Raw genomic sequence first — 72089 nt, 5'->3', positions numbered from 1 at the left:
TCATCTATAAATCCCATTGTGTGTTTACCACCCGGAGTCAGTTCTCCTTCCATCACCATATCTTTGATCCCTTTTACCCTCATCTCCCACCCCCCACCCCTCTTACCCTCTGGTAACCACTAAACTATTGTCTGTGTCTGCGAGTTTTTGTTTCTCATTTGTTTGTCTTGTTCTTTGTTGTTTTTGGTTTATATACCACATATCAGTGAAATCATATTGTTCTCTGCTTTTTCTGTCTGACTTATTTCGCTCAGCATTATACTCTCAAGATCCATCCATGTTGTCACAAATGTTCCTATATCATCTTTTCTTACCGCCGAATAGTATTCCATTGTGTATATATACTTCAACTTCTTTATCCATTCATCTATTGAAGGACATTTTGGTTGTTTCCATGTCTTGGCCACCGTAAACAAAACTGCAATGAACATTGGAGAACACGTGTCTTTATGTGTAGATGTTTTCAGATTTTTTGGGTAGATACCCAGGAGAGGGATTGCTGGGTCATATGGTAATTCTATTCGTAATTTTTTGAGGAAACTCCACACTGCCTTCCATAATGGCTGCACCAGTCTGCATTCCCACCAATAGTGTATGAGTATTTCTTTTTCTCCACAGCCTCTCCAACACTTGTTACTATTTGTCTTGTTGATGATAGCCATTCTGACTGGGGTGAGGTGATATCTCATTGTGGTTTTTATTTGCATTTCTCTGATGATGAGTGATGTTGAGCATTTTTTCATATGTCTATTTGCCATTTGTATGTCCTCTTTGGAGAAATGTCTCTTCAGGTCTTCTGCCCATTTTTCAATTGGGTTGTTTGTTTTTTTATTGTTGAGTTTCATGAGTTCCTTGTATATTTTGGATATTAGCCCCTTATCAGAGGCACTGTTTGCAAAAATCTTCTCCCATTCAGTTGGTTGCCACTTTATTTTGTCGATGGTTTCTTTTGCTGTGCAGAAGCTTTTAAGTTTGATATAGTCCCTTTCATTTATTTCGGCTTTTACTTCCCTTGCCTTTGGAGTCAAATTCATAAAATGCTCTTTGAACCCAAGGTCCATAAGTTTAGTACCTATGTTTTCTTCCATGCAGTTTATTGTGTCAGGTCTTATGCTTAAGTCTTTGATCCATTTTGAATTAATTTTGGTACATGGTGACAGATAGTAGTCCAGTTTCATTCTTTTGCACGTGGCTTTCCAATTCTACCAGCACCATTTATTGAAAAGGCTGCCTTTCCTCCATGGTATGTTTTTAGCTTCTTTGTCAAAAATTATCTGTCCATATTTATGTGGTTTTATTTCTGGGTTCTCAATTCTATTCCATTGGTCTATGCGTCTGTTTTTCTGCCAATACCATGCTGTTTTGATTATTGTAGCCCTGTAGTACAAGCTAAAGTCAGGGAGTGTGATACCTCCAGTATTGTTCTTTTTTCTTAAGATTGCTTTCGCTATTCGGGCACTTTTGTGGTTGCAAACAAATCTGATGATTTTTTGTTCTATTTCTTTAAAAAATGCCATTGGGATTTTGATGGGGATTGCATTAAATCTGTATATTGCTTTGGATAATATGGCCATTTTAACTATGTTGATTCTTCCAATCCATGAGCACGGAATGTCTTTCCATTTCTTTGTGTCTTCTTCAATTTCTTTCAAAAATGTCTTACAGTTTTCAGCATATAGGTCCTTCACATCCTTGGTTAAGTTTATTCCTAGGCATTTTATTCTTTTTGCTGCAATTGCAAAAGGAATTATTTTTTTGTATTTCTTTTTCTGAGATTTCGTTGTTAGTATATAGGAATGCAATGGACTTTTGTACATTGATTTTGTAGCCAGCAACTTTACTGTATTCGTTGATTGTTTTTAATAGTATTTGGTGGAGTCTTTAGGGTTTTCTATATATAGCATCATGTCATCTGCAAAGAGTGATAATTTAACTTCTTCATTCCCAGTGTGGATGCCTTTTATTTCTTTATCTTGCCTGATTGCTCTGGCAAGGATTTCCAACACTATGTTGAAAAGCAGATGTAAAATGGGGGGAAAAAATCAAAATTATGACTAATAAAATGGCAAAAGCTAATGTATCAACAATTATTTTCAATGTAAATGGATTAAATGCTCCATTCAAAAGACGTAGAAGGACTGAATGGATAAGAAAACAAAACCCTTACATATGCTGCCTACAAGAAAATCACTTCAGATTGAAAGACCCACACAGACAGAAAGTGAAGGGATGGAAAAAGATATTTAATAAAAATGGAATTGAAAACAAACAAACAGGGGAGCTGACTCTGGGTGGTGAACACACAGTGTGATTTATGGATGATGTGATACAGAATTGCACAACTGAAATCTATGTAATTCTACTAACAATTGTCACCCCAATAAATTAAAAAAAAAAAAGAAAAGAAAACAAACAAACAAACAAACAAACAAACAAAAAACTAGGGTAGCGATACTTATACCAGACAAGATAGACTTTAAAACAAAGTCTATAAAAAGTGACAAAGAAGGCCCAGTAATCCCACTTCAGGGTAATTATCTGAAGAAACCTAAAATGATAGGTGATAGGGGACAGCCCTGTCGTGTTCCTGAACGTAGAGCAAAGGGCTTCAGTTTTTCACCATTAATTATGAGATTAGCTGAGGGCTTGTCATATATGGCCTTTCTTTCTTATGTTCAGGTATTTTTCTTCTATATCTAGTTTATTAAGGTTTTAATCATAAATGGATGTTGTATCTTGTCAAATGCTTTTTCTGCATCAATTGATATAATCATATGATTTTTGTCCTTTATTTTGTTTGTGTGATGTATCACATTGATGGATTTGCGGATGTTGAACCATCCTTGTGCCTCGGGGATGAACCCCACTTGGTCGTGATGAATGATCTTTTTAATGCATTGTTGTATTCGATTTGCTAGAATTTTGTTTAGGATTTTTACATCTGTATTCATCAGAGATATTGGTCTGTAGTTTTCTTTTTTTGTGTTGTCCTTACCAGGTTTTGGTATCAGGGTAATGTTGGCCTCATAAAATGAGTTAGGGAGTACTGTATCTTCTTCAATTTTTTGGAAGAGTTTGAGCAGGATTGGTATTAGATCCTTTTTGAAGGTTTTTTCCAGAGGTTTTCTTTCGTTCTGTCATTTGGAACATACTCCTTTGTTTCCTCATTTTGCCCTAGTCTCTGCATTTGTTTTTGTGTATTAGCTAAATCAGCCACATTTCCCAGACTTAAAGAAGTGGCCTTATGTAGGAGATGTCCTATGGGGCCTAGAAGTATAATCCTCTTAAGCCATCAGCACCTGTCACTTAATGGGTGTCCACTATGTAGGCTGCATGAATCTCCTATTGTGGCTGGGCCACAGGTGTGGTATAAGGGTGGACAGGACTCTTGCCTGGGCAGATTGTGACATGGGGCGGGGACTGCTGAGATTAGCATTAGTAGGCAGGGCTGGCTCCCATACCTGCTGTGAGTTGTATCTGCGACTGCTGTGGTGTGTTGGTGGATATGGCTAGTGTACAGCCTGGCGGTTAGATGTGTCCATGGCACAAAGATGGGCAGGGCTCTTGGTCAGCCCAATGGCACTAACATGTTAGAGGGAGAATTCCAAAATGGCACATGCCAGTGCTGGTATTTAGCAAGATAAAGCAAAATAGCAAAAATGGCTCTCTCCAATGTCTCCACTCCCAGAGAGAGACCCAACTGAATCCTGCCTCTTTGGTAGTCACTCCAAGATTAGCAAATGCTTCTCCTTAAACTATGGTCTATACACTTTTTACACTGATAGTTTTGCACTGGTTTCTGGATTAAGTGGGTGTGCATATGAACCCTTTAAGAGAGATTTTCTTTTTATTCCTTACAGTTCTATCATTTTCCTGGAGGTAACCTTTATTGGTTTACAAACCAGGTATTCTGGGTGCTTGTCTCTCCTGTGTAGAATCTTACAGTTTGGGTGCTTGATGTGGAGCTCTACTCCCTTGATCCTAAGGAACAAGTACCTTTGAGGTTCCTCATGGCTATGTATTGCTGCAGCTGGAGTACATTTTGTTCCCTGGCCAGACTGTGTCTCTGCCCCTCCTTCCCGTCTTGATGCTGTCCTTTTATCCTTTTTGTAGAGGCTCTCTTCATCCAATTTTCAGGTCTCTTCAGAGGAAATTATACCCTATATAGTTATAGATTTGTTGTGTCTACGGGAGGAGGTGAGTTCAGGACCTTCCTACTCTATCATCTTGAATCCCTTTACTGTATCTTCTTATAGTTTTTAACCTAAAGTCTGATATAACTATTCTTGCTCTCTTTTGGTTTACATTTGTGTGGAATATCTTTTTCCAAACCTTTTCTTCAATTTATGTGTGTCCTTGAAGTTGAATTTGTTCTTTTCTGGGCAGCTTATAGCTGGCTCTTGTTTTTGATCCATTCAGCCATGCTCTGCCTTCTGTTTAGGCATTTACATTTGACATAATTATTGATAGGTAAAGACTTACTGTTGCCATCTTGTTCATTGTTTTTAGCTCTTTTGTAGTTCTTCTGTTCCTTTCTCTCTTACTGTCTTCCTTTGTGAATTGATGATTTTCTTTAGTCATATAGTTTGATTACATTCTCTTTATTTTGTGCATATTTACTATAGGTTTTTGTTTTGCGGTTAGCCTGAGGCTTACATGACACATTTTATTAATATAACTATCTATTTTAAGCTGATAACTTAATTTGGTTTGTATAAAAAACTCTTCCTTTTCACTTCCCCATTCTATGCTTTTTGATATCACAATTTACTTCTTTCTATATTGTGTATCATTTAACCAATTACTGCATAGCTATTTTTAGTGCTTTTGTCCTTTAACCTTTATACTAGAGTTAAGTGGTTAATTCACCATTATATTATAGTATTAAAGTATTCTCAATTTGACTATATACTCAGCTTTACCAGAGTGGTGTATATTTTCATATGCCAACATGTTACTCATTAGTATCCTTTCCTTTCAAAAGAGCTTGAAGAACTCCTTTCATCATTTCTTGTAAGGAAGATCTAGGTTTTCACCTCCCTCAGCTTTTGTTTGTTTGGGCAAATTTTATCCTGCCTTCATTTCTGAAGGACAACTTTGCTGGGCAAGATGTTCTTTGTTGGTAGTTCATTCTTTTAGCACATTGTATATATTATCCCACTCTTTTCTTGCCTGAAAGTTTTATGGTGACAAATTTTCTTATAACCTTATGAGGGTCCCCTTTTATGAGATTTTTTTTTTCTCTTGCTGCTTCTTCTTCTTTTCTTTTTAAATTTTAGACAGTTTATTATAATGTGTGCTGGAGAAGATCATTTTGGATTGAGATTTTGGGGTGATCTATTAGCTTAATAAACTTGGATGTCTGAATCTCTCTTCAGGTTTGGGAATTTCTCAGTCATTATTTCTTTAAATAAGCTTTCTGTTCCTTTCTCCCTCTCTTTCCCTTTCGGGACTCCCACAATGTGCACATTTCTTTTCTTATTTTTCTTAATTTTTTCCCTTCCCCTAAGTCCTATAGGCTCCTCCTCTTTCTCCTTCCTTTTATTTATTTATTTATTTATTTATTTATTTATTTATTTATTTATCTTGCTCCTCTGATTGGATAACTCAAATGATCTATCTTCAAGCTCATTGATTCATTTATCTGCTTGGTCTAGCTGATTGTTGAAGTTCTCTATTGCATTCTTCAGTGTAGTAATTGTATTTTTCAGCTTTAGAATTGTTTGATTCTTTTTCATACTTCCTATAAGTTTGTTAAACTTCTCCTTTTGTTCTTGTATTGTTTTCCCAATTTTGTTAAATGGATTGTCTGTGTTCTCTTAGCATCCTCAGAATTATTTTGAATTCTCTGTTTGGCAATTCATGTATCTCCATTTTGTTGGGGAACAGTTACTGAAAGTTTACTGTGTTCATTTGGTGGTATCATGTTTCCCTGATTTTTCATGACCCCCATAGCCTTGTGTAGGTGTCTGCACATCTGAAAAAGCCATCACTTCTTTCAGAGTTTATGTACTGACTTCTATAAGGAAATGCCTTCACCTCTGAGGGGGAAAATGCTGGAGTGTATTGTGACACTGGCTTTAGTGGGGAAGGGCACCAAGTTCAGGGACATTTGTCAGCTCCTGGGGGGCCTGATTTCTCACTGGCTCAGGTCTCTGGGGTCCATTGTATTAACAACTGCGTGGTCCTTGGCTAGTGCTGTGGAGTCTACAGTGGCCGCAAAATCTATGGGGATTTTCAGTGACACCTTTATTCCAGTTGCTAGGAACCATGGCGGGTGACATTGGAGGCTGGAGCTGGTGATGTGCACACACTTGGTTGAGGGGGGCAGCTGGAGGTACCTATGTAGTAGCAGAGCCTGGTTGCAAACACACACACAGTGATGGGGACCAGGACCATCAAGGGTCTGGGAAAACTGGGTGCACTGGCAGTGGTGGAGGCTCTGCCTCTCAACATGCACTCCTCTGGACGCACAGTCTCCCCATGGGTGTATGCATGGCAGTGAAGGACCGTGAAGGGAGTTGGGCCGGGGCATGAATGTACACAGCTAGCGGGAATTGCTGCAGGACAGCCCAGTAGTGCAGACAAGTGACAGAAACTAAAGCTTAAGCCAGGACCATAAGCAACTGTGAGGGCTAACTGCACATGAGCCGAGGGCTGAAGGCTAAAGACTGGAGGTAGGGCCAGAACTGGGCCCACAAGCAATTGGGAAGGCCTTGGTTTTTGGGGTGCAGTTCTGAGTCTTCAGGGTCTTGCTGCAGGCACTCACATGGCAGTAGAGGCCAATTATGGAAATCAGGCTGGTTGTATGCAAATGCACAGCTGGAGGGGCTAATCCTAAGCACGTGCACGTGCACATGGAAGTCAGCCATGAGGGTCTAGGCTGGTGTTTTGTACTTATGCAGCTACAGAGGCCTGGCCTGGCTGCTGGTGCCTTTCCTGGGCTCTGGCATGATTGAAGTGGAAGGGAGTGGGGAGGGACTCAGGTGGCTGGCATCTGTGAATGCAAATACCTGTGGGGAGAAATCCCAGTGAAATCTACAGGGTGTCCACAGCTGCTGTGCTGATTTCTCCAGAGAAATCCTGCTGGGGTGCTCTGCAGGACAGGTTATTGCAAACCTTGGTCACTCTTGCAATGTGGTTGATACCAGCTGCCCTGTTTTGCTTCCTTGTTCCTGGCCAGCTTTATTCATTTCCGCTTTACCAGTCTCTGGGTGGGGTGAATTCAAAGAGGATCCTTCCTGTGGTGCGTCAAAAGGTTGGAGAAGCTAGTTGCTCACCCTTCTCTCCCTTTTGCACCGAAGAGAACTTTTTCTGGTTGGAGAGTGCCCAGATGGTGATGTCTTAGAGTGTTTTTTTTGTAATGTGATTTATTAAGTAAAATCAGAAAGTGTTTTCCAAAAAATATGAACCCTCTGGTTCATAATAAGTACACTTAGAAATATTACTATTGCTTGATCTTTGATTTCTATTAATACCCAATAAAATTGTTGCCCAGTCTCATAAAATGGAATAAACAATTCTATTTCCAACCCAGAAATACTCTTAAGAGCCTCAGAGCCTTTTTCCTTGGCTAATCAAACATGGTATGTATGTGTTAGGTAATACCTGGAATGATGGTTCGGACCTCTGGACTTACTAATATCTCCCTGAGGAAAGATATCTGCGGCACATGAGTCTCTATGTATCTCTAAGCTTTCTTTGTGTAATGACTGCATTATTGTGGACAAAATGGTGTTTTTAGGGCATGTCAATTGGCTTCTGTTCACATCTGTTCCCCTATGATCAAGAATGAGCATGGAAAATGTGTACAGTTTTGTTTTTTCTGTACGTCTAATTGGCTGAAATATCTCTAATAAGGGAAATACAGTGGGCAAAGGCAGGAAATCCTGTGCTTTACTTCCATCTCTCTACTCAATTCAATTTTTGACATATTTATAAGGATTATAAATGAGGACACTTTCTCTAAATTATTTGAAGTCCTTTATAAGATGTGTCTGAAACCAACAACCTTTTTCTTTAGGCAAGAGGGCAGACAACATAAGTAGACTCCGCTAAATGAGCTCATTCTCTCATGGAGGTTTTTCCTTCAGTGAAGAGGGAGAGATTAATACACAAAATATGGTATCTCATAATCACTTGCATGATGACAGCAGTCTTTGATATGCCATGCATTTTCCCTGCAAAATTAAAAATGTTCTCATTTTTTCTGTTGTTGTTTTAGTTTATTTTAGCTCTAGATTATGTAGGCACACCTAAATATGGTTTTAGAAACCATGAGAAAGTTGTGTTCTTAGAATATTAGCAGAGTTCATATACTCAAATCAGGGACACACAGTTTTATAAAAATGAACGTGTGTATAATTTTTTCCTTCCTCATTCTCTAAAAAGGGCTTTTGTAGATTTGCCACCTTTGTTTTGATCCAAGTATTGCGTGAAGATACGGAACTTTGGAAGACAGAAATGGCTGAATCCCTTTCTACATGAGAAAGAAGTTCAAGAGAGGGTCACAGAAAGACACTGGCCAGAAACCTGGGGACAGAAAGACAGAGAAGAGAAATAGGATAAGGCCAGGTACTGTGGAATTTTGCAGACTTATGTGCATAAAGTTTGACTATCTGTGAAGTGGTGGAGTTTGTCACCCTTTGTCACCTCTTCAAGATGGATAACTATATTATTTTAAAAGTATATTAAACTTGAATCTGTATTGCTTCTGCAAGGAACATTGTTCAGTAATTGGAATACTCAACCTAAACGCAGCATGAAGAACACTTTTCATTCTGAATTGCTCTCTCATGAGTTAGCCACTTATCTAGTACCTTAGCTACATTTTTTAAAATTAAGAGAAAAGATGACAGAAATTCACTATGTTAATCAGATTATATGTTACTATACATATGGCATTATCTGTAGCTCTTTGAGGGGCAAGGAGTGGGACTCTTCTGTCACATTTATCAATAAAAATTATGGGAAAGGAAGGTTAATTTTGTACGTTGTGATATAAAGTTTTTTGTTTCAAGTTTAAGGGAAAAAAAGGATTTTGCTTAGTAAAATAAATATGTGCCAAATAGTAGGAACTTTCTAATATTTAAGTACGCTAACTCAGGAGTTGGTGAGTATGTTTCACCAATATGCTCCAATGTGAACTGAAGGACCGCTTGGTAGAAGGCAGTAGGCAAATATTACTTAGGGGTCTGGATGTTTTAAGTGACTCTTACAGGAGTCCACTGGATCTCTTTTCCTAGGGGAAACTTGGAAGGAGAAAGCAAATGGTACCAACTGCAGTTTCCATCACTACACCTGGTTTCAAGGCCACCACTAGTGCTCATTGTCTCCCTTTTCTGCTAGCCATTCTAAGTTCCCTTCTTCCATAGCTAACAAATCTGCTAGTTATGGTGACAAACTGCATCACTGAGGGGGTCTAAGGGTAGGCCACAATATCCTTTTCAGGATGATTTGCTACACTTGTCCATTTATTCTCACAAGCAAGCAACGGAATATCGGAAGACACCAACGTAAAAATTTGAACGCTAAAGGTATTACTTCCTGTTCTCACTGGATAACAGCAGATCTAGTTCCTTCAGACAATCAGGGTCAATGTGTCCATTAGGTTGGTGACTTTTTTTCCTGTCTGCTAGAGCCTTGATAAAAGGAGCTCAAGCATCTAGGTGACAGCTATGACTTTTAATTCAATGGAGCTCTTCTTGTTTCCATTGACAGAAGTGCTCCCTCATTGGGACTTCTACCTATTTAGAGGGCAGGGTGGTAGGGCTGGGTAGCACAAATTCCCCATTGGGTCAGTAGGAGTGGTGGTTAGTAGGGTCAGTCCTGCTTCCTTTACCCCTTACTTCCTAGACATATTTGCTTTTCCTACTGGGCACACAGCACCATGTAAATCTCTTTGATTCAAGGTATATACTGCATCCTGGAGAATGGCACTCTATTATTGTAAAGTGTTTCCTCTGAAGCATGTTTAAGCTGTACTTTAAGCAGGCTGTTTCCACACTCTGACAACAGGCACCCTTCTGGGTCGTATGTTATAAAATAAGACCAAAGTATCACATTGTCATAGGCCTACTCCCACACCTTCTTTTCTGTAACATAGGTCCCTAGGTTTGATGTGAGGTTATGAGGGATCCAGTGTTGGTGAAGAAAAATTCTATAAACCCTTAGATAGTGGCGCTGTCAAGAATGTCAACACATACCCAGAATATATGTATAGTCTATTTGTATCAGAATTAATTGTTTACTCTTCCAGAGTGAAAGAAGCCCTATGAAATAACTTGCCACCATGTGGCCTGTTGGTTTCCTTAAGGAATGATGCCATATCAGGACTCAATGTTTGTCTCTGTTTCTGGCAGACTAGACACTTGGGGCAGTAGTATCTATATCAGCCTTAGTAAGAAGGAGCTTGTGTTGTCAGTTCCATCAATAGCCTCTATCTATGCCACCGAGGCCACTTCATTCATGTGCTCACCATATCAGTACTTGAGTGGCTGATAATAAGGGCTGCCTGGTATGTTGTATTAGTCATTAGTATCTCTTCCAGAGTAGAAACTTTCTGATAGGAGCAGTCACCTGAGATACAGGATATAATACCTTGGCAAGGACTCCTGGAGATGGTATGAACTCAGTACTAGGATGTCTCCTAGAAACATGGAAAAGTTATGGCCTAGCTCAATGAAGTTGCAAGACCAGAATTGCCATGTGAGACATTGGAGGAAGGGATTAAAATATTCTGGGAAGTGGGCTTACTGGAGTGGCTCTGCTAAATAGTGTTGGAAATTCAGTAGTGCTTTTCTCTGATGGTAGTAGGACTCACTAAGAGCAGTTAGGATGACAGGAGATTGGACCCCAAACAGTAGAGTCTAAGTAGAGGGGCTAAACTATCAGAAGAAAGGAGACTATTATTGTAATAAGCAATAAGATTGGGTGGTCATGACAGAGATTTGACTCATAGAAATGTAGGGAAATATTTTATGGCATACAGTATTTCTGGGCACCAGATACTCCATAGATGAGAAATGAGGAAAAACGATTTTTCTTTGCTTATAGAGGTGAAGGAGGCAACTGTCCCCCTTCTTTCCCAAATCTCTCTAAAAGGATAATAGGCATGGATCCTAATTCCAACCCTTTTGGTATTTAAACAAAATCTCTCCAAAATTCGGATAGCCCCATGTGTTTTGGCTTTTATGACTTACACACATTTTGTATTCCTCCAAGTTCTAGGCTTCATTCCTCCTGCAGTGTAAATACATAGTAAGAAAACATTCCAGTCTTCCTGACACACTTGGGTGACTAAACCCTACTTGGTATAAGAGAAGATTTATTACACTTTTGGATCAGATCAATTAACTAAAAAATGGCTACAGAGTTAATTCTCATGGTATTTAGAGTCTCAGAAAATTTGGGCTCTCACAAGAACACTGAGATATCCAGGTATTGTGTGTGTGTCCCCATCATTCTACATCTTCTTATCAGTTGCATAGATCTGTGTAACCACTGCCATAATCAATATTCAGAACAGCTAGAGCACCACAAGTTTCTATCACCATTCCCATAATGCTTCAATTCACAGCAAATAGTAAATTTGAGATCTTGGAAACTCAATAATTTAAATAGTTCCAGAATGAGTAATGAAGTATGTCTGAACTGATATGAAGGAGAGATACAATTTTGCTGACTCATGTAGTTGTTAAATTCGAGGCCAATGAGACACCCTAAAGATCATCCTTTACAGAAAATAACTTGTGGCCGAGAAAGGTCGATTAGCTCTTCCAAGATTAAACAGAAGCAAAACCAGGAATAAAGGGTATCATCTCCTAACTCCTTCTTTCAGGAAGTGATGAAGGTAAGAAAGTACAATCCCCAATTATTCATCAAAATGAATGTCAATACCTTGCTTTTACTTCAGACTTCATTGTTCAAAAAATTCCTTTTTTTTTAATTAGAAGGTAGAGTCAACTAAAATTAATTTTAAGGGTCTTCAGCCACCTTTCTAAATAACAGTAATCTCAAATTGTTTTATAGATAATAGGTGTATAAAAGAAGACTGAATCGAATATGTGTGAAGCCATAGAGAGACATTTTTATTTTATAATATTATGTTTTAAAATCTCTTGTGTGAACTGGTTTTCTAGAGCTTTACAGTGGTCTCTGAAAAATAAAATGTGGAAAATATTTACTAAACATTGTGTTATTTAACAGAAAATTTACTGTAAAAAAACTTAAAATGAAAAGGAAGTTGTTATAAAATGGAAGCCTATGTAGGTTAGGTTTTTTTCTGAGGGCTAAATTTCAGCTTAATGTTGATTAACAGAAAATAGACCATGTGGCATCCATTGTAGCTATTCAAGCTCTGTGAACACAAACAAATGTGATTGGGACAAAGATTGCTTTACATGGGTTCAAACCTGATTGCTCCCTGCACTTAAATCATAGCTTGTATTTTCTGCCCATGGCCATCTATGCCTGGGACATTTTAACCTATATAGAGTAGTATGGTTTGCAATGCTTCTTGACCTTGATGTTTTTAAATTTCACATTAATTTTTATGGCTATCCATCAGCACTTGATTCCTACTCCCACCCCAACATACAAATTTACGGGCCTTGAGGGCCAGCTTTGGGTGGTTTTCAAATAAAATTTGCTTTTTCAATCTCCTAGACTTTTTATTGCCTTTTAAAAAAATTGTTTGAGTCATGTAATAATGCCTTTTAATGGAATGATCAGAAATATACAAGAAACTACACTACGGAAAAATTTTACTGATTTTTCCAAACCTCCAATAGAATTTCTATTCTTTACTTTCAGGACAAAGTACACTTGTAGGTGGTATTGCCTGAAAATTCCAATATGAATAATGAGGCAAATTTTCCATAGATGTAGCCACTCCTGGTTATGCTTATATTCACACGTGGACCACAATTTGGGTGCATACAGAGCCGCATTAAAATTCTGTTAAATTAGGTCCTTGAGAAGCCAAATAAAGCAAAAATGATCTATATAGCTTAATATACTTTAAACATGACTCTTCTTTCTTCATCCCTAATTTGGCATCCATGCTTAAAACTAGTTGAATATGATAAGATTCAAAGTCAAAATGATTTCCCAAATAGCTAGATACATTGTGTTATAATTTTTTCAGTCGCAGAGCTGTATTTATAGTTCCATATCTTTACACGGTAGCCTTTTATGTATCATATAAAGTCAGCTTAAGAACAGGTAAATACATCCTGGTTTGGAAAACTGAGGCCCTAGAAGTTAAGTGATTTGACTAAGATTATATGACTGTAGAGACCCTTCGTTTGAGGCAGAGGTGCTATTTGAAGCCATGTGTGTCTTACTCTACATCCCCAGTCTTATTTACTATCTACCAAGTTATGCTACAATTCTCCAAATAGATTTCCAAGTAACGGTGTAATCAAAATTTAGAGATATAAGAGACCTTAAAGATCATCTAAATCGGAAACTTACAGAGATAAAAGAGAGATCCAGAGAGTTTCAATAATTCTCCCAGCTACATCCATTTTCAGGCCAGAAGCTAGCAAGTCTGATTTCTGGAGCCATTCCTGAGCTGTGGCTCGCTTTTTTTGTTTTTGTTTTTGATTTTTTATACTGATTAACACTTGTTTATTAGGCTCACTTCAGCTGCACTTTGCAGCACTACCAGGGGCTGTTTTCATGGATGCCTTCCATTAATACCCACTGCTCTAACTCTGTCATTAGGCCTTAAATCCTACTTGGTTTACATTTTTAACTGCTTTTAGATAAAAAATTAACAAAGCAACACAACATTTTGGCTTCAAAATACATAACACAGTACTTCTTTTAAATAGGTAACTATAGTTTTCCAATTAAAAATCAAAACAAAATTATCATATACTCTGGTTTTAGATAATTTAAATAATAAGGAATGACTGTTTTTTACTGTTTGGGAGCTCTCTTGGGTGTCTGTATTAAAAAAATGAAGAAATAATCATTTATCATTATTCTGTAGCTCCTTGGATCTCTCTCAGAATATCTGTCTTAGGAGAATGCTCATGATCAAATTAAGCTTTCTAAACACAATGGTTAAAATGAAGAAAAGATACACTGGCTTCAATATCATACTCTCTACATTCTCTTTTCTAGCTCTTAATTATTTCTCCTATAGTATAGATTTGTGATAAAGCGAAAATACATGCTGTCCAGAACTGTGTCTTTAATGGCAGTCAAATTGGTGTGATATTTCTTGCAGTACTGCTTATTCTTTCCTTCATTCATCCACAAGCTCATTCTAGGCTACCTATATGCATCCAGAGGCACAAATGTTTATGATTAATGTGTAAGAGGTCAAAGTTCATCCGAGAGTATATATAATTACAATTTTAAAGACAACTTGAGAGAGTTTGGTGAAAGATATGAAGTATATACTTAGAGCATAATGAGAACAGTTTGTCATTTAGTGATCATTCTCATATATCCTAAATCAACAATTATTAGAGAACTATTTGGTTTTTAACATGCCGATCTTGATATTAACGGAAGAGATATTATGTCTGTTGACTTCTTTGATTCAAAGAAAAACTTGTATACAGTGGTCAACTTCTTTTCCAAGAAAAATAATTCACAAATTTCTGGGATATACTATCAAATTTCACCAAGGTTTATGTGAGGTGCAACATTTCCACTTGGTATTTGAATATATTCCAGTAATGAGATGGCTTTTTTCAATTCCACTGTATAACTTGAAACACCATTTATATTTGTTTTAAGACAGGGCCCCAAAAAGCCAAACCTAGACAATGATATCCTGAATTGCACCAGCACAATTTAATACAATACTGTTACATTTAAAACATTTACATGTAGAGTTGCAAATTTACTTATTTCAAGCATAATTTATATATTTTGACAGACAAAAATATATATATAGAACCATTATATGTATCTGGTCAGTAGCAAACTTACAGTAAATTATACATTATATCATATTAAATTTTCTTGAAGGATGAAAAGAAAGTCACGATTTATGTTTAAAATACAATGCTAATTCATTATTTCCAAGTAAAAAAGCTAATGACCATTACATTTGATTCACTATTTCAAGCTTACATTCATTTGATATCCACATAAAATTCATGACTTATGAATGTAGTAATGAAGTTGGATTTTGACACTGAATGTTTGAAAGCTTATTGTCAACTTTTCAGTCCAGCTACAAGCTTGATGTTTTGAAAAATATGTGTGAAAAGAACATTAAAATTACCCAATAAACATATTGCAATTATTGTAAAAGTGTGAAAATAAAATACGTTGCATTCTAATGCCATAGCATTACCGCCAAAGTTTAATATATCCAGTGTCTAAAATGTTTCTGTTGTTTTATTTTCATTGAGAATGGGTTTTTGAAAATAAGCCCACTGAGCAAAGCTGAAAGAATACAAGCCTGTCTGCATTACCTGTGATTTCAAAAGAGAGCAAATGATGAGCATAAAGAATTGTCTTTTGCATTTCATAATTGTGTTCATTCCTTGGAAAGGGGAAAATTTGTGCGTGAATGTGCCTAAATAAAGATGCTGCAATCACTGTTTCGTTCTTTTTGATCTTCAACTATTTATGTCCTAATTTAAAAAATCATCTTGCTAATATTTAGCACATTAGTGGATTTTACACTAAACTAGTTTTACACTCATATATATCTAGTTTAAAGAGTACGTAGGAAATAACAGGCTTAATAAAAATAGAACATTATTTATTAGCCAAACTAACTTATTTAGTTTTTAATATTTTGGATAAAGTAAACTATTTCCCCTTTATCTTTCTATTGTTACAAAATGAATAGAATGAAAGAAACTTTCACTATTAATATTTATTCTTTTTCACTGGATTTAAATATGATTGTTCAGACAATTGTTGCCCAACAAACTTGTAAAATATAGTGTCTGTAAAGAAAGTATTGTCCCTCATTGCACTCTGTTATAATGTGGATGATGTGTTTCTATGGATGCACCTGCCTGAATAGGTTGAAACAAAAACTTGTGGTGATGGAGTGGGGAAAAATAATAATTCAGGTAAAGTCCCGGAAAGCGTGACATGTCTAAAGTATCATGTTTGCCAGGAACTGTAGTCCCCACTAATTATTCATTTTACATGTCAGATGTTTTTAACCTGGTTGTTTTGCGTTAATGTGCTTCCTGCCCCTGGCTCTTCTCTCAGTCCATGTCTGAGAATTGGGACACCCACACTTACTTGTTCCAATAATGTGCTCCTTCCACGTATTCTATGGGATACTGGGCATAAAGTAGATTCTGAGCAAATAGATGAATAAAAAGAATTCTCTTTTTGTTTAGGTATAGATGATGGTCTGTAAAGATTCTGAATGCAATGTCATATTCACTATCAAGTTTTGGTAAAGCATTAAAAATATGGGACAGTATAACATGTAGAATTATTTAATTTTGTTTTAAAAATAATCCTGTTAACTTACTTCATGTTAAGTAACAGATATATTATATGATGATTTTAGACGAGTACAGGTTTTTTAAAAAAAGGAATTCTACCTTCCTGAACACAACTTTTATACTTAATGTTGAACACTGAGTTAACTTCACTTTGTCTATGAATCACAAAAAAATAAGTATTTTTGGAAAAAATGCTTTAGTTTGAACAATTCAGGCTGCCTTCCATTATTGGCTCAAATGCCCAGATAATTTTTCAGCTCACCAGTATGCTCTGTTTTGTAGACGAATCTCCAGTTATATCTGTTATATCTGTTATGTGACTGGTGGGATAGCATTTCAAATTTTAAAATGGAATATATATATATATATATATATATATATATCCAGAAAAGGAGCAAAATAATATTTAATGACCGACCTTGTGAAAATTATATAGACACCAAATATTAAAATTGATGGCTTTTTCCCTTTAGAACTCAGTTTTACTTTCTGCTTTCTTCTGCATTTTAAAATTCACTATGTACTTTTTGTAGTGGTGATTTGTCCAGTACCTAAGACTGGCTTACATGCAAAAATGCTACAGAGTAGCTCTCTTAACACTAAATCATCCTCATTAATAAATATCTAAAATTGAGTGGGTTTTGTATTTCTATTTTTTTTTTTTCTACCATCAGGAGGTGCAGTTTGTCCTTCATTAACCTTAATTGGTCCTATGGAGCTACATATGGCTCAATTTCACTCCCAATACTAATTAGATAATAAGACAAGACGTTACTTCTTTAATCATAAATCATAACTTTATGAACTTCAGATGAAGGTAAAAATCTACTGTGCTTCCTGTCACTTCTACTTAGTGGCCTTTTGATTTATTGCTTTAAGGTTGCCCAATAATCATGTCTTCCATGCTTCCAGGTACTCTTCTTAGTGCACATGGTAGTTGTAGATGCATTCAAAGAAGCCCAGTCTCCTCTGCAAAGATGGATTCTATTTTGCTATTACCTTGCACATTAAAAAATCACTATACAATATTTTTCGTATTTGTTTTGCCTATGCTCAGAATAACACACGCTGCTACTGAAAGAAAAACAAATTGCATATTCATCAAATGTTATAGTGAAGAACATGAAAGAAGGGGTTCATCATTACATCAAGAAAGTCAGCTGGTTAATTCATTGCACCATTCCTTGGTATAAAGGTGAATTATTCTCACAGCTTCAGGGTGGTAACTAAACTAGACTCACCAGTGCGTTAGTAAACAAGATCTGGATCAAGATGACCTGATTTCCTTGGCTCCTTCATCTCTACTTCCTTTTGTCATGATAAAGATACTCTGTTTGGCCCTCTGTTCTTTGAATGCGGCTTTATTCATTTTTTGAATACTTAGTGAAACTATCTAGAGTCAAAATCAAATGAAGGTGAGAAATTTCGATGAGAAAGAAAGCTTTCGCTTTCATAGGTGCTTCCTTCTAGCTTGGCTTGTATTTGTACAGTTGTACTTTTAGATTGACTTTTGTCCTCCTGAACGTTATTTTTTAAAATATTTTTCTATGCTGCAAACCATCCTTCCAGGACTAGCCTGCTATAGAGCTCTGTTTGAGAAAGCAGTGTTTTAATTAGCTGGGGTTATTATAAATTATCTTCAGTCCCAGATCCTTCTGGGCTGGAATCGATGGCAAGGAAGGCCTCTTTATTGGTGAAAGTTGAGCTGAGAGTTATGCTCTGTCGAGGCCTCACAGGTGCAAGTTCATCTAATTTAATATTTTCATTTTTAACCAGAATTGTCTTATCCATGTTTTCTTCACTGTGCCTTGCAACAACAGCATCAAATACATCTAATTTTGGTGGCATGGTTCCACTTTCAAATAGGTATTTGGCTAGATAAGAGATGCCAATGTTAAATAAGAATGAGGTAACCATGGAGAGTGTTTTAAATGGGAATCTCTGATTATATATACCATTCTTATCAGAATAATAACCAGGATACAAGATCAAGGGCTGCAGGTACAGATATGGCTCCCCGCCAGTTATTCTCAGGAAAAGGCCAGAAACATAACCAGCCACAGCTCCATACGTGTTGGTTCCCTTGACGAAAAGCACACAAAGCAGCTGCGGGAAGATGATGATGTAAACAAGGTCTGAGCTGAGGTACCAGAGCCCGTACACGGTCTTTGTCAGCAAGGCCATGGCTGTTGCAGAGGCTCCAAACACAAACACTGTGACTCGCATGACCCAGACGATTTCCTTGTCTGATGCCTGCAAGAAGTTGCCACAGTGTCAGTTTTTCACACAATGTTGGCTCGTTTACACGAAGAATGAGATGCACTTCTATGCATGAAAGCTGGTTGGAAGAATTCCCCTTTTTCCAATGGCTCAATCTATGGGCAAAACCAACCTAAACCGCACCGTATAAAGCAAGCAATCTAGGTGGCCACCCCAGTGGGCCTTTGGCAAGGGTTTCTAGGTACCATATGCAGGAAACCCGGACCACCTTGTGCCTTTCCCTGAATGTGCAGGGGCAGAGGTGAGACAAGCTAATGTGTTGTCCTTGCTTCCTGTCTCCATAAGAGCCCTACCATCTCTAAGGCTAACCTCCTTAAAAAACAAGTGGGGCTATTTTGTTAACTACAACCTAGAAAACCTAGAGAAAGACAGAGACTTAGTCAAGGAAGAAGGTGGTGAAGGGCTGGTGGCCCCTTAGTGACGACAATAGCATGCTGTTCGGCACCCACTCAGTTCAATAAGGAAAATAAAATTGAAAGCCTATTTTCAGGCAAACATGGGACAGGGAGTCAAGCGGAGAGTGGGACAGATGTTAATACAAATACCCATGAAATCATTTACTCACTTCCACTAAGGTTCTCAAGTTCCTTATTGTATTTAATTAAACTCTAAGTTTTTCTAAGGTATTTTAGGTTTCATGACTCTCGCGTTAGAAAAACAAGAGTTTAAGTTATAGCAATATGATGGTACCTCTATGGGAAATATTTATATTGATTTGTTCTCTTCAGTATTATGATAACATGCATTAGAAGCATTCACATGTAGAATAAACAAAATTCATCATTATTTAACCTTGTGGGCTTAGTCACAGTGAGTTCAAATTTAAATATAAAGTATTAATAAGGACATATCACTACAACACAATAAATACAATGACACCACCACCACCAACAACAATAATGTCACATAAAAAAAGTTCTTACATTTTGTCTGAATGAAAGCTGGTAGATGTTCCGAGCAAACATCGAACTTGCTGACAGGATAGAAGAATCTGCTGATGACATAACAGCAGCAGACACTGCACCAAGACCAAAGAAAGAAATGTACACAGGGCAGAGATACTGCAGAACAATCGGTAAAATCATGTCTGCTTCTTCTTTACTCTTGGGATCTGGAAATCCATATGCAGTCTGGTTCCAGTCTGTTGAATAGAAACAAAAAACATAACAACAACGAAAAAGCCATATTTTCTTTAACAATCTAGGGTCATCTTATTTCCTAGGTAGTTTTAAAAATAAATTTAGAATGTATGAGTTAGTCTAAGTAGGTGGGAAGTCTAATTAGTCTAACTAGATATGTTAGTCTAATTAGGTGGGAAGTTCAGGTACTGGTCAAGTGAAATTGTCTTACATGTCCCGGCCTCTAATGGGTTTTAGTTACACTTAGTCTTATTCATAGGACCTGCACAGAATATGATGGTGATGTATGTATGTGTGTATGTGTGTATGTATGTATGTTTGTATCGTCATCATCATCATCAAATCTTCTGCAATTGTGGCATTCCATTACAGAATTACAGAAAACAAATGTTAGTAACTGAAGCATAGATTATTTCTTCAACCATTTGCACATGTGAAAGGACACTCAATGTTTCATTTCTTAGTCCTGTTTTATATATGCATAAGTGTATAAAGACGCAGTGGAGCTATCCTCACCCATCCTCTTCCTATATATAAACTTGGTTTTGGAGCTTCCTCAGTATTACTTTTCTCCTAACTATATTCTTTCTTGCACCATCTTTTACTTATTGGAAATAGGAGACATGGTAAAAAAAGGACAGTCCCCTTTTTTTTAATTGAAAAGTGCAGGTATGAGGCTGAAATTTTCAGAAGGTTTTTGGGCTCTTTGGTAAAAGGCCTTGACACATGTTTATCTTTGAATAGACAGCTCTTTTAATGATTGATTACTGAGTATCCCCATCTTATCTGCAGTTTTACTCTTGGCAGCTTCAATTACTCACAGTCAACTGTGGTCTGAAAATACAAAATGGAAAATTCCAGAAATAAACAATTTGTAAGTTTTAAATTGCCCGCCATTCTGAGTAATGTGATGCAATCTCACACCATCCCACCTGGGATGTGAATCATCCCTGTGTCCATCACTTCCACGCTGTATGCACTCTCTGCCCCATAGCCACTTAGCAGGCATCTCACTTATCAGATCCTCTGTCTTAAGATCCCAGTGCTTCCGTTCAAGTAACCCTTGTAGTAGCCTAACACTATGTCACTTGATTACATCATTCACCTCACTTCATCTCATTATGTAGGCACTGTGTCATCTCACCTCATCACAAGAAGGGTAAATACAGCATAAAAAGATATTTTGAGAGACAGAGACAGAGACAGAGAGAGAGAGAGAGAGAGAGGGAGAGAGAGAGAAAGAGAGAGATCATATTCACATAAGTTTTATTGCAATCCGTTTGTATAATTGTTCTATTTTATTATTAGTTATTGTTAAAATATTACTGTACTTAATTTATAAATCAAACTTTATCTTAGGTATGCATGTAGTTGTAGAATAAAATATAGTATTTACAGTAGGTCCTCAAATAATGTCATTTCATTCAACATCACTTGGTTGTAATGTTGATGAGGTGCCACAGGAACCTAATTCTTTTTTTTTTTTTAAAGACTTTTATTGGGGAAGGGCAACAGGACTTTATTGGGGAGCAGTGTGTACTTCCAGGACTTTTTTCCAAGTCAAGTTGTTGTCCTTTCAATCTTAGTTGTGGAGGGCGCAGCTCAGCTCCAGATCCAGTTGCTGTTGCTAGTTGCAGGGGGTGCAACCCACCATCCCTTGTGGGAGTCCAACCCGCAACCATGTGGTTGAGAGCCTGCACTCCAACCAACTGAGCCATCCGGGAGCTCAGCAGCAGCTCAGCTCAAGGTGCTGTGTTCAATTTTAGTTGCAGGGGGCGGAGCCCACCGTCCCTTGCGGGACTCAAGGAATCGAACTGCCCTGCCAACCTTGTGGTTGAGAGCCCACTGGCCCATGTGGGAATCGAACCGGCAGCCTTCGGAGTTAGGAGCATGGAGCTCCAACCGCTTGATCCACCGGGCCGGCCCAGGAACCTAATTCTTGTTTATGTACATTAGCCTATGATAAACTTGGTTTTACTATATATCATTGCAGAATGTATGGGTGACATTAAGTGAGGACTTACTGTATAAGATTTGGTACTATCTGAAATTTAGGGCATCCAGTGCAGGTCTCGAAACATATTCTCCATGGATAAGGGGATGTGGGAGTACTGTACTAACATGTACTGAAGAATACAATAGAACCTTTAAATGTACATTAGTATATCTCCTTTTTTTTTGTTACTGAACTTCTTTAATGTCATGATTATAGGACCAAATAGGAATGGTTTCCCTTGGATGCTACCATTTTTTTCTCCCCCCATTTTCCATTAAATCTGTTCAAAACCATGCTTTTATAGCATTAACTGAGATGTTACGACACCAGAATTAACAACCAAGAACATGTACCTAATCCAAGAAAAAAAAAAGCTTTACATTGTTTGTTTCATTCTGTTGTCTTACAACACACACATACCCTCTCTCAGACACACACAAATAGCCACATCTGTTTTCTGACTGTGACATAAGTGTTATCTTTTATTCAAAGGCACAGAATCACCTTTGTCAGCCATCTTCTTAAGTTTTTATTTATGCCATGAATGAGCAACTGGAATAGAGAATATACAATATAAATCATAACCGCTCTTTTAAAAATTAAATAATCCAATAAATTGCTCTACTAATTGAAAATCAAAGTAGCCCTGTGAGTATCAACCTGGATCACCTTCACAGAACACAACAGAGTAAAAGTTCTTTAATCTGTTTTAATTACCTCTACCTAGAAGACATATTTGAATTTGGGTAAATGTGATGTGTTTTCATAAAATACTCTTGAAAGCTGCATAGCATGGGAACATAAGGTTCAGGAGTAATTAATAAGTTTAATCAGAGATTTAAAAAAATGTTGTAGATAGAGGCTAAGTGGGAGATACACACTTTATAAAGCTCTTTTTTTTAACCAATTTTGACTAAGTTATTTTCTAAGTGACATAGTGTCTTAGTTTATCTTTACCTATACACTTATTGATTAAATTCTCCAAGAAGGAAAACTTTTAATTATCAAACTATTGAAACTGTAAAGAAGAAATCTTAAGTTTAAAATGGTCTTTAGATGGTCATGATCATGGCAGATAAACGTTTAAGCCACCGACTGCCAACTCTGGCTGCACTTTGACTCATCAAGGGGCCTTTAAGAAAACACGTGTCTCTGGCTCTGTCTTAGATTATTAAAATAAAATCCCTGTGGGGTAAGATAGAAATAGGTATGTTTGAGAGTCGGTCCCCTCCCCAGATGACATTAATATGCACCTTGGTTGAGAACCACTGCTGATAAATATACCAACACTGGTGGGAGGGCTGCTTACAAATGTTTTTATTGGTGGGGTGAGCAATCAAAAAATGTTTGGCAACTACAAATGTATAATACAATCTGTTGAATGCTACACCAAAGATATATGAACCTGATCGGAAACAATTAACTGTGTAGGAGTAAAAAGGAAAGTGGGAGAGGGAGGGCAGCTTGGTGGTAATTGGTAACTTTGGTGAAGCCTGAGTGGGTCAATTAGTGAAGATGCAAGAGAGTTACCTGTTGACGCTCCAATGGCCCCAATGAGTACGGCTGGTATAGCCATCACCAGGCATCCAAAAGCTGCCAGGAAGGACAACACCTGAGCATAGGTGGCTGAGGATGAAGAGAGGACCCTCTGGAAGTAGGCTTGCCATGGAATTCCCCCCAGTATCTGCATGGGAACCACAGGACTCAGAATGAACTGGAGACGAATAGCATATATTAGGCATTTTTAAAATGAGATTTTTTACAGTCGCACTCAGAATAGTCACATGTACAGCTCTGAAGTACAGAAAATGGTCATACATGCCATGCCACACATCTTAGTTGCTATCATCACTGTCATATTTTCAACTGTGCAGAATTTCCTCAAGTTCTTTTTCTTCGTAATTACATAGGAACAACTTTTCCTTTTCCTTAATGTATCCGCGTTAAGTTGCATTACAGTTACCCAGAGGCCTGTTTGTTCTCATCTGGAGGCCCTAACCATCATAAAATTGTCTCAAAAAAATTAAGATTCTGAAAGTATAGAGTTTAATCTGAATCAATACAACATAGTGAATATTTCTGGACTCTAATTATGTGCCAGGCAATGTAATGGCTGTCGGAGCACAAAGATGAGCACAGAGCTTCCTGTTCTCATGTTCACTGTCCACAGGGAGAGGCAATGCATTGCAGTGTTTTCCAAAGTGGCATGTGCAGAGTGCTTCAGACAGTATAGTAGGGCATCAAAAATATTAGAATTTCTGTTTGTACCCATTTTCACCTTATACCTAGATGTGATATTGTTTTTGTTAAATTATTTACATAATGTGTTAGTACAGTATATAGAAGCAATTTATAATTACATGTACCTACATTGGGGGTGTGCTTAAAATTCATATTGAGCATGTATATCAAAAAAGTTTGGAGACAGTGAACTATAATATAATTTATTGCATGTTACCGTGTTTCCCCGAAAATAAGACCTAGCCAGAAAATCAGCTCTAATGAGTCTTTTGGAGCAAAAATTAATATAAGACCAGGTCTTATTTTCCTATAATATAAGACTGGGTCTTAATATAATATAATATAATATAATATAATATAATATAATATAATATAATATAATATAATACAATATAACATAATATAATATAATATAGTATACAATAAATGTATTATAATATAATATAATATAATATAATATAATATAATATAATATAATATAATATAATACCGGGTCTTATATTAATTTTTGCTCCAAAAGCTGCATTAGAGCTGATTGTCCTGCTAGGTCTTATTTTCAGGGAAACAGGGTATAAAGATGTATGGAAGGGAATAAAAGTGAGAAGCAATTAATTATTCTAGGGTAACAGAGGGAGGTGGAAAGGTATCAGGAAGGACAACTGCCAAGTAATTAGGAAAATCTACAGAAGACATTTGAGTCAGTCCTTAAGCACTGAAGCGGTGTCACTAGATGGAGGTGGAGAGAGAAGAGAGTACCTAAGAGAGAATCCAATAGAAAACAGAAAGACAAAAACAATGAGGCAGCTATGACACCACTCTGTATTTGGTATAACTAGAGGTCAGGGTATATGGGAATGGCTAGAGAGAAGGCTGGGAAAATACCTTCCCCTTGATTACTGCCACATTCTTCTGGCTGGCATACTAGTATATATATATATATATATATATATATATATATATATATATATATATATATCTCATATGAATGAGCTTCCCATATCACAATATACCGAAGTTGATTCTTTAATTTCCTGTCTCACTGGGCTCTAAAGTCTGGGATATCCCTATTTTGTCCATCCTTGGCACATCTGTGCCTGCCACATATTGACTCCAGAACAATTTCCTTCTTATAAAAGCCATATATGTTTAAAAGAAAAAAAGAAAAACAAAGTTAAAAGAACAAATTCTAAATGACTCAAGTCTATATTCTTCCCAAACTTTTCCTTTTGTTTTGCAATTTACAAATTAATATATCATTAACCTCTTCCATGTCAATGAACATTCATCAATAATATCAGTGACTATATGAATTGATACATAATAATTTACATACTAATCTCTCTGGACATTTACATCATCATAAGTTTATAAATAGGGTAAAGCTTGACCTCCACTGACAAACAGAAGCTCCCATGGCAAGGTGAAAATGGTCTTGGAGAAGTGAGATGTGCATGGACTGCCTCCAGGGAGACCAGTGAGGGGCTGTCACAATGGGCCAGGTGAGGAAAGCTGTCAGCCTGGTGCGAATATAGGGACACTGGGCATGTTCAGGGCAGGTTTGAGACATACCTGGAGGGTGTCACGAGCAGGACCTGACAAAGTCATGACAATTGGGAGATGGATCGTAATGAGAGAATAGACCAGTGGAAGATCTGAGACCATTGGTGAAACATTTCAAGGCTAACTTCAACAGTTTATTCATTCTTCAACATCTGTCATTCCATTTCAACTTTGCAATTTGAAGAATGAACATGACTTAGTCATATAATTTTTTGAGATGGAAGAAACTTTAGCAATCATTAGGTATAATGCTTTATCCTGAAAGTAGTGAATAAATGTGAGGCCTATGTGTTGTATAGGAGAAAGGACCTTGGGATCTTGATTCTCCGTTTCAGTCTCTTGCTCAGACAGTGGTGTGATCATCAATAAATTGCCTGACTTTTCTGAGCCTTGTCATCTCCTCCATATAACCATAAATATACCTGCCATGCAGGTATAATCACATACATATATAATATTTAATCCCTTTCTCCATTGAATTCGTAATTGTGAACTATTCAGACAAATTTCATCCAATACATTTCTTAACAATCCGTGGGAAAAAAGTCCCCTGTACCAACACAGGAAACATTTGCTTTCGTGTTTTCCTGCCTCCTTACCAGGAAATTCTTTACTGAGATAGACACCTAATTTTTGTGCTAAAACTTAGCAAAGTGCCACAAACACAAAGTGAAATCACAAAATATTGTGAACCCTTTGAAGAAGAAACAAAAATAAATAATGTATCCTTAATTTGGATATAAAAATTAATCTATTTCTTACTTTGAAATCAAACACAGTGTTTTATTTTTAAACATAACCCCTCTTATTAGCAAAATCACAAAACCTGGCGGGTTCTTTTGGTTTTCCCCTCTTCCCTCAGTCTGTGATCTGCCTTTATTTCTTCTGTTCCCACTTCTCACCGACAGCACCTTGGCCTCAAGTTTCTGCGCCTTCCCAAGCTGCCTCTGTTCTGCCCAGGGCTTCTTTCCTGAGGACTCCTGTTCCAAATTATCTCATGCACTCAACTAATTTACATACACTGCTAATTTATTTACACTGTAAAGACTGAATGAGTTATTTATTTCAGAAGAAGTTGGCTTTTAACGCCTTAATTCAAACTACAGATGAAAACTTTTAGAGGGCTTGGCTCTCAGACTGGAGGAGGTGTCTGGGGGTAGGACATGGTGTTCCCTCATTTACAGCACAACAGAAGTGTGAACACACTACACATAACCCCATGGATATTATTATTTTATGGCCTCATTCACTCTCCACTTTGACCCAAGTCAGCTACCACAGTCTGTGAGTGGTTCCAACCTTCCAATCCAAAGGAGTCAATTCAGAAATGGCCATGAGCCAGTAGGTAAAATTTACATATAAACATTAAAATCTTGAAAATATATTTGATTTTAGGAAAAATTACATTGCATTGCTCAAGTAAGACATCACTTACCAACAACATAAAGCTATCAAGCCAATTGTAAACTTCAAATGGCTCAATAGTCCCCAGCCAAGGCTCCTGGTATTTGGTATGAATAGCAGTGAACCCAATGTCGGTGACTGCAGGATGTGACAATGCAAAAGGGACGCTGATCCACTGTAACCAAAGAGTGACATTTAGAGCATTAGGCAATGGTTTTTAACTATTTAATATATGCAAGATTTAGCCATCTAGTTCATAGATCACTTAACTCTGTAATTTGTCTTGTTCAGACAGAGAAGAACTTGGAATCGTGTTCTCTGTGGAACATCATGAAATACTCATTTAGAAAAGGTAAAGTAACATTTCATCTACTTCTGTGTTTAATTCTATCAATCCTATCAACTGTAGGAGCAGTCACCAGAAACCTTTGGGGAGAAAACATTAAATTTGAGAATAATTTTTGTATACATATTTATATATAAACTTTTTGTTTTCTTTACATTAAAATAAGATACACATTTGTTAAAGTGACAAGAAAGCATTTGATTGAGAAATTGATGGATGAAACAAATCTTCAAGGATGGGCCCTGTACTAATAGGTAGAAGAAGAAGAAAATCAAGGGATAGGTGGTCTAGGTAGAGCAAGGCAAGGAGTAGAATATGGGGTGTGTGTGTGTGTGTGTGTGTGTGTGTGTGTGTGTGTGTGTGTGTGATTTGCTTGCAGGGGGTTGGCTTAGGGAAACAGGAGAGATAAAGATAGATATGTGGGGAGAAACTTGAATTGTAAGCTAAGTGATTTGTATATTTTTTGTAGGCAAGTAGAAGCCAGAGGAATGTTTTCTGAGTTTTAAAAAAGATTTTAGTAGAATTTCTTTTTCATTTTATTATCACAGATGTGAGTAGTAAGTTTATAAAAAGGGAGGAGTCAGGAAGAACAGACGGTGGCACTGTATAATCCAGATAAAGGCCCGCAGTATAGTAATGATATAGAACATGAAAAGATATTAGTATTAAATAGAATGATGAAGAGAAATTCAACAGCCCTTAGATTACAATAGGAAGAAAGAGGTCAGAGGGAGGAAAAACTTATACAGGAACTTCAGGTTTACAGTTGAACAGCTCCAAGGGCGATGATAAAATTGATAGAATTAGAGCATTTGAGAAGAGGAGATGGTTTACGGTGGAAGATGATTAACTAATTCTGTAACATGTGTAGCAATTTGAAGCTTATAAAACAAACCATATTTGGCCTTTTATTCAGCCAATTCAAAAGGGCCCTAAATAGTAACCAACAGAACTTGATTCTTTATCAATTTAGTTAAATTTTGCAGCAGAAAACCACTGGAATATTTACCCCTACATATATTTGTCCCATCATCTTTATACTAGCACATGTGATGTATGCACCTGTGTGTTTGAAGTTCTGGTCTCATGCAAATCAATACATCATAAATAAAAAGATTCATCCCCTGGGGTTATTTTTCTTAGAATACCAAGTGCATCCTTTATGAGAGCTGTCATTGCCAAACTAAACTTAACTCTGACATTCTGAATAGAGAGATATTTCTCAAGTTTATGAGGATGCTAAGGAAAATTCAGAATTTCAGTACTGGACACATGCTTTTAGAAATTTAAAAATATAAAAGTAGAAGTCCTTGAACAAATTAAACATTTTTGAATTCCACTAAAATATAAGTGAATGAAATTCCACGAAATGCAATAAAATGTCTAGGAGAAAAAAAGGAAATATTATAATCATTGCTAGCATATGTAAATTTATGGATAAATTGCAATTCTAATTGTAGTCAGTTTTTAAAAATTTCCTCCTGCATATATTATTAGAGATGCTGAAATGTAAAAACAAAAAATAAATGGGTATGAGATTCATTCTTCATCTTTCATTTCTAAGTGCCTAGTGTAAACACTAAAATAGAGTAAAAGGCTTCTCCTTATGAGGAAAATCAAGAAAAACAAGGAGAATCAAGGCTGCTTTGATTGCGCATGGGAAAATGAGTCATGATCTGCAGTCTCAGCTTGCTCTATCCATGGCCTTTGCAAAAGGGCATTGACCCTATGGGATATGCAATTGAGGTAATGTACATGTATGAACCCATGACAGCCCTAGCACGGAGTGGACAAATCATTTTCTTTATGCTTCCTTTATATGTCTTAGATGTTGGAGGTTATTTAACAATCTTCCCATTTTAAGATGTGAGTTTGCAAAGGCTAAACATCGACTAAAATATGTTCACGATATACAAAAGTGCTTCTTGTGTAATACTAGCAATGTTCATGTCTCATAATTACACAGTACTTTTTGTTTATTAAAACACAAATATATTACCGAATTTAATCTAGGACTTACAAGAAATACATAATAAATATTTTAATGCCTTATGTAATTCACCCTTTTGTTTGCTTAGTGTCGAAACCCACAATTCTCCCAATGGGAGAATTTCTATGCCCTATGAGCAGTATTATGGATTAATGAACACTAATATAAGAGAAGGATAAGAGACTAATACAGGTTAGCACCAAGGTTTAAATTTTAACTTTGAGGAAAGTGTGTTTCCTTCAAAACTCAAGGAAGATCACACATAAGTTTCCATCAAATGTAGACTTGAAGAAAAGACTAAGAATTAAACTGAGGACACATTTTTCTGTCAAAATCTAACAAAACAACTATAGATTTAAATCCAATTAATTCATAAAGAAATTTAATATTTCATAGTATATGACTGACTGTATTACTCATGATGAAAAATAACATATCTATTAGTTTTTGCTGAGTTAGTATAAAATACCACATTATCTTTTACAAAAGAAGAAAGAAGAGGAAGGAGGAAGAAAGGAAGGGAGGGAGGGAGGGAGAAAGGAAAGGAAGGAAAGAAAGAAAAGATGAAAGAAAGAAAATCTGTGAATGGCCCCACTTACCAGTCCTATGAAAATGCAAAAGAGCTGAACAACGTCCGTGTAGGCCACTGAGTAGAGGCCGCCCACGAGGGTGTACAGAATGGCGATGAGCGCAGAGACGATGACAGAAATATGAACGTCGATGTCAATGATCACACTGATGGTGGCTCCTGGAAGAAAGCAAACAAGAGAACAATGCTATGATAAAGGTACTCAAATGGATTCCGTCTCGTATGCAAAGACATATTGTAAGTTCAGTGACAGCAGATATTTTTCCCTGTGTAATGTGAAATATGTTGGATTATAACAGCTAAAGTGAGTTTTCATATTGAAAATTTTAATCTCTGTAAATTGAATAGATGTATATGTACTTATGTATATACATACATATATTTAAATTTTTTCTTTCTGAAATTAGTGTCTTGCTAACTTATGTGGGGACACCTGCAAATCATGATATGATTACAGAATTCCACAAAATATACTAAATTTAATACTAATATAAGAAGTTACCTTAGTTCCAATTATCTGAAACTCTGACTTAAACATACGCAATATATTTACTCACATCTATGAGCAAACAAGCATAATGACCCCTTTTCATATTTTACAATTAATATTCATCCTCTATTTTGCATTAACTCTGACTCCTGCTAGCTTTTATTAGATGACAGATGGTATAACATACCAAGGTTTGAGACAAATTTGTAGGAGAAAATAATACAATTGATAAATTGCATCTCTTAACTTTTTCTCTTTAGCTTTGTGAAAGATCACTTTTATTTTATTTTTTCAGTGGAACATTGCAGTCCTACTCCTAGAACACCAATGTACTGAAGAGCCCTGTATTGCAACATTGTATTTTTAATTAATTTTCATCATCAAAATTTTAAACCTGCCTTAGAAATCAAAATTATGTTTTTCTTACTTTATGACTTTGTTTATTGTATTTGTTAGTGTCCATATTTTCAGTGAGGATATTACGGTATGGACAGTTGGAGCACTGTGGTTCTTAGATTGCCAGTTCAGAATTCACTTATTGCTTTACTCATTGCTCCCAAAAGCTGAAACGTGTATATTTCGTATTATTAAACACAGCGATAACAATGCCCACATACATGCAGCAGATCTATGATTTTTTTCTTTCATTAATTGAAATCTTATATTCTACTACCCATCTTCTACTGTGTGCTAATAGTGTATGCAACCCACCAGAGATGAAAATCCTTTAACTCAAAGAGCAATATAAGATATTTTGATCTAAGGTAACAATATAAAATATTTTTCAAGAAATTTTTTCTTAGTGCTTTGGCTATGGTAACAAAATTAAATTACTTTCTTGAGTAAAAACCAATTAATAAAAGGAAAAGGTTGGTAAGAAATTGGAGGATAAGACAGGTCAGTTATTTACAAGAGACTGGATAATTGACTGAGTTCTTATATAGATATTTAACAGGTTATTATTTTTTCAGAAATCATTTATTTCATATTGAAACTTTAGTTGCAACTCTTGGCCATTTTTCCTTTGGTCTAGTTTTCTACTTTAATAACGACATTTCTAAGTTATATACCATGAATTAAAACTCCAGTTATTACCCTACCTCTTTTCAACGCTGTCTGTATGTTATAGATGAAAGATCACTAGACTAGGATCCCAAATATTTGGGATACTAATAGATGCTGCTATTTGGTTGTAACTCAGTGGTTTTAAAGAAGTCACCTACTTTTCTATCACTATTAAGATTGAGATAAACTTTTTCCCTAAAATATTTCTAAATCATTCCATCATTGGTAGTGAGTAAAATCCAAGTTATGCTTCCAGATCTGCTTTGAAATATTAGTTTACTCAAGCAGCCATAAAAATAAATATATTGTAAATAAAGTTATAAAAATTCATTAAGTTTGAGCTGTCAGTAATGTAAGTACTACCTATATACATTTCTTTAAAAAGTTGTCCACTTATATCAAAAAGATAGTTTAAGATTCTCCTAGGTTTCAGTGGTGAGCCATGTACATTCACAGTAAGGGGATAGTAGATCTTATATTTGTCTGTTCGTAAGTATCCCAAGTTATTTCAAATAAACATTAACTTTTAATTATGTCCAACTTTTATTTTTGAAGAAAATACAGGTGTTAATTTAAAAACAGACATACATTCTTTTTGTATATGTTTCAAGCAATATATATTTCAAGAGTATATATTTCAAGCAATAGCAGTAATCTTTTCATATATGTTGTTTGGTGTGTGTGTGTGGGTATATGTGTAGAGAGACACATTATCATATTTTCCATATATATTGACATACACACTCAGTCACAAATACAGAAAAAAAAAAACTAATTGCAACAAAGTTTAGAGTTTAGCTATTATGTTTTATATTTCCAAAGCATTTTAGGAATCTTAGCTTATTAATTCTACTTTCTCTTCAGGGCTCTGTTATATAAATTAATCCTTACTCAGTGAGAGTGAATATTTTGTATTCTGTTTGATATTCAGCCCACTCCTTTTTGATATCTCAGCAGGCAATTTGTTCTTAAAACCAAAATTTTCTGGTGTTGAAATCAATGACAAATAAACTACCACTGCTTCTTAGCTACTGAGCAAGGTGGATGGGGTGTGGGGGGGGGGTGTATATTTGCACCTAATTTAATTAGAATATAAGAGCAATAAGAGCAGTGGTAGTTGTGGAGTATTGTTATCAACACCATTTTTCACTGAGTTATTGCAGTATTTTGTAACTATCAAATTATCTTATTTTTTACGAGTCTTTCCTTCATTGGATAGTTGGAGACCAAGAAAGTAAGATAGGATTATATAGGGGTTTGAGAGAGAAAGGAGTGAAAGGTAGTATAAATTAAGGTCTGATTATTATAGAGCCCAGATCTGATGATAATACTGAAACCAGAAGACAAATTTGTAATCTAAAATATATAACACAGAAAGAAATTAATCTTATTTTACCTTTGTTTTGACCACTTAAAGTCTGGCTATAGCCTTAAGCCTTTTATTTTCATTTGTAAGAACAGATGGAGAGTAACGTATGTGAATGACTAGATGTCAAACATTGACATAACTCACTAGGAAGGTTGTGAAACTTCCAACTCTGTTTATCTTCAAGAAGGAACTCAACACTCAGTAGATTTAGATTTCCCCTTGATCAAAAGAGAGTGTCCTGAGCCTGAACACCTCCCATGATCCCATGGAAATCTCATTTTCTAAATCTTATAAGTGGGCTGAGAGTCCAGAGGCCAAGGATAGGTTGTCCTTAGCATTATTCGATCTTAGCAGTAAGTTAGACCCTAAAGAGTCTAAGTACATTTTCTAGATCCCTAAACATGTCTATAATCCAATATTTTGTGAAGCTATGGAATTATATTGAGGAAAAAAAGTAACATTCTTTTTGTCTCTTTTGAAGAAAGTATAGCCATGTATATACTTTTTCATTCATTCATTTGTGATTGGATTACAACTGTTAAGAAAATGCAAGTCCTGCCTTCAAGAAATTTATAACCTCTTTTGTGAGGTTGGAAAGTTGGCATGAAATAGATAAACAGGCACATGACCATACAGAGTGACAAGTCCAATGAAAACAAACTTTCTTTTGCCTAATGAAGCCCGTAGGAAAGGCATTCAACAAGTTCAGGATGACTGCCCTAAGGAAGTGACATCACTGAGAAGACCCGAAGGAAGATTCCTGGTTAGTTAGGTAGACGTGAGAAAGGAAAGAGGAGAGATGAGTCCTAAACAGAGGGCACCAGGGCTTGCAAAGTGTCAGAGGCAAGAGAGGAAGACTACAGTTCTAGAAGAAGGAAGGAAGAGAGAGGAATGATGAGAGGAGCGAATCAGAGGTCAACTCCTAAAAAGCTTATGAGCCTGGTAGAAAAGTTTGGTTTTGCTAGATGGGAGTGGGGGTAGGGATAAGGGGGAAGGTGAGGGGATTAGAAAGCACAGTCGATAACCACAAGATTGACACGGGGACACGAAAGTCAATTTTGGGAATGTAATCAATAATGTAAAGATTTTGTAGGGTATCCGATGGACATTTGTCTTATTAGGGAGACCATCTCAGGAATGATGTAGATGCCTGATCACTGCACTGTACAGCTGAAGCTGAACAATAACGAATGTCAACTACAATTTATATATATATATATATATATATATATATATATATAGTTAAAAGAAGTGGAGTACGGCATTAGGAATGGAGACAGTGGAAATGTAATGGCTGTGTGCGATGTCAGAGGGGTAGTGGATGCAGGGAGGGGGTTGTCACTGTGTCAGGGATATAAATGATAAATGTCTAACTATTACATTGCTTTGTGCACCTGAAACTAATAATAAAAAACATATTAAAAAAAAGATAATAAAAAGAAAAGAAAAGCTTGGTTTTAAGCAGGAAAGGGACGTGATCAGATTTGCATTTTAGAAGGAAGAGTCTGGCCACCATGTGGAGACTACAGGAGGGAGAGCAGAACTGTAAGCAGGGATATAGTTGCTTTAATCCAGGTGAGGGAGGCTGGGGGTGGCCTGACCTGTGGCTGAAGAAAGTAAAGTTGTGTGTCTGGCATTCAGTCAACAGAGAGATGCAGCTAGAGCGACGATCCATTGGTCCTTACCTAAGGCAGAGAAAATGGCTGCAGCCCAGAACATTTCTCCCATTAGCGCAGGAATAAACAGGAGCCCGCCCATGCGTTTTCCATAGATCTGCTGAAATGGGTCTAACATGGTCACATATCCCTTGGAACGCATAGGTTTTGCAAAAAACAGACCACCTAAAAGAAATGGAACAAGTGTTTATGAGAAAATAAAAAATTCATAAAGCAATAGTCTTTGTCAACCTTTTACTATACTATAATTTCTCAACGGAAATGAATTTCTTAGAACACTTAATATGTGTTGAGGAACCAGTCTGAAACATCCTGTGAATACAGAATCAAGGAATATTTAGCAGCCAAGTGCAAATTTCCTAATACATCAGGAATTCTATGCATCCAAAGGACAATTGCATGGTATATCTGAGGCCTGTGGATTGAAAAACATGGCCTAGCACAGCCCTCACAAAAATGCCTTGATGGATTTGTATCACCTGGCATTGCAAGCAGATATTTTGATTAAGCACAAGATTTAGTAAAAATATTTTAAGTGCAAAAATAAGTTAAGAACTCTCTGTTATATAATATTCTTGACCTTTTATTACTTTGATTTACAAAAATAAATTCAGGTACAATTCACGCTGATTCATTTTTAATGATATATCCACACTGTTTTTGAAAGAAAAAAAACACATCATTAAGAAATTCACTGTTCTGATAGTCATAATATCAAAGGTTTTTGGTTGTTTGTTTGTTTTTCATATTCCATAATCAAAAGATCAAATAATCTAAGCATTAGTGTTATCAATTTCTGGTAACATCTACTTAGAGATGGCAACATTTTTCCACAATAATTATTTACATTGTTTGACTTGTTATTTCACTTGTTATTTATATTCCCGTTCTTTATGCTTTCTTGAGTGGTTCACTGAAGTTTAAACTTTTACTTACCTAAAATCAGACTAAGAGAATATCCGATTGGTGCCTGAGCCCAAGCTAGACCATAATCTGGTGCATATACTGCTTCAGCCGTCCCGTTGATGTAACCTCCTCCAACCCACGTGGCTGAAATAGAATGAAGAGTGAGGGAAAGACACACTTGTACCTGTCATACCCGAGACCTGCTCAGTCGAACACAGTGGCAGTTAGCCTCATCTGGCTATTGAGCACCTGACATGTGGCTAGCCTGAATGAGATGTTTTTTGAGTGTAAAATACACATGGGATTTCAAAGACTTTATATGGAAAACTAAATGTAAGATGTCTCAATAATTTTTTCATTACAAGGTGAAATAAAAACATTTTCAATGTATTCAATTAAATACATCAAATTATTTGCATTAATTCACCTATTTTTTATGTTTTCTAAAGTGGTTTGTGGAAATTTAGCATTACGTTTATGGCTCGCATTATATTTCTATCGGACAGTGTTGCTCCCACATGTTTTCTAAATACATTTAATCAGCACCGCTTTTAAATGATGTTATTATATCATAAAGTCTGAGATCATATACAATATATTATATGACTATTTCTATTCTCAATAAAACTACAACTTCCCCCCACCCTTCATCCATAACATGGGTCAAAAGTCTTTATTTCAAGGTCCTTCTTTCTGATTGTACTGATCTTTTCACATTGATCATGACTATTGTCCTCAAGGAATGGTACGTGTATCATGTATGTGTGAGTGCGTGTGTGTACTTTCTATTAATAGAGTCACTTTAAATCATAACTAAGTTGTACTTACTACCTTAAATTGTTAGGAGAGTGAAGGGAGAAGAGAGATGAAACTTTCACTCCAAGGTGTTCTAAAGTGAACTTAAATTACCTTTTCCCTCTCTCTTCTCAAGTACCCAACATACACTTAGGGCCTAGACCAGCATTCAGAAGAATTTAAAATGTTGATTCCATATCCACTTGCAATTCTTTGTTCTAACCTGGGTCTTTTAGTAATATATTTGATATTTCAAACAGAATAACAAGAAATATTTCTTTAGATACTATTTAATAAAATTTTTGTAGCATAATAACTGAAAAGGAAGGTCAAGGAATAAAAAAAACCCACATTTTGGTTAAACAAGGTTGGGAATGATCTGTAAATTGTACCATTTGTCTGAAAAGATAATATAATATTTGAGTCTTGCTGAAATATTGAAGTTAATGGAACACTTAAATCTCTACAGTTTATATCCTTTTAAGAGTATAGTCAAAATATTTACAATAATCCCTATGTATAATTTGTGTAAAATTATGAAGAACATAGGCTGACAAGAAGCTTATCAGATATGAGATTGAATTCTAAGTTGTATTGTCCAATTTGATTCTGAAAAATTCTCTAAAATCTCACAGTGAGAATGTAAGCAAAATCTAAAAAAATATGTATATGAAACTATAGAACACAAATGTTTCTGTTGTATTCATGCCAAAACCTATCTGGCTTTTAATCCAAATACAAAGCAAAGAAGAAATAATATTTTGGGGTTTAATACTATTTTTCAAAGGTTAACATTAAAAGATCTTTCTGCAAATGAATTTTAAGTATATTTAAATGAAAAGTTTATATACAAAATCTTAAAGTAGACAAATACGTATTTAGCAACCACTCTTCATTGTCATAGTAGCTTTTACATGGGTGTTAACAAATAACAAAAGCTATTGTGGTTTTTGTTTGTTTGTTTGTTTGTTTTCATTCTAAGTCCTGCTGAAAAGGGTTGTCTGTCCCTATCCCAGTGGTTTTGTAACTAGAACATGAAGAAATGAATTCTCACAGGCACAGAATCTGAGGCTTTATCTTCCATATTCCTGCTAAGAACCCGGAACTGCTAAAATACCCCAGCCATGTTTCATTGCATAAAGTAAATGGTCTGATGGTCTTACAAGCAGAAAGCTTATTAGTGATCATTTTTCATTGTGTAGGTCTCCTCTTCATTGTCCAGAAAGAAAATTGGTGCCCGAGTGATTGCAAATATTATACCATAGAAGTGAAGATTTAGTTACTTGTCAAGATTGAAGTCCCTCATTTTTATCAAGCTAGTCTGGTCTACACCAGAATTTGCTCTGCAAGTTTGTATGTTTAATGTTAGATTCAGGAGTGAGAACAAGAACTCTTTTAAACTATATGCATTTTAATTTTCAATCTTTATTCTTCATCAAATATATGCAGTTGATGAATCTGACAATGTTTGAATAATGTGGTTCATATTTTAAAAGAATTATATTATTGACCAAGGTTCTTTTAAGTTGTGAGAGATAAAAAAAAGAAATTAAACTGAGCTAGACCATGACACTTTATAAGAAACATTGTAATTCAATATTTTTCTATATAATTTAGCATCTTTAGATTGAAAAAAAACTCACTCTACATGATAAAAGAACAAATTTTGAAATATTATTTTTTTGCCCATAATAAATATAATTTTAAACTAGAGTAACAGAAGATTATGATAATTTAAAATGAACAAAATACTTTTATATTCAACAGCTCATTTATTCTTTTCAACATTTTTTTTGAATGAAATCAACCACCTTTGTTGTTTTATTTTGCTTTTCTTCCCATTTTCTTTGAAATTGGGGAAATATGAGGGAAATATAATTACAATGTTGTATTCCTCTTCAGATACCAGCATCAGATTGGGATCTTTAAGGGGGAAAGAAGAAATGGTCTAATGAAAAATGAAAACAAAAATATCAAGTTGTGTACACTGTTCATCAATAGGTAGATAATAAGAGGAAAAAACATCGGGAAATCTATGCCAGCATTTCATTAAACTTATCTGCAGGTGGTAGGTAGGTTTATGGATGACTCTTATTCTTTGTGTTTTTTTATTTATCTAATTTTATGTATTAGGCATCATAGACAATATTTTGCACAATACAATTTGTTCTACATATGTGTGTATATAATAAGAGAAAGAGAGAGAGTAAAAAAAGACCTCTTTACAACTGTGTACCTTTACAACTGTGTACCTTTGTTAAAAAAAAAAATAAGTAAATAAATAAATAAATAAATAAACAAAGAGAAAGCAGCTAGAGGAGATGTGGTACGTTGTGGAGAGGCCCTGGGCGTGGCTGCCAGAAGACCTGGGTTCGGCTCTGCCTCTGGCCTTTGTTAGTCCTGTAACTCTGTATCCTCACAATCTCAGACCCCTTTCATAATGCTCAAATACAAAGAGCTCCATAAAGACCAAATAAAAGCAGGTACAGTTGGCCAAGAACTTAAAAAAAAAAAAGTGATTATCTGAAAGATAAAATCTATAGTCCACATATTATTCTAGAACATTGTAGGTTGCAGATGGCCAAACAGGGCTGCAGTCTTCACAGATTGGTTTGGTAAAGTATTTCACATAGAGAGTGAATCATTTAAAAAAGCACTTCAGGACTGAAACAGGCCATCATTTGGATGTGGTTTTCAGTGGGATACTTTCCAATGAGCACTGAGAGCTCCTGTTAGTATGGGTTATGTTGTTGATGTTTACAAGCCTAATAAGACTCTAAATTGAATGGTGTGTGGTTAGTAAATACGTCTCAAATAATATTAAAGATATCGTTTAAAATTATTTTTCCAAAATATTTTCAATGACCAAAAAAGAATATACACGAGAAATAAGTCACCACTTAAACAGAACCACCTCTAGACAAAGGATAGAATATCGGTTCCTCCTAGTTCTGAGAAGATTTGAGTGGGACAGAGCTGCAGACCGTGGCACAGAGAGTCCTGTTAGGACACACCCTATATTTTTTTCCTTTTATATCAAAGTTCCTGGAAATGTTTTCTTTCAGTGCTATGGATTTCTAACATGTGATTGTCTTCCTGTAAAGAAATTAGTTTATTAAATGGGAGAATTAGGTTTCAAAAGAGGGCGTCAATCAATTAGAAATTGTGTGGCCCTCGAATTGATTTATTGTTTGAAATCATCATAGCTAGAGTTCATTAATATTCACCATTTAAGACACCTCGAGGTCACAACTTCATGTCTGTAGTAACGAACAAGGTGAGATACTGACTGTAGCATATTTATTAAAAGAGACACAACTTTTAAGACTAAGACACTTTTGCACTTTCCTCATCTCTTTGTTTTTACTGCTTCCACCCATTAAACAGCCCAGATAACCCAGACTCGTTTCATTGATATTCTGCCGAGTGGTTTATTATAAAATCATTTTGTTCAAGTCCCATTGATCTGAACCATTTTACTTTTGTTTTAAATAAATGTAAAATTATTTTTTTAAAAAAATACAAGTATTGAACATAAAAAAATCCTCAAGAGACAAAGAGTAACATTTGCTTCGTCTGAAAAGCCAAGGAGGGGCGGATAGCTGAACTCACCTGTCATGGTAAATCCCCCCACCAGCAGGCCGATGTCTCGGCCACCAACTATTATGGCCTCACTGCGCTCTTCTGCACTGCCGCTGTTTTTGGTTCTCCAGGCAGCCCATATTCCAACCAGCAGTATCAGAAGATAGAACACGATGATAGCTATCAGTCCTTCCACGTGGAAAGCCATTTTTATCTAGGGGTTTGGAATCTCCCGCAGCTGGCTACCTCATTAAGATTTCTGAAGAAAATACAGCAAAGCATTATAAAGCAGCCAAGCATACATTGGCAGCCAGGAATAAACCAGCTGGCTCAGGAGACATCCTGTGCCACTTGAAGAAAAATTACACTAAAATCTCTTGTTAAACTAGCAGTTACCAACAAGTGTCCACTATATGATTCTATTTAGCAATATAACATTGGTTTGAGCATTCAGGAAACAAAAAAAAAAAAAAAAAGAAAGTGCCTTTTTAAAAGGTAATCATAATCATTTTGTTTAATAAATTCTTTGAATATAACATTAATTCTGTCTTGTATCTTCACTCATTAACTCAGTCAAGAAATCACTTATAAAGAGTATACCTGAATTTGCTTTTTGGAAATAACTATTCAATCTAGAATTATTCAGTAAAGTTAAAAAAAAAATAAAGACTATGATGAGAATCTAAGGTATTCGTTCTTTCATTCATTCTTCTGTCCCTTACAAACAATGTCAGGGAATGGTTCCAAAAATAGTATGACATGCACCTATCTAAGAAAAAACACAAAACTTTAGGAAAATCAATTTCAAAAAACACATCAACTCCAATTTTCAACAAGTGCCTGTGGTTCAAGTTTTTGTAGCAACTAAAGATGTCATGTTGTTTAACGTGTCCACCCTTTTGGTCACTTTTCTTCACCATCCATTGTCCTTCCTTCCTTTCATCTTCCCTTCCCCCCCAATGGTATATACAAAAAAAAAAAAAGACTTAAAAATACATAAATGCTTAAAAACATAACAGAGGGTCAAAGGTATTAAAAACAAGACTCTTAGAAGACACATGTCAAGTTCTAACGCCTTCATTTTCTGGAATTCTTGTTCTCTGTTGTTTTCCCCCCTCAGGACCACTGCTATTTCATGCACCCCCGTTCACACAAATACGTTTCTGGGTAAACTCAGATATTTGTGCACGCCGGTGGGTAATGAGACCTTGGGCAAAAGAACTAGCCTCCCTCGTATTCAGGGGGAAGCAAAAGAATCTCCAGTGGGTTTGATAGGCTCTGCCTTTGTGTGAGCAAAGGAACCGGGAAGTTCTTTCTCCGGCCGAGGCCCGGTGCTACCCGGGCCCCCGCTGTCCCTCCTGGGCCCCCTCTACCCATGTCTTGCGCCCGGATTTTGTCTCTCATGCAACCAGACTTTCCAGCCGTTCGCACCCGAGAACCCTGGGTGCCAGACATTGGACCGCCAGCGCCTCCGCACCGAGAGGCACAAGAGCTGCGTCCCTCCACTCTGAAAACGCCCTGCTCGGTGCCCACCGCGTCCCAGAGGGAACGGCCCCGACGTTCCTGGGATGCCGGCTCCGCGCCTACCTGGAGTGTTCTCCGCGCGCCGAAGCGCTCCGCCGGGTCCGGCTGTTCCGGGAACCGCCGCCCCCGGGAACCGCGGCGGCGGGGGGCTGCAAGGGTGCAGTGTGGAGTACGGGTGTGTGTACCAGGGTGTGATGGGAGGGGGTGGGCAGGGGTGCAGAGGGGCGGGGACAGGGCCAGGCGCCCGAGTCGGGATCCCAGCGCTTCCTCGCCGGGCTTCTCCACCGACCTGAGCGCGCGCGGAGTTGACAGGTGTGGGCGCCAATGGAGGGTGCGTGTCTTGGGGCGAGGTGCGATCGATCCCAGTATTGGCAAAAGTCCCCTTTATAAGGGCAGCTGGCGGGTGCGATCGTCAGAGCTCGGGAGCGGACGTCAGAGGAAAGTGGTGCTGGGGCGGGTGCTGGGGACAGTGCCCTCACGAGCAGGGTGGGTGTGGAGGTGCGCAGGCAACCGGGGCCAGAGGAACTGGGGCCCAACCTGGGCTCTGGGCCAGCGCCCTGGCGATATCCCAGTCCCTGACGAATGAGAGGCGGATCCTGCCACTCGTGCTTCCCTCCTCCAGGAAAGAGGGCGTGATTCCCTAGGGTCATTTCCAATTCTAACTTCTTACGACTCCGGTTGGAAGCAGGAAATGGAGATTGGGTGGGTCTCAGAAAATTATGTTTTTAGATGGAACAGCTGAAGTCCTATAGAGAGCAGGGGTCCAGGGTTCTCCACTTCCCAGATTTCACCCCTAATGGTTTCTTGAGGCATCTCTCACAGAGAGCAGAGGGGCTATTTCCCACTGTCCCCCTCCCAGGGGGCTTCGGGGAAGTGGAAGAAGGCTGATTTCGGCGTCCCTGAAAATGGTTTCTATGAAGGAGATGTTTCAGGGATATTTTGAAAGTCATTTTTAAATTCATACCCCTTCCACTTAAAAATGGTATCAAAATGAAAGACTCTAGGAGTTGTCCAAAACAATTGGACACATAAGCCAAACAGGATAGCTTTCCTTGTAGAGCCAACCACGTTGCTTGCCCACCAAAATATCTTATTCCAGCATTACAAAACTTTTCCTAGATGCATTTAAAATACCTACCTATGTAGACCTAGATATCTGTATTTACTACCTAGATTATTTATATATTCATGAATATAGTTACATATCTACAGCTATGTTTACACATAGCTATGTATCTGTCTCTCTATAAGTCAATGGCCACTTTCTCACTTCTTTCTATTTTCCACCATGCCAGTGTATTAAACCATAAAATAGGAAACTCTAATAACTGATAGAGTAAGTAAGAGCATTTCCTAACTATTGTCCACCTCTCATTAGGCAAAATTCCAGACCATTTTCTTACACTGGATATGGAAATGAACCTTCAAATTTTTATCACTACTCCTTTTCTTTGTTCTCTGGAAACACAATAACTGTGTCTATCCACCTTTGGGTGAGATTAGAGAGTTTATGGAGTTCAGACAGAACAGACAGGGAGGAGGGCCTACATGCCAGCTAACTCATCTGGTTCGTATGATAGCTCTTTCTGCGTTTCTAGAAGGGGCTTAGCAAGCCTTTCCACATAAACCCATTTTTACATGGAAGGGTAATGAATTTAAGCAACCTTAAGTAATTGAAGAGAGAGAATTTCACATAATTACTAAAGTGTTTTTCCAAAGAGATTCATTTATTTATTTTGTTTTTGACAGTTATAACTCAATTTTTGATTTTGGACTTTGGCCACAGGTTAATTTATGTCTTACCTGCTAGAATATAGGTAAGGTGGTGATAACAAAAACTAGAGGTGGTAGCAGGGTAGGCATAGGCAATGACAGCATGTGAAACAGTACCCAAGGCTAAGGTCAAATGCAAAGAGGAACAAAAGAGGTGCTGTCCTCAGAGAAATATCACCAGGGCTTTTAGGTAATAACAATCAGGGATGCAGCCAGGATACAAGTCTCTCTTTGGGGCACCATAATCCACTTTAAGAACCCAGACTTGCCAGAATCTAGATTCAGTACCAGATATGGAAAGGTACAATGACTTTGAAGATGGCCAAAAAATTCTGACCTGGCAGATCAGCTGTCCTTCATGACAAAAAAACCCAGTTGAAAATAACAACTGCTGATGTATTGAGTCTACTTCTGTGGAGACATTGCCTCATTTGCCAAGTCGTTTGAGCTTCTGTGTCTGATCTAAGGATGATGGTGCATGTGAATTTCTGCTCCAGGATGTATCCTTCTTTTTTGTTCAGTATGTACCTCTTCCTCCACTCTCCTGAAAATATGTGACCATTCTTAGAGTTAGAGAAATACAGGTCATTGGAAGGTCGATTGCAGCTTCGGGGGATACAAAGCATTATTTGCCAAATCATTTATTTGTTTAAGATACATTTTCTAAGGGGTTTTTATGCTCCGGTTCCTGTCCCAAGTACTGAGAAGCATGTAGAAAATTATATAGACCCTAATTTCAAGCAACTTAGCATCAGTGAAAGGAAAGAAACAACAACAAATTTCTACCTCAGTATACTGTTACAAATTCTGGGGAAGTTGTATCAGATCTATCCACAGATCTTAGGGAAAACACAAACCAAAGGCCTTAATGGGATTGGAGAAAGGGGAGATTTATTTACTCAACAAACACATGGTGAGCACCCACTCTGTGCCAGGAATTGTCCTAAGTGCTAGGTGTATACCGAATGACTGGAACAAAAAGAACCCTGTCCTCAATGAGCTGACAGTCTGTGCAACCTTGCTATCAAAGTGTGGTCCGTGGGACAACAGCATCAGCATCATTTCTTTTTTATTTTAATAACCTTGGTGATTTGAGAAGGACATCACTTGGCATACATGTATTGAACATGACTCAGATATAAATGAAAATGCATAATGAGATTTCTGGACATTCATTTTCCTTAAGTTATTATCCATCATAATGTCCCATTTCTGCATACAATTTTTACTTGAACCTTTCATAATTTTAATTGGTTACACTTGGCTTCAGTTGCAATTTTGGCCTATCATTTCCAAACCAGAGTGATCATCACAATCATCGAATGCTTGTAAGTTGAAGATTCTAGGGCCCCATAGAAAAAAATAGGATTCAATAAATCTTGGGCAAGAAAAAGAGAAATCTTTTTTTTTTTTTTAATAGAGTTTAGTGTTTTAAGAGCAACACTGAGCAGAGTTTATTTCCAATATACTCCCTGCCTCCACTCATGCATGGCCTCTACCATTGATAGTGTCTCCTATCAGAAGGGTACGTTTGTTATAATGGATGAACCTACATGGACACATCAGTACTCAGAGCCCACAGTTTACATTACGGTGTACTTTCCATGGGGACAAACATATATCCACCATTACAGTGTCATGCAGAGTAGTTTCACTGCCCTAAAAATCATCTGTGCTCCATCGATTCATCCCTTCTTCCCCACTAACCCATGGCAACCACTCATCTTTTTACTGTCGCCATAGTTTTGCCTTTTCTAGAGTGTCATATGGTTGGAATCAAACAGTAACTTTTTCAAATTAGCTTCTATCAATTAGTAATGTGCATTTAAGTTCCTTCTATGTCTTTTCATGGCTTGATAACTCAAATTTTTATTGCTGAATAATATTTCATTGTCTGGATGTACCAGTTTATTTATCCATTCTCCTACTAAAGAATATTTTGGTTCCTTCCAAGTTTGGACAATAATGAATAAAGCTGCTGTAAACATCTGTGTGCAGGTTTTTGTGTGGACATACGTTTTCCACTCCTTTGGGTAAATACCAAAAAGTGTGATTGCTGGATCATACTGTAAGAGTATGTTTAGTTTTGTAAGAACCTGTCTAACTATATTTCAAAGTGGCTATACATTTTACATTCCCACCAGCAATGAATGAGAGAGTTCCTACTGTTCCACATCCTCACCAGCATTCAGTGGTGTCAGTGTTCTGAAGTTTGTTTCTTCAAATAGATGTGTAATGGTACTGCATTTTTATTTTAATTTGTATTTCTCAATGATGTATGATGTGGAGCATCTTTTCATATGCTTATTTGCTGTCTGTATCTCTTCTTTGGTAAGGTGTTTTTAAGGTCTTTGGCCCATTTTTCAATTAGGCTGTTTATCTCTTTTTGTTAAATTTTAAGAATTCTTTGTATCTTTGGGGTAAAAGTCCTTAATAAGATACGTGGTTTGCAAATATTTTCTCCCAATCTATGGCTTGTATTTTTATTCTTTTGACAATGCCTTTTGCAGAGCAGAAATATTTATTTTAATGAAGTCCGGCTTATCAATTATTTCTTTTGTGGATTGTGCCTTTGGTGTTGTATCCAAAAAGTCATCTTTATACTCCAGGCCATCCACATTTTTCCCTATTTATCATCTAGGAGTTTTGTCATTTTGACTTTTATATTTAGGTCTATGATTCATTTTGTGTTAATTTTTGTGAAAGGTTTTAGGTATGCTTCTAGATTTATTTATTTATTTATTTTTTGCATACGGATATCCAGCTATTCCAACACAATTTTTTGATAAGACTATCTGTCCTCAATTATAGTGCCTTTACTCCTTTGTCCAAGATCAGTTGACTACATTTATATGGCTCTATTTCTGGGGTGTCTGTTCTCTTACATTGATCTGTTTGTTCATTCACCATGCCATACCGTCTCCATTGCTGTAGCCCTATAGTAAGTCTGGAAGTCAAGTAAAATCAGTCCTCTAACTTTCCTTTCCTTCAATACTGTGTTGGCTATTTGGGTGTTTTGCTTCTCTATATAAACTTTGGAATCAGTTTATCAATATCCACAAAATAACTTCCTAGGATTTTGATTGGAATTTCATTGATTCTATAGATCAACTTTGGAAGAGCTGACATTTTGATAATATATAGTTTATCTAGCCTATCCATGAACTTGGACTATCTCTCCATTTATTTAGTTTTTTATTTCTTTCATCAGGTGTATGTAGTTTTTCTTCATATAAATCTTGCACATATTTTGTTAGATTGATACCTGCTTCCTTTATTTGGGTGCTAATGTAAATGGTGTTGTGTTTTTAATTTGTTTCCCCTTGTTCATTGAGGGTATGTAGAAAAGTAGATTTTTTTTTTTTTTTTAACCTTCCCTGTTGACTCTGTTGACCAGCTACATTTGGGAAATCTTGTGTTCCAGAATTCGAAACAGACAACTTTAGCTCAAATTTGTTTGTTATAGGATCTTCAGCAAATTAGGTTGTCTTCTTTGAGCTTTAATTGTCTTTTCTGCAAAGTGGAAATAAGAAATGTGCAAGGTTAGTTTGGTCTCATAGGAACATGAGGATTAATTGAGATGGTATATTTGAAAACACTAAGTGAAACACTTATTTCCCCACTGGTGTTTAACACATGATAAGCAACTGCTGTTTCAACAGCTCCTACTGCTGCATTAGTTCATGTTGAAGCCTGCTGATGTTTCAGCCTCTGGTTCATTTCACAACTAGTGGGTAAGTAAATGTAACTGCCTATTTCCTTGCCTAATGGTAAAGAAATGTTTTGCTACTAATCTCAGAGGTGCTTCAGGAGTTCATATATTGTGTGAACCACATCACAGGTGAAGATCTAGATGCTACTTCTTGACCAATATTTAACTAAATCCAATTTATGCCTTTGTAGGTAGGGCTGGAAGAGTGACACTAATCCACTTTCATAGAGATACATGTGAAAGAGATCCAGCTTCTTCTTCCTCTGACTGACATTCAACTCCAGCGACTTTTCAGCGACATCGGCTTCACCTTGGCCAACTCGTATAAGGCTAATTCCTTTTCATTCTTTTAGACTCAGATAAGATATGGATTCAAGAGAGCTTTCGTGATCTCTGTCTATGCCCAGACTGGGTAATGTGTCCCTCTTTGAACTGTTCTCCCATGGCACGTACTACCACATATCAATTGTTTACAAACCATGTGTGTATTTCTCTATTAGCCTATGAACTCTGTGTAGGAGAAGATGATACTACATTCATCTTTATATACTTAGCACTTAGTACTATGCCTGGAATGTTACTAGTCAAAAACTTAGTTGAATTCAGCTGCTTTATCATTTTACAGAAGAAAAAATTGAAACTCAAAGTGAATAAAGCTTTGAGCTCATTAGATAAGATCTTCATGTGCTGAAAATGACAGTATTCTAGAATTAATCACTTGGATACTAATAAATTAGAATTAAATTCAATTGCCCAGAAAATGCCAAGGTTTTTCTTCTGTCCTTTTGATAAATGATATACGATGACTTTATCTTCATACTCTAAAAATAATAAGTTATGTACAAATTATCCAATTGTATACCTCCATCATGTTTAAAAACAAAGTACAGCAGTGATAAATAATATATTTTAAGGTCAATAACTGTTCTCTATGGGTGGTATCAAAGTTATTCTGTGCAACCATCGCTATAGTTCTTGGCAGCAGCAGAAGTTATTTTTTCTTCTCTTTATTTTTCTAACATTTTATTATGAAAACATTCAAATAAATCTCAGTGTTGAAATATATATCAAAGTTAACACCTGTAGATCCAAATTATAGACTCTATTATTAACATTTCTTTATCTCATGTCTATTTGTCCATCTTTCTATCCATTCATCAATTAATCTCATTTATTTGATGCATTTCAACGTAAATAGTATAAATACAATTCCCCCCCCCCCGAGCAAACATATCATTAACTAGAGTTTGATAATTGTCTGCTGGTTATTGGGTTTTTTTGTATTGAGGTAAATTTTACATGCGATGAAATACATGCATATTGAGAGTAGAGCAACTGAGTTTTGATAAATGCAAATACCTGTGTAACTCAAATCCTGATTAACATGTAAAACATTACTTTTGTCCACAGAAAGTCCCTTATACTCTTTCTGAGTCAATCCCTGCCATTGTCCCCTAAGGCAAGTGAGCTGATTTTTATTCTGTAAGTTAATTTTGACTATTCTAGAATTTCCTATAAATAAAATCATATAGTTTTTTCTTGTCCTCAGAATACAATGTTTGAGATTCATCCATGTTGCTGAGTGGATAAGTAATTTGTTCTTTCTTGCTGTCTTTTTTTATTATGTGTATGTATCACAATTTGTTTTCCAGGCTGTTATTGATAGGCACTTGAGCGTGTCCCGTTTTTGACTATTATGTATAAAGCAAGTATTTTTGTGGATGCAGGTTTTTATTTCTCTTGGGTAAATACCTAGCAGTGATAGTTCTGGGTCACAGAATAAGTATAAATGTAGATTTTTCTTTCAAAGGCCAGATTTTTCTCCAAAGAGGTGGTACCACTTTACACTCCCACCAACAATGTATAAGATTTTGTTTTATATTTTTGGGTAGATACTCAGGAGAGGGATTGCTGGGTCATATGGTAATTCTATTTGTAATTTTTTGAGGGAACTCCACACTGGCTTCCATAGCGACTGCTCCAGTCTGCACTCCCAACAGTGTATGAGGAATTTTTTTTTCTTCACAGTCTCTCCAAAACTTGTTACTATTTGTGTTGTTGATGACAGCCATTCTAACTGGTATGAGGTGATATCTCATTGTGGTTTTTATTTGTATTTCTCTGATTCTTAGTGATGTTGAGCATTTTTTCGTATGTCTACTGGCCAGTTGTATGTCCTTTTTGGAGAAATGTCTATTCCGGCCCTCTGCCCATTTTTTAATTGGATTGTTTGTTTTTTTTGTTGTTGAGTTGTATGAGTGCCATAGGAAAAGATGAATAGTGCCATTTGCAACAAGATGGATAGATCTTAAGATTATTATGCTAAGCTAAATAAGTCAGACAGAAAAAGTCAAGAACCATATGATTTCACTGATATGTAGTATGTAAAACTAAAACCAACAAAGGAACAAGATAAACAAATGAAGAGACAAGAACTCATAGACACAGACCATAGTTTAGTGGTTACCAGAGGGTACAGGGGGAGGAGGGTGGTAGAAGAGGATAAAGGGAGTCAAATATATGGTGATGGAAGGAGAACTGACTCTGGGTGGTGAACACATAATGTGATATATAGATGATGTATTACAGAATTGTACACCTGAAACTTTACTAACAATTGTCACCCCAATAAACTTTAATTTAAAAAAATAAATAAATAAGAAATATTCAAAAAAAATATTTTGCTTTATATCTTTGCTAGTATTTGGTGTTATGAATCCTTTTAAAAAATATTCTTTATATGCTTTTCTTTTAATTTTGGCCATTCTGGTTCTTATGTAGAGATATGTCATTGTGGGTTTAATTTGCATTTTCCTGTTAACTTAATAATGCCAAACAATTTTTCATGTGTTTAATGGATAATAGCACATCTTCTTTTGTGAAGTGTGTTTTGATTTTTTTCCATTTGTGATGAATTACTTGATGTCTTTTTTGTTGTTTTTGTTTTTTCATTGAGTTGTAAACATTCTTTACACATACTGGATACCAGTCATTATCATACATATGTTTTGTGAATATTTGCTTCCAATCTAACTTGCTTATCTACTTTCTTCACGAGTATCAAAAGTTTTTAATTTTGGCTTAATAATTAGTTTCAATGTCCTCTCTAAGACCTTTGCTTATCTCAAGACAAAAATTATTCTTTCGTGTGTTTTTGAAAAGCTTTAAAATTTTAGCTTTTACATTTATTTCTATGATTTATACCAAGTTAATTTTGTATATAGTATAACAAAATTTTACATAATTCCTTTGAAAAATATTTTTCTAGACCATTCTTTCTTTCTTCCTCCTCTATGTTTTCAAGTATATGCATAGAAGACCTTTTGAATTGTCCCACAGATTTTGGAGGTTATACTTAATTTTTCAGTCTTTTTTCCTTATGTTTTTCAGATTGGATGATTTGAGGTGATATATCTTTAAGTTAACTGACTCTTGTTTTCTGTCATCTTCATTCTGCTGTTACACTATCCAGTGCTTTTAAAAATTCACGTACTATACGAGGTGTGATCAAGAAACATCGTGAATATTTAAATTTAAAAAAATATTACAGTGAAAGATCCATTGTCATTAGTCCCCCTCACTTTGAACACACTTACCTATAGTTCTTGCCACTTTCTGAGGCAGTTCTAAAAGTCCTCTTTCATGAGTGTCTTTACTTCATCCTCCATTATGACAACACTCTGTGTCACACATCACTTTTGGTATATGGCAATTTCTGTCAAATAAAAACATTAAGGTGTGTCCTTATCCACCTTATTCACTGGATCTGACACTGTGAGACTTCTGGCTCTTCCCTAAAGTCAAAATGATTTAGGATATCGAGGCAGCAAAGAAAGTGCAACTAAAGACATTCACAAAAGAGGACTTCCAGAACTGCTTCAGAAAGTGGAAAGAATGATGGGATAAGTCTGTTCAAAGAAAGGGAGAGTATTCTGAGGAGGGTTAATAGCAATGTGTTTTTTACTATGATAATTTTTTTTAATTTAAATATTTACCTTATTGTTTGATCACAGCTCGTATTTTGTACTTTTGGAATTTCTATTTGTTCCTTTTAAATTATCTAGCTGAATTTCCCATCTTTTCAGTCAATGTGACGTTTTATTTCTTTAAAAAATTTTTATTATGTTTTCCCCAGTTTTATTGAGAAATAATCAGCATAAATCACTGTATAAATTTAAGGTATACAGCATCATGGTTTCATTTACATATATTGGACATTTTTCTTTGATGTAGTCAAGCATAATTAAAATTGATGTCTTAGTATCCTTGTCTGTTAATAGAAACACCTGGGTCAAATAGGGTTTTTTTTCCTGTTATCTTTTCTATTGGGAATTGGTCACATTTTTCCATTGCTTCATTATTTTGAATAATTTGTTTTATATCCTGGACAACGTGAATGATAGATTTTGGATTTTGGTATATTCTTCTAGAGACTATAGCTTTATTTATACATCTTTTCATATCGAAATACTGGCATTGTCTCTTTTTTTAAAAGTAATTTATTGAGATAGAATTCACATAACATAAAATTAACCACTTTAAAGTGAAAAATTCAGTGACTTACTACATTCACACTATTTGCAACCACTACTTCTACCTAGTTCCAAAACATTTCCAAAGTAAAACCTTGATCCATTAAGCAGTTCTCCCCAGTCCCCGACTCCTCCCAGCCCCAATTAACCAGCAATCTGCATTCTGTTTCTATGGATATACCTATTCTGGATATTTCCTGTAAATAGAATCATACAAAATATAACCACTAGTGTCTGGCTTTTTTTTCATTTTCTTAAAGATCTTTATTTAAACTATAGCTAACATGCAATATTACATTAGTTTCAGGTGTACACCATAGTTATTCAACACTTATATACCTAAAGAAGTGATCACCATAAGTCCAGCAACCATCTGACACTGTACTATGCTATAACAATATTATTGATTATATTCCCCATGCTGTACATCAGCGTGAATCGTTTGTTTTATACCTGAAAATTCGAACCTCTTTTTCCCCTTCCCCTTCACTCCCACTTTTTAAATTTTTCCATTACAGTTAAATTTGGTATTATTTTTATATTAATTTCAGGTGTACAACACAGTGGTTAAACGCTTTCATAATTTAAGATGTGATCCTCCTGACTAGTCTAGTACTCATGTGGCGCTGTACATAATTATTATCATATTATTGACTATATTCTCCATGCTTTACATTCCTATAACTAGCTTGTAGCTACCAATTTGTACGTCTTAATTCTTTCATCTTTTTCACCCTGATGCTCAAACTCTCTCTCATCTATAACTCTGACAAATGTAGCACCCATCTGATACTACACAGTTATTACAATATTATTGATGATATTCCGTATGCTATACCCTATGTCCCCACAACTACTGTGTAACAATAAATCTGTACTTCTTAATCCCTTCCTCTGTTACACCCATACCCCACCCTCCATATCTGTTAACCACCAAAATATTATGTGTATCTGTTTATGTTTTGTTTTATTGTTTATTTTCTTCTTTAGATTTAATATTTAAGCTAAATCACGTTGTATCTGTCTTTCTCTGTCTGACATACTCCACTCAGCACAATACTTTCCAGATCCATCCATGCTGCCATACTGCCATCCAAGGGGATGGCAAGAACCCATTCCCTTCCCTGGCAAAGCAATATTCCACTATGTATTTATCAACCTCCTTTTTATCCATTCTTCTATCGACAGACACCCAGGCTGCCTCCACATTTTGACCACTGTAAACAATGCTGCAATGAACATATGGATGCACATGTCCCCTTGAAGTAGCATTTCGGGTTTCTTTGGATAAATACCCAGAAATGGGGTTACTGGGTCCTTCTTTGTCTCAATTATAACCCCTGTTTTAAAGTCTATTTTGTCTGGTGTAAGTATTGCTTTACCAACTTTTTTGTTTATTTCTTTCCATTTTCATGAAATATCTTTTTCCATCCCTTTACTTTCAGTCTGTGTGCATGTCTTTCGATCTGAAGTGAGTTTCTTTTTCATATAGGCAGAATATATAAGGGTCTTATTCTCTTATCCATTCAGCCATCCAGGGCTTTTGATTGGAGTTTTTAATCCATTTACATTTAAAGTAATTGTTGATAGCTATCTAGTTATTGCCATTTTATTGTTCATTTTTTTTTATCTTTTCTTTTTTTCATCTTGAAGTCCTTCTAATATTCCTAGTAATACTGGTTTGAAGGTGATGAATTCCTTTAGCTTTTTCTTGTTTGTGAGGCTCTTTATTGTCTTTAAATTCTAAATGACAGCTTTGCTGGGTAGAGTAGTTTTGGTTGTAGGTCCTTGATTTTCATCACATTGAATATTTCATGCCAATTCTTTCTGGTCTGCACAATTTCTGTTGAGAAATCAGGTGAATAGTTTTATGGGAACTCTCTTGTAAGTAACTAACTGCTTTTTTCTTGCTGCTTTTAAGATTCTCTCTTTGTCTCTAACCTTTGCCATTTTAATTATGATGTGTCTTAGTTGGGGGCTCTGTGGGTTTATCCTGTTTGGGACTCTTTATGCTTCCTGGTGTATCTATTTCCTTCATCATATTAGGGAGTTTTCTGTCATTAATTCTTACTTGCTCTCTCTCTTCTCCTTGTAGTACCCCTATGATGTGAATATTGGTATGCTTGATGTTGTCCCAGAAGTCCCCTAAACTATCCTCATATTTTGGATTCTTTTTTTCCTGTTCTGATTGAGTGTTTTTTGCTTCTTTACTTTTATTGTTTTTTTCTTTATCTTCCCCTCTTTTTAATTTTTCAATTAGAGTTGACATTCAATATTATTTTATATTAGTTTCAGGTGTAAAGCATATCTAATTTAACAAATGATCCCCCTGACTAGTACCCACCTGGCACTATACATAGCTAGTACCATGTTATTGATTATATTCCCTATACTTTACATCCCCATGACTATTTTGTAATTACCAATTTATTTTTCTTAATCCCTTCACCATTTTTACCCTGCCCCCACCCCCTCCCTTCTATCACCCTGATAGATCTAGTATCCATCTGACATCATTCATAAGTAATGCGTTACCATTGACTATATTCCTTATGCTATACCCTACATCCCCATGACTACTATGTAACAACAAATTTGTACTTCTTAATCCCTTCTCCTTTTCACCTACCTTCAAACCCCCTTCCATCTGGAAACCACCAAAATGTTCTGTGTATCTATGAGTTTGTTTCTCTTTTGTTTGTTTGTTGATTTTGTTTTTTAGATTCCACTTATAAGTGAAATCATATGACATTGGTCTTTCCATGTATGACTTATTACACTCAGCACAATACCTTCTAGGTCCATCCATGTTGTTGGAGAAGGCAAGATTTTGTTCTTTTTATGGTTGAGTAATATTCCACTGTATATATATACTAACTCTTCTTTATCCATTCATCCATTTAGGGACACCCAGGTTGCCTTCATATCTTGTCTTATGCAAATAATGCTGCAATGACCATATGGATGAACCTATCATCTCGAAATAGTATTTTGGGTTTGCTCAGATAAATACACAGAAGTGTGATTACTAGGTCCTTCTTTGTCTCCTGTTATAGTCTTTGTTTTAAAATCTATTTTGTCTGGTATAAGTATTGTCATTGCGGCTCGTTTGTTTGTTTGTTTGTTTGTTTGTTTCCATTTTCATGAAATATCTTTCTGGGCTTGTATACCTATTTCCTTTTCCAGGTTAGGGAAGTTTTCTGTCATTATTTTTTCAAATAGGTTTTCAATTCCATGCTCTCTCTCTTCTTCTGCTACCCCTATAACGAAAATTTGGTATGCTTGACGTAGCCCCAGATGCCCCTTATACTCTCTTTAATTTTTTGGGTTCTTTTATCTTGTTGCTGCTCTGTTTGAATGTTTTCTGCTACCTTATCTTCTAAATTGCTGATTTAGTCCTCTGCTTCATCTAATAGACTGTTGATTTCCTCTAATGAATTCTTCATTTCAGTTATTGTATTCCTTATTTCTGATTGACTTTTTATGTTTTGTATTTCCATTTTTATGTTTCCTATCTCTTTGTTGAAGTTCTCCCTGAGATCATTGAGCATCCTTATATCCAGTGTTTGAAACCCTGTGTCTGATAGATTACTTCTTACCATTTTTTTCAGTTCTTTTCCTGGAGCTTTGTTCTATTCTTTCATTTGGGATATGTTTCTTTGTCTTTCAATTTTGGCTGCCTCCCTGTGTTTGTTTCTATACATTAGTTAGGGCTGCTATATCTTGTGGTCTTAGTAGAGTAGCCTTATGCAGTAGGTGTGTGGTGGGGCTCAGTGATGCAATCTTCCTTGTCACTTGAGCCATGCACTCTAGGTGTGTTCCTTGTGTGGGTTGTGTATGCCCTCATCTTGTAGTTGAGCCTTGGTTGCTATTTTCAGATCAATGGGAGAGATTGACCCTTGGGCTCATTGGTTGTGAGGACTGGCTTTGACTACAGTGGAGGAGTTGTGGTGCAGGGGCTGACCCTACTGAGCAGGATCTGCCTCAGCAGGGCTCTGGTGCCTGCCTAATCTGACCTTTGGTTGTGTCAACCTTGGAGGTGGGTGGGTGATACTCCAGCTTATTTCAAAGCTGGCTGCTGAGGGTGTCAGCACTAGGGCCACCTGAGAGTGGACCCACAACAGGTCACATCAGCCACAGCTCATGCCCCACCCAGGGCCACCTGGCAGGAGCCACAAAGAAATCTGCAGATGGCCACCACCAGTGCTGTGCTTGGAAGCACTTTGAGAGGCCAAGCTGCAAACAAAGGCTGGCAGCCACTAGTGCTGGACTTAGGGCTGCTCAGCCAGAGGTACAAGACATGCTCAAGCCAGGTGCTGCTTCTTGGGTTCTGCAAATCTTTGAGAGAACCTAGGAAAATCTGCAGTGTGAGCCAAGGCAGGTGGTTTGAATGAAAAAGCTACTGGAAGTGGCTTGGATGTGCCCTAATGTTGGGGGGAAGGGGCAGGGCAGGGTCTCAGATCACTAGGGAGAGATGAATGAACAGTGTTTACCCCACTTGATGGAGACTCAGATATGGAAGCCACCTCCTTCCACATGTGGGGAAGGGGGAGGGCTCAACAAAGAAACAATAGCTTCTGCCAGCTACTCTGTCCAGGAGAAAGCGCACTCCAGCCCCTGTCCTGAAGCCAGACAACTCAGTTCTCCACTATATGTCCCCGCCACCTATCCAGCTACTGCCCCAGCCCTGGAGCTCAGAGCCAATGCTTCTATTGGTGAGGAAGTCCATGCATGGTCCCTTTAAGAGGAGAACCTCGGACTCTAGCCACCCTCCATCTCACTCAGTCACAATCTCCACTGGTTTTCACAGCCAGAAATTATGGGGACTTTTCTTTCTGACACTGAACTCCTGGGCTGGGGAGGGGATGACACCCCTCACTCCTCTGGGGGCACCTCCAAAGCCAAGATATCCATCTCATTTTTTAATGGTCACACAGGGGTGTAAGACAAGCCCATTCTGTGTCTCTGCCCCTTCTAGCAGTCTCCCGGTGGCTTCTTCTGCATGTTCTTAGTTGTAGGGCTTCAGTTCAGCAAGATTTTAGGCAATTCTCAATGATGGTTGTTTGTAGTTCAGTTGTAATTTTGATGTGGTCATAAGAGAAGGTAAGCACAGCATTTACCCCACTGCGCCATCTTGACCAGAAGCTCCTGCTATAATACTTTATCTTTAAATCACTGATTTTATCCTCTGCTTCATCTAATCTACTATTGATTCTCCTTAATGTATTCTTCATTTCAGTTATTGTATACTTTATTTCTGACTGGTTCTTTTTTGTGTTTTCTACATTCATTTTTATGTTTCCTAGCTCTTTGTTGATGTTCTCCTGAGATCACTGAGGATCCTTATAACCAGTGTTTTTTATTTTGTATCTGGTAGATTGTTTCTTTCCATTTTGTTTAATTTTTGTTTGTTTGTTTTCCTGAAGCTTTGTTCTGTTCTTTCATTTGGGAAATATTTCTTTGTCTCCCCATGTTAGTTGTGTCCCTGTGTTTGTTTCTTTGTATTAGTTAGAGCTGCTATGACTCCCAGTCTTAGATTGGCCTTATGTAGTCTGTGTCCTGAAGGTCCCAGTTGCGCAGTCTCCTTGTCATCTGAGTCTGGTGCTCCAGATGTGTCCCTTGAGTGGGTTGTGTGTGCCCTCCTGTTATGGTTGAGCCTTGATTGCTCTTTGCATGTCAATGGGAAGGATTGACCCTAAGGCTGACTGGTTGCAAGGACTTGCTGTGACTATAGTATAGGAGCTGTTGGGCAGGGCTTACTCTAGAGAGGAAGATTCACTTTAGCAGGACTCTGGTACCAGCTCAGTCTCCCCTTTGGATGTGTCATTCTTGGAAGTGGTCAGGTGATGCTCAGTCTTTTTCTGAAGCTCGAAACTCGCCGTGGGGCATGCCAGCCCTGGGGTTTCCTGGGAGAAATCCTGGGAAACCCTCAGGCTTCATTCATTTAGCATAATGTTTTATAATATGTAATCAACATTGTGGCATCATCAGTAGTTTATTACTTTTGATAGCTAAATAATATTCTATTTTAGTTGTACATATGTAACACAAATTATTTATCCTATTGATGAAGATTTGTATTGTTTTCACCTTTGTGCTATTTTGAATAGTGCTGATATGAGCATGCATCTACACGTACATGTTTGAGTCTCTGTTTTCAATTCTTTTGGTAAAGACCTAGGTTTAAATTGCATAGTCATATGGTAGTTTTATGTTTAACTATCTGAGGAGCCACAAAATTCTTTTCCATACTATCTGAACCATATTCTCACCAGCAGTGGACAGGGTTTCTATTTCTCCAGATCTTATCATTTGTTCTTTTTTCTTTTTTTTCTTAATTATGACATAATAGTGTGTGAGTGAAGTGTCAACTCCATGCTGTTTTGATTTGCATTTCCCTAAGGACTAATGATGTTGAACATCTTTTTCTGGTGTTTGTTTGTTTGCTTGTTTGCTATTTGCATATCTTCTTTGGAGATATGCCTTTTCAAGATCCTAGACCATTTTTTTTTAATGGTGATTTGTCTTTTTGTTTTTGACTAAGAGGATTTTTTTTCTGGTTTTCTTTAAAATGTATTCTGGATACCAGACTCTAATCAGATTTGCAAATAATTCCTCCCATTTATCATGTGTTTTTCTTGATAATATCTTTGATGCACAGAAGTTTTAAATTTTGATGAAACCTTATTTATCTATTTTTCTTCTGCTGTTCATGCTTTTGGTATCATATCTAATAATACATTGCCAAATCCAAGATCATGGTGATTTACTCATATGTTTCTCCTAAGCAATTTATGGTTTTGAATTAATTTTGTATATGTGAGATAGGGGTCCAACTTCATTCTTTTCCATATGGGTATCCAGTTGTCTCAGAACCATTTGCTAAAGAGATTATTCTTCCCCCATTGAGTGGTCATGGCATACTTTATGAAAGTCAGTTGACTATATGAGTTTATTTCAGGGCTCTCAACTCTATTCCATTCATATTTTATGTCTATCCTTAAGCTATTATCGCAATATTTGGATAACAGTAACTTTGTAGCAAGTTTTGAAGTTGAGAAATTTCACTCCTCCAACTTTGCTCCTTTTATTCAGGATTGTTTTGATGATTTAGAGCCACTTGTAATTCCACAAAAATTTGAGAATTGTCATTTCCATTTCTGCAAAAAAGTATATTGGAATTTTTATAGGAATTTCATTGTATCTATAGATCACTTTGGGTAATATTGACATGTTAATAGTATTAATTTTTCTAACCCATGAAAATGGAACATCTTTTTACTTATTTAGATATCCTTTAATTTATTTCAGCAATGATTTATAGTTTTTAATGCACAAGTCTTTTGGCTCCTTGGTTATATTTATTTCTAGGTATTTCATGGTTTTAGATGCTATTACAAATTTCGACTTCAGATTGTTTACTGTTGGTATACTGAAATGCAGCTGACTTTTGTGTGTTCATCTTATAACCTGCCATTTCACTGAGTTTGTTTATTAGCTCTAAGTGCGTGTGAGTGCGTGAGTGAGTGTGTGTGTGTGTATTGGGATTTTCTACATATGGAACATGTTGATAAGAATATAGAGATCATTCTACCCCTCATTTTCATTTTGAATGTCTTTTTCTTGCCTAATTATTTTGACTAGAATTCCAAAACTATGTTGAATAAGAGTGATGAATTCATGTATTATTGTATTGTTCCTGATCTTAGGATGAAACCATTAAGTCTTCACTAGGAGGTATGATGTTAATTATACACTTTTCATGTGTGCCATTTATCATATTGAGGTAGTTTTTTTGTATTCCTAGAGTTTTAAGTATTTTATTGTTTAAGGATGTTAAATTTTTTCAAATACTTTTAAAGCATCAATTGATATGTAGGGTTTTTTTTGCCCTTTTCATTCTAGTAGTGTGGTGTATTATACTGATTGATTTTCTTGAGTTGGACCATCCTTGCATTATGAGAATAAATCCTACTTGGTCATAGTATACAATCCTTTTAATAAGTTGCTATATTTGGTTCATTAGTATTTAGTTGAAAAATTTACATCAATATTCATAACATATTTTTGTCCATAGTTTTCTTTTCTTGTAGTGTCTGTGCCTGGGCTTAGTATCATAATAATGTTAGCCTAACAGAATAAGTAAGGAACTGTTCCCCCTCTTTAATTATTTGGAAGAGTGTGAGAAGGATTGTTGTTGGTTGGTGTTTTAAGTGTTTGGCAGAATGTGCCAGTAAAACATTTGGTCCAAGGCTTTTGTAATTGGGAAATTCTTTGATTGTTGATTCAATTTTCTTACTAGTTATATATTATATATTATATCTTCCATTTCTTTATGGTTCAGTTATGCTATACTATGTATCTCTAGAAATTTGTCCATTTTCTCTAGCCTGACCAATTCATTGGCATACAATTCTTCATAATCTTCTCCTATAATCTATTTTATTTTAGTATAATTAGTAGTAATGTCTCCACTTTCATTTACAATTTTAGTAATTTAAGTCTTTTTATTTATTTTTCCATAGTCAATCTAGCTAAAATATGTCACAATTATTGAATTTTTAAAGAACAAACTTTAGGTTTTATTGATTATTCTCAATTTTTTTGCATTTTATTTTATGTACATAACTCTAACATTTATTATTTCCTTCCTTCCACTAGCTTTGGACTTAATTTGCTCTTCTTCTTCTAGTTTCTTCAAGTGTAAAGTTAGGTTATTGATATAAAATATTTCTTTCTTTTATGTAGGTATTTATGGCTATAAATTTCCCTCTGTGTACTATTTTCACTTATTCCACATATTTTGGTATGTTGTCTCTTCATTTCTACTTATCTCAAATTATTTCTACTTTTTTTTTTGTTTTTTATTTTGAAACCCATTGTATTTTGATTAGCGTGTTGTTTAACTTCCACATATTTCTGAATTTTCCAGTTTTTTTGTGATATAGATTTCTTTCTTCATTCCTTTGTAATTGCAAAAATCTTCTGTATAATTTAAAATTTTACACTTATTAAGACTTGCTTTATAGCTTAACATATGTCCTATCCTGGAGAATGTTCAATGTGCATTTAGCAAAATGTTTATTGTGCTGTTGTTGAGTGGAATGTTCTGTATATGTCCATTAGCTCCAATTGGTTTATAGTGTTTTTCAAGTTTTATGTTTCCTTTTTGATCTGCTGGTTATATTATTAATTATTGAAAATGGGGATAATAAATTCTCCAACTATTATTTTAGAAATGTCTATTTTGAAATATGTTTTGTATATGTCTCATAGTTTTTTTTTCCTTATTTCCTCTATTATTGACCTTTATTTGTTTCATGAGAAAATTTTATAGTGCTATGTTTGATTCCCTTCTGTTATGGACTGAATTGTGTTCTTTCAAAATTTACATGTTGAAGATTTAACCATCAATAACTGTATTTGGAGATAAAACCTTAAGGAGATAATTAAGATTAAATGAGGTCATAAGGGTGGAACCCTAATCTAATAGGAATGGTATTCTTATAAGAATAGGAAGAAACATCAGGGCTTTCTCTCTGCAAGTATGGAGATAAAAGGCCATGTGAGGATAAGGTATAAAAGGTGGCCATCTGAAAGCCAGGAAGAAAAGCCTCACCAGCAACCAACCCTGCTGGCATCTTTCTCTTGTATTTCCAGCCCCCAAAACTGTGAGAAAATAAATGTCTGTTGTTTAAGTCACCCAGCCTATTGTTCTGTCATTTCAGCTTGAGTTGAACAATGCATATTTTGGCACGTTAGTTCGATACTGCTGAAACAAATATCTAAAACTGTGGAAATGGCTTTGGAATTGGGTAATGGTAGAGACTGGAAGAGTTGTGAGGTGCATTCTAGTAAAAGCCTAGATTGCCTTGAAGAAACTATTGATAGAAACATGAATATTAAAGGCTATTCTGGTGAGGACTTAGAAAGAAAAAAGGAGAACTGTAAAGAAAGCTTTTATCATCTTAGATAATACATATATCATCATGAGCAGAATGTTGGTAGAAATATGAACATCAAAGGTGCTTCTGGTGAGGTTTCAAATAGAAATGAGGAACACACTATTGGAAGCTGGAGGGAAGGTGAGCTTGCTGTCAGTGGCAAAAAACATGGCTGAATTTTGTTCTTGTGTCTTATTGAAGGTAAAACTTGTGAGTAATAAAATTCATTATGTAGCTGAAGAAATTTCTCAGAAAAGTGTTGTAAAATGTAAAATTCACACATTACTTGTAAAATGTTAGAACCAGTTGAGAAAAAGTTTGGCCACTTTCTTATAAAATTAGCATGTAATTATCATACACCCCAACGTGTGCAACATTTATTGCAGAGAAATAAAATCTTAAGTTTACTAAAAAACCCATACAAAACACACACACACACACCAAAAAAAAAAAAAAAAAAAAAAAAAAACAACCACAAACAAAAAAACAAAAACCCAATACAGGTATCTTTATTGTAAGTTTATTTCTAATAATCCCAAACTGGAAATAGTGAAGATTTCTTTCAACAGACAAATGCATAATTCATCAGTGTTCTATAAATGCCATATGATAGTATTCAACAATAAGAAGGAACAAACTATTAATAAATGCAACAAGATGAATGACTCCCCAGGGAATCATGTGGAGTGAAAAAAGCCAATGCTTTAAAGTTATGTGTGGTATAATTCAATTTTTGTAACATTTTACAGTGACAACATTTTAGAAATAGAGAACAGAATAGAAATTTCTAGGGTTTAGGGTATGGCAGTTTGCTGGATTGGGGGAAGGAGGAGAAAAGTAAGTGGGCATTTTTAAAAGGCCACATAAAGGATCCTTGGTGTGATGGAACGGCTTTCTATCTTGATTTTGTTGGTAGAAACATGAACCTACACATATGATAACATTGCATGCAAATAAGTGTAAGTTAAAATGGGAAAATCAGAATAAATTTAGTGGATTGTGTCAATGTCGATATCCTGATTGTGGTAGTATAGTATTGTCATATCTGTACTGTGGTTTTGCAAGATATTATCATTGGGGCAAATTGCAAAATGGTACCTAGATCTCCCTTTATTTTTCCTTATGACTGCATCTGAATCTATATTTGCCTCAATAAAAATTTGAATTAAATGGTTATCCTGTTAAAATTGCAAATCATATATCTAATTAAAGACTTGTATCCAAAATGTATATAAAGAACCATTATATATTAGAGTTCTCCAGAGAAACAGAATCAATAGGATATGGATATATATTATTGGCTCCAATATATATTACTGGCTGTCATGCTTATGGAGACCAAGAAGCTCCATGATCTCCCATTTGCAAGCTAGAGACCCAGGAAAGTCAGTGGTGTAGTACAAAAACCTGATAGCTGCCATGGTGGATATTTCAGTCTGAATCTGAAGGCCTGAGATCCAGGAGTGCTGAGGGCAGAAGAATATTGGCATCCTCACTCAAGCTGTCAGGCAGAGAGCAAACTCAATATTTCTCTGCATTTTTATTCTTTGCAGGCCCTTAATGGATTGTATGAAGCCCACCCACATTGGGAAAAGCTATTTGCTTTACTTAGTCCACTAATTCAAGTGCTAATCTCTTCTGGAAACACCAACACAGATACACCCAGAAATATCTGGGCACCCTGTGACCCATTCAAATTGACACATGTAATTAACCATAACACCATAATATGTTATATATCAATAATAAAAAGACAAATAACCTAACTTTAAAAATAGGCAAAGTATCTGGAAAGGCATTTCACCAAAGAAGATATAGAAATGACCTATATCTTCTTTGGTGAAATGTAAGCGCAAGAAAAAAATCTCTACATACTTAGTCATTAGAGAAATACATATTAAATACAAATTAAAACATCAATGGACTATACACTTACTAGAATGACAGTAATAAAAAAGTAAACAATAACAAGTATTAAAAAGGATGTCTAGAAAGTGGTAGCTCATACATTACTGGCAGGAACATAAAATGATACAGTCACTTTTGAAAATAGTTTGGTGGTTTCTTAGAACTTTAAACATGATCATAACATACAACCCAGCAATCTCAAGAGAGCTGACAATAGGTGTGTACCCAAAGATTTATATGTAAATGTTTATTGCAAAATTATTCATGATAGTCTAAAAGTAGACGCTCCAAATATTCATAAATTGGTGAAGAATAAACAACACATGACATAACTATACAATGGGACACTACTTAACAATGAAATAAATGAACTAATGATACATTCTACAATGTGTATAAACCTCACAAGTATTATAGTAAGTGAAAGAAAGCCAGACTCCAAAGACTACACATTGTCTGGTTCCACATAATGGTAAATCTATAGAAACAGAAAGGAGGTCATTATTGGCCTGTTGCTGGATATTGGGAGTGGGAATCAATTGCGTACATACATGAGGAAATACTAGAAAACTGGATTGCGGTTTTGCTCACAAACTATATATTTACTAAAAATCCTTTGAATTTTACACTTAAAAGAGATGTATCTCACGACGTGTAAATTATACCTCGATAAAGCTGTTATAAATTACTGATATGTAGAACAACATGGATGAATTTCAAAATCGGTTTGTTGAGTGTAATATGCCTTTCACAAAACAGCACAGACTATGTAAGTGTAATTATATGAAGTTCTAGAATAGGCTGAACTGATTTATTGTGAAAAACATCAGAACAATATTTCCCTTTGTTCAGATGAAGTGGGTATTTGCTGGAAAGGAACATGAAGGAACCTTCTGGTGGAAAGATGATATTTGGTATCTAATTTGCTAGTAGTTTGTGTATACAGATTAGCTAAAATTCTAAAAGTGTACTCTTGAGATTTATATATTTCACTTTGTAAATTCTACCTCAAAAATAGGATTGACAATTAAGTTTGCGAACTCACCCGAGAAAAAGTGCTACATTCCTTATTGCTGAATACCACTACAGTCACCTTCGAAGTACTCCCCTTGGGAAGCTATGCACCGATGCCAGCACCTAGTCCTCCCTTCAAAGCAATTTTGGATCTCTTTTTCTGGAATGGCCATCAGAGCTGTGGTCGTATTACCCTTGATGTCCTGAATGTCATGAAATGTCTTCCTTTCAATATTTCCTTTATCTTTGAGTAAAGAAAGAAGTAATTGGGGGCCAGATCAGGTGAGTAGGGATGATGTTCCAATACAGTTATTTGTTTACTGGCTAAAAACTCCCTCACAGACAGTGCCGTGTGAGCTGGTGCATTGTCGTGATGCAAGAGCCGAAAAGGTCAGGTTGTTTTCATCTAAGTTTTTCACTCAGCCTTTTCAGCACTTCCAAGTAGTAAACTTGGTTAACTGTTTGTCCAGCTGGTACAAATTCAGAATTACATCAAAAAAAAGGTTAGCAACATCGTTTTGAGTCTTGATTTGCACTGATAGAACTTTTTTTGGTCATGGAGAATTGGCTGACTTCCATTGTGCACTTTGATGCTTTGTTTCCAGGTAGTATTGGAACACCCATGTTTCATCACCAGTGATAATATGGCCGAAAACATTGTCTTGCCTCTCTAAAAGGTCTTGGCAAACTTTGACTCTCCTTTGCTTTTGTTCATCGGTGAGATCCTTCAGGACCATTTTTGCACACACCTTTCTCATGCCAAGATTTTCAGTTAAGATTTTCCTAACTGTTTTTCTATCAATGTTTACTTGGTCTGCTATGCTTCTCAGTCAGCTGATGATTTTGACACACAATTCAACAAATTTATGCAATGTTTTAGTCGGTTCTGCTCGTCACTGGCTGCCCTGGCCTCTGTTCATCAGTGACCCGTTCGTTCTCTCCCCTCAGAAAAAAGTTTTAATCCATTTGTACACTGCCATTTTCTTCATGGCATTATCCCATTGAACTTGGACTAATATTTCACTGATTTCACTTCCACTCTTGCCAAGTTTAACAAGAAATGTAATGTTTGTTCGTTGCTCTAATTCAAGCTCAGATAGTCTCACGACGGCACACAAAACACGCAAGAATAATAATGGACACCACTCAGCAAGAAACTGCCACACATTGAAATGAACACAGCTGTGAGACACTGATATACCAAGGATATGAAACCTTACTGAGCTGTTTGTATAATGCTGCTAATGTAAGTGGATGGTGGCAAGGTCACGAACTTAATTGTCACACCTCATAAATCAATATTGATATGATATGCATAATGAAATGTTTATGGGTGAAATGTGATGTCTATGCCTTTCTTTGAAATCCAGAAAAAAACTAGGTTGATTGATGGATGGAAGGCTGAATAGATGTGTAAATTTCCAAATACCACAAGGTATTAACTGTAGAATCTGAGTAATAACACTCTACATGTTTACTACATTTTTTTTTCTCGATTTATCTGTATATTTGAACACTTCTTATAATAAAATGGTGGGGGGAAAGAACTCAACAGGTATTGCTCTCACTAAAAATATTTGATAAAGTTTGTAAGCCAGTTATATTTAAGACCAACTTATACCTTAATACATTTGGTCGGTGTAGGAATGTTCCCATATTTATTGAAAAAGAGCCACTTCGAATTTCTACAAAATTCTTGATATGTTGCAGAAGTTTGTGCACTGCTATTACTTAAATCTTTAAGAAGAGTTAGTATTCTGCTACATGTCTTTATTTCCAATTGGTATTCCAAATAAACTGTAAAAAGAAAAAATCACTGTGATAGCAAAAAATAGCTTAGAGGTCTACAGGATAAAATTTCAAAATCTACTAATTGATCTGAGTTTTCTGCTAGATGGCCCCTCATTTACTAAATTCAATTGAAGGCAAATGTGATCTCTAGAATAAACATTTTTCGTAACCATTATTTAAGCTTTTTTTTTTCTTTAAAATCATAGCCCAGTATCAAAAAAAAAAAAAAAAAAAAAAAGAGAAAGAAAAATCTGTTAAGGTCATTGGCTGTAAAGAAAGAAAGCACACAAATTAGCCAAAATTGTATGTTTGTACTTCATAATATGTTGGCTAACTACATGACACTTTTTCTTTTATAAACCTTTTCTAGTCTTCTTGCCAAAAATGTAATTTTGATAAATTTCAATGCTATTTACTGTTAGCAAATTTTAATTACATTTCACACCACTCCTTTATATTTCTTCATTCTTTGATATAAAGGAGTGCACTTTTTCCTTTTTCAGTGAAACTATAAAAACAGCTAGAAAACAAATACTAAGGTTATACTTAATAATAATATTGATTCTTTCTGTGCATATGGGAAACTACAAGTTGCCAAAAAAAATGTATACAAGTGGACACTTTGGTCAATGTTACACAAGCAGTAGTTCACCGTAATCAGAAGTGTCTGGATGGTGATGGTAATCACTTTGAGAACCTCTTGTAATTGCAGAAGTGAAATGTGACCTGTATTCATCTTTTGTTATCGGTATATTGAGTATTACAATTTTAATAGTTTTTTCCTTTCTTAAAATATGTATACATTTTTTGACACCATCTATATTTATTTTTTACTGCACTACATGTTACTTTAAAGGTAGGAGGCCTTTATTTTTTCAAAACTAGAGTAACATTTTTCATACAATCTTTTGAGAACTTTCTCCATTAAATTTAAATTATGTTCTTTTGAGAGAATAGTTTTACATGTGCCTTTTTATTGATTGCAAAAACTTCCATTTACAGAGAACATAGGAACTTAATATGTAATGGATGGACTGTCAAATGAATTAAACAAACAGTTGCTAAAGCAACTTCAAATTGAGTCAGTGAGCTACCTGAGCACATCTGGCATTGACGGCTTTGTGATGGCAGTAGTAATACTGGATTTTGGTGTTGATAACCAATACTTTTCTTTCTGTTGTAATATAATTTAAAACATAATACAGATCCACGTTCCGTATTTCAGGTATCATCAGTAAGGATTTGGGAAATGGTCATCAGTGTGAGCAATTTACAGCATTGAACTCAATAAGGAGTTATAAATATCAAGATTAGGGACAGGAAGCAAGCTCTAACGTAAAACAAAACAAAAATCTACAAATACCATTATTCCAAAAGGAAAAAAAAATTCAGCATCATATTTTTTGATGTACTCTTTCAGATTTCCTTAGTGTTTACCTAACGTCCCTTTACTGTTCCAGAATCCCATCCAGGATACCATGTCACATTGAGTCACCATAGCTCCTTAGATTTTTCTGGATTGTTACAGTGTCTCATACTTTCTTTTTTTTGATGACTTCAACAGTTTTAAGGAGTTTTGATCAGGTATTTTACAGAATGTACCTTTGTTATGATGTTTTTCTCATGATTAGGCGGTGATTATGGGTTTTGCGAAGAAAGGCCACAGAGGTAAAATGCCATTCTCATCATATCAACATGCCTTATCACTGTTGGTGTTGACCTTGGTCTCCTGGCTGAGGGAGTGTTTGTCATGTTTCTCCACTGAAAAGTGACCCCCCGTACCCCCTCCCCTTTGCATACCATACTCTTTGGAAGGAAATGTGCCGCCCTCATTTAAGGGGTGGAAGTTGCATTTTACTTCCTTGAAGAGGAAATATTTACATAATAACTTGGAATTCCTCTGGAAGATTTATCTAATCTCCCAATTTATTTATGTATTTAATCATGTCATTATATTGGTGTAGTCTCAAGGATACTTATTTTATGCTTTGGGTTATAAACCAATACTAAATTATTAATTTTGTTGCTTAAGTTTTTCCATCCTTGTAATTAGGATCTTTTACAATTGTCTACTGTGTCTCTTTGACGTACTACCATTGTTGTGTGTTTGTGTGATTGTGTGTGTGTGTGTGTGTATGTGTGTTTTAGCATATCTTTACCTTCTACCACTATAAAATGTTCCAAGCTCATTTTGTGTATTCCCTGCTTCAGTTGTGAAAGAAGCCATTTAGCCAAGGAACTGTAGTTCTTTTTAAGGAGAATGGTTTTAGGAAGCAAGATATGGTCTCTGAGTGTGCTCATTGTTTCTGGAATATCATTGTTTCTAGTTCCTCTCACACAAAAGAGTTTGGAAATATGTATGCACACTAACTATTTTTATACACATATTTATAAATATTCTCTCTATATATTCACCTGTAACTATCTATCCATCTGTATCTATCTATATCTATCATCTATCTACTTATCTATCTATATCTATCATCTATGTATCTATCTATATCTATCATCTTTGTATCTATTTATTTATCTATCATGTATCTATCATCATCTATCTATCATCTATCATCTATCTATCTATCTATCTATATCTATCTATCTATCTATCATCTATCTCTCTCTAACTGTAACAACATTATAACATGAGTTCATACAATCATCTCTAATTCTAATCCAGTCCCACATAGATAATTCTAATGTTCTTTATTTGATTTTCTGTAACTTCCCACTCCAACAGTGAGAAAACTGGTTTTCCTACATCTCCATGTATTTACTTAATTGTCAATTATAGTATACTTTTATAGTGGTTTCAAAATTTTAACATCATATTTTAATGATAAAACAAAATTTTGTTAGCCCATGCCATTCCTTAACTCTAGATATTTTTGTCCAGTAAGATAAAGGACTCTGTATTAAGTACTGATAAGGAATGTGTTATGCATTTAAGGAAATTAAAAATCCAGTTACGATAAATAATTGACAGTGAACCTTAGTTATTTTTTACCTCCTAGTGATGTGAATATTAGTATGTGCTACTTAAAAATGAAGATGTAATTATAGTAAAATAGATCATCCCATTCCTCACCCACCACTCTTGCAGCCAGAAAGAAATAATGCTCCCAGTTTACCATTAGGAGAAATTTATTATTATAATGAAGAGGCCAAGCTTTAATCACCAGACATGAAGACTTGCTCTTTAGCCATGGAAGACAGTTTATTTCATTCCCAGGATCACTGAGTAGTCTTGATGTCATCTAAGATTTATATGCTATCTTTGGGGGGTGATCATGTTTAAAATTACAGAATTCTAGACTTTTTAGCATATAAATATTATAAAACCTGGAAACAAAAGGTATACATCAGGTCTTTGCTTATTTTTTCTAACAATTATCTTGATATTTTAAATATTAATAACTGTAATTATTAGCCCTACATTTAATTCAATTTCACACAAAGTCTGTGACTGTGAATCTAATGGGCCATTTGGTAAGTCTCTTCTCATTCATAACTAACTGTAAGAGACATTAATCTTCCTTTAGTCACATTGAGAATCATATGGATTAGGCATCATGTTCTGCATTTTGTAACTGGTGATTGGGATCTGCTTACTCTGTTCATGTTGAATGTAAGTACATTCTCTTAGTAAATGTTTCTGATATTAAGCACTGCTGCTCAGTAAGGAAGAAAATGAAAATGAACATTGTTTACTGCTATGCAACCAATGATTCCAAAACTTAACAGGTGTGAATGTTTAAAATATATTTAATATAAAAATTAACAGAAATTAACACTGAAATTCAGAATACTGGTTAGCTCTTTAAAATAAATCAATTAATAAATAGATTTTCAAATTTTATTAAGGATAAAAATTCTACCTATATCCCTAACACAAAATAATTTTAGAAACATTCAGATTTATTAAAAGGATATTTGATCTGTATGCTAAGATTTCAACTTTGTCCAGAAAGTAAAGCTTTTTGACCTATACCTTCAATGTATTTCTTTAATTTTAGGTATTTTTATATTTCTATTCAGATTGAATTTTATTAGCTGTGATATGTCTATAAGGAATAATTTTTAATAGTTATATAAACAGATACAATTATATAGTCCTGTTCATTTTATCCATAGATATCTTAGACACATGTATACTTTCTTGCTGAAAATGGTAAGATAATGTATTCATTCTTTCAACAAATATACATTGATCATCTATTATGTGCAAGGTCTCTGTGCATAATAGCTTTTTAACTTATTTTGCATTTGCCAGGAAAGTTGAATAATAAAAGCAAAACTTTATTTAAAGATATATTTAATTACACAATTGTGGTCCTCTGGGAAAAAAGTACCTTTTTCACACTAAGCTGATATCGTGAGTAAGCAAAACAAGAAAGGAATTACTGTTTGCCTTTCTTTTTCCTTGCTGAATCAGAGCTTCTTAATCTTTTATATACGGCAACACGTAGGCTATAAGATGGCATATTAACTGTGTATTCCTAATTTTTGGCCCAATACTTGTAACCACACTCTTTATTTTTCTACTTAAGAAAGTATTTCAAATAAGAATAAATGTGGCATAACTATAGAAAGAATAGTCTTTTATTTAAAAAAATTCAGTAACTTGATTCTTATTAGATTTTACTTAATTAGATGCTGTGACTAAGGCAGTGAGAGCCTCAATTTTGGACCATTTGCCTGTTCTCTTTTCTCCACCACTTCAAATTAGGTCATTTTATCTGAGGAATAAAATCCTGGGAGAATGGATATAATATTCTTTCACTTTCCATCTCCATAATCTATTACTGGTTGTGTAAATCTACATCTCTATTACAAACAGAAATACCCATGGTTTATTATTATTATCATCATTATTACTATTGTTGTTGTTATTGGGTGGGATTGGTGATGTATTTTCACGAAACCTTCAACTCCTACTTACTCAGTTTTCTGGCGTTACTCAATTTTGATGTGCTCTCCTGGCAGCAAAATAGTGTTCCATGAGCTGGATTCAATCTGCAGATCTGCTTTGTTTGAGTCACTGAGTTTTGGCATATCTGAACATCTTAAAATCAGATTTCACATAAAAATTCGGATTTCTCCTAAAATTTGAAAAGCTAGCCTGGCTGAATGTTATTTTCCTCAGGAGAATGAGGGGCTGGGGTGAATAACTGCTGCTCCACTTAATTGTGGAGTCAGAGACCTCACCCACTGCTCTTGCTTTCCTGAGACCAAGGGCAAGCGTCCCTTTGCATTTACTCCTGCATTTTTGTTTTCCTTTTTCTACAGTAAGGGTTAGGAGAAAAAGAAAATATTTATTGAATCGATATCACTATCAAAAATGGGAAAGTGAAAGACAGAAAAGAGACAATTGTTTTACCATTTCCATTTCACTTACTGTACAATCTGCCTGGATCCCATACATATTTAAGTTTTGTGACCTCTAGTAGTATCTTTGAACATTATTTGGAATAAATATACACTTTTGTATAGATGTGTGTTGGGGTTTCATTAGCTAAATTCAATGCAGTAGCCATTGAATAAATGAGATATCACTCACTCTGTTAGGAACCGAGAATGCAGAAATGAATGAGACATGGTACTGTATAAAGGAGTGCATGGTCTAGGCAACTAGAGTGGAAGTTCATAATAATTGCTTTCCTAATTATACATTATTTAAAATATACTTCCTTCTACTGTAGGTGACATGAAAAATCCCCTGAAGTAGAGTTGAATTCCCATGTCATTAATTGTTAGTACAAATCTATACTAAGTCAAAACTCACATATTCAAATATACTCTCTTAAGTCTGCAAAAAAATTTTCCAATTCTTACTGATAGTGTACAGTGAAAAAAATACCTGGTAACTAATTTGTTGAAAAGGATAAGGTTATTTCTTCTGAGGTATAATTCGTAGCAAGAATTATAAGGTAATTCGTAGCAAGAATTATAGGACTATACCTAGAGAAAATGAAAATTTCTATTAGAGAAAACTAAATCTGTCATTAGTTGAACAGCAGT

The 72089-nt window shown here is 35.8% G+C and overlaps 1 protein-coding gene across 1 annotated transcript; it reads right to left on the bottom strand.

The window, feature by feature from the left end:
* Window positions 1-16842: 16842 nt before the first annotated feature.
* Window positions 16843-41742, bottom strand: SLC5A7 (solute carrier family 5 member 7). Its single transcript, XM_033102362.1, has 9 exons — window positions 41461-41742; window positions 39904-40132; window positions 35527-35640; window positions 34600-34755; window positions 30001-30149; window positions 27097-27240; window positions 23391-23544; window positions 19649-19866; window positions 16843-18698 (listed from the first exon to the last, which is right to left on the bottom strand). The coding sequence occupies exons 2-9, from the start codon at window positions 40079-40081 to the stop codon at window positions 18072-18074; spliced, it is 1740 nt and encodes a 579-aa protein (XP_032958253.1). The 5' UTR covers window positions 40082-40132; window positions 41461-41742; the 3' UTR covers window positions 16843-18071.
* Window positions 41743-72089: the final 30347 nt, after the last annotated feature.

Source organism: Rhinolophus ferrumequinum, unplaced genomic scaffold (assembly GCF_004115265.2).
Source record: "Rhinolophus ferrumequinum isolate MPI-CBG mRhiFer1 unplaced genomic scaffold, mRhiFer1_v1.p scaffold_87_arrow_ctg1_1, whole genome shotgun sequence".
Lineage (NCBI taxonomy): Eukaryota > Metazoa > Chordata > Mammalia > Chiroptera > Rhinolophidae > Rhinolophus > Rhinolophus ferrumequinum.
Note: the sequence above shows the minus strand (reverse complement) of the source record. Positions and strands in the feature narration are given on the sequence as shown.

Excerpts from the sequence above, each read along its gene's own strand:
- SLC5A7 (XM_033102362.1), bottom strand. The coding sequence starts at position 40,081 with ATGGCTTTCCACGTGGAAGGACTGATAGCTATCATCGTGTTCTATCTT. Across the intron at positions 30,150-34,599 it reads AGCCATTTTCTCTGCCTTAG|GAGCCACCATCAGTGTGATC; the intron begins GTAAGGACCAAT and ends GCTTTCTTCCAG. Across the intron at positions 27,241-30,000 it reads TTTGCATTTTCATAGGACTG|TGGATCAGCGTCCCTTTTGC; the intron begins GTAAGTGGGGCC and ends CTTTGGTTACAG.